Raw genomic sequence first — 72,089 nt, 5'->3', positions numbered from 1 at the left:
TGCAGCTTTGTGCAGAGCAGTCACACAGTAGAAGCTGCTCTGTCACATGTTTGTTAGCAATCCAAGATCTTAATTCTGAACTTTTCCATGAAACCAATAGCTATATTTTCTGGCTCTGGCCTGCCTGAGTACTTGGCCAGGGCTATGGGAATGAAATGTCAAAGCAGGCTGTCTATGAACTGAGATTGCTTTCATGCGTCTCCACCTGCTGGCTGGCATTTCACTAATTGCAATAGACCCGAGAGATGACAGCGTGCTTCCCAAGGTAACGAGCTTCCATGGAAAATTAGCTCTGTTCCACAAGAAGATAAGCAAATAAGCCTGATGGGAAAGATTATTTTCTAGCTTGATAAAGAGCAACATCCTACATAGCAGCTGACAGGTAGAAGGCCACTGAGATTTTTCAATTCAAGCTTTAAAACTTCTGAAGCCTCAGTTGAGAAGACAAGCAGTAAGATAGAATCATAGAATCATATAATAGTTAGGGTTGGAAAGGACCTTAAGATCATCGAGTTGTAATCCCCCTGCCATGGGCAGGGGCGCCTCATACTAAACCATGTCACCCAAGGCTCTGTCCAAACTGGCCTTGAACACTGCCAGGGGTGGAGCATTCACAACTTCTCTGGGCAACCTGTCTCAGTGCCTTACCACCCCCACAGGGAAGAATTTCTTCCTTATATCCAATCTAAACTTCCCCTGTTTAACACTTTACCCCTTGTCTTATCACTACAATCCCTAATGGAGAGTCCCTCCTCAGGACCCTTATAAGCCCCCTTCAGATACTGGAAGGCTGCTATGAGGTCTCCACACAGCCTTCTCTTCTCCAGGCTGAACAGCCCCAACTTTCTCAGCCTATCTTCATATGGGAGGTGCTCCAGTCCCTTGATCACCTCGTGGCCCTCATCTGGACTTGTTCCAACAGTTCCATGGCCTTTTTATGTTGAGGACACCAGAACTGCACACAATACTCCAAGTGAGGTCTCACGAGAGCAGAGTAGAGAGGCAGGATCACCTGCTTCGACCTACTGCTAATGCTCCCGTTGATGCAGCCCAGGATACAGTTGGCTTTCTGGGCTGCAAGCACACACTGTGGCTCATGTTCATTTTCTCATCAACCAACACCCCCAAGGCCTTCTCCTCAGGGCTGCTCTGAATCTCTTCTCTGCCCAACCTGTAGCTGTGCCTGGGATTGCTCCAACCCACATGTAGAACCTTGCACTTGTCATGGTTAAACTTCATTAGGCTGGCATCAGCCCATCTCACAAGTATGTTGAGGTCCCTCTGGATGGCATCCCTTCCCTTCGGGGTACCGACCAAACCACAGAGCTTGGTGTCATTGGCAAACTTGCTGAGGGCGCACTCAATCCCACTGTCCATGTCACCGACAAAGATGTTGAACAAGACTGGTCCCAACACCAATCCCTGAGGGACAGCACCCGTTACAGGTCTCCAGCCGGACATCGAGCCATTGACCACAACTCTTTGCATGCAGCCATCCAGCCAGTTCTTTATCCACCGAGTGGTCCACCCATCAAATTGATGTTTCTCCAATTTAGAGACAAGGATGTCATGTGAGACAGTGTCGAAGGCTTTGCACAAGTCCAGGTAGATGACGTCAACTGCTCTGCCCCTGTCCATCAGTTCCATAGCCCCATCATAGAAGGCCACCAAATTGGTCAGGCAGGATTTCCCCTTAGTGAAGCCATGCTGGCTGCCACCAAGCACCTTGTTGTTTTTCATGTGCCTTAGCATGCCTTCCAGGAGAATCTGCTCCAAGATTTTGCCAGGCACAGCAGTGAGACTGGTCTGTAATTCCCCGGGTCATCCATTTTCCCCTTCCTGAATATGGGGGTTATATTTCCCTTTTTCCAGTTGTTGGGAACTTCACCTGACTGCCATGACTTTTCAAATATGATGGACAGTGGCTTAGCAACTTAATTTGCCAGCTCCTTCAGGACCCATGGATGGATTTCATCAGGTCCCATGGACTTGTGCATGTTCAGGTTCTCAGGATGGTCTCGAACCAGATCCTCTCCTACAGTGGGCCCAAGGTCTTCATTCTCACAGTCCCTGCATCTGCCTTCCAAGACTTGGGTATGGTGTGGTCGGAGCATTTGCCAGTGAAGACTGAGGCAAAGAAGTCATTAAGAACCTCAGCCTTCTCCAAATCCAGGGTAGTCAGTTCTCCTGATAGCTTCTGGAGAGGGCCCACATTGTCCCTAGTCTGTCTTTTATTTGCGATGTACCTATAGAATCCCTTCCTATTATCTTTCACATCCCTAGCCAAGTTTAATTCTAACTGGGCCTTAGCTTTCCTAACCTGGTCACTAGCTTCCCAGACAACATACTGTATTCTTCTCAGGCTGCCTGTCCTTGCTTCCACCAAGATTTTTCGAAGGAATTCAGAAAGTGTGGAAACATTGGAGTTTTATTTCACTACCAAAACCAGATGCTAAGAATGTTAACGTGCTCTCATTGACACAGTGAAATAGGGAAATTGTTTATTAATATGTGGAAGCATGAGCATTTTGGGGCCCACAGCTTAGTTTCTTTGTGGTTAGAAAAGCAGTTACTTAGCAAATGCAGGCAGGCAGCTGTTTCAAATGGAAAGGAATAGAAATGATTAATGACTTCTATGCTTTAAAGAAATGAACCCACAGGATTTCTTTCTTTTACTGTGCTGTCCCATTTGGCCATTTCTGTCATGTGGCCTGGGACTTTTCTTTGGAAGTTTTCAATGGTCTGTCATGAGCTACTCTCTAGAAACTTACTGGACCAGATCTGGAGCCAGACAGATGCCAGCTGTGGATGTGACCCACTCGTACATACATTTACAGACTCTGAGCACAGATTATCAGCACTTGATATTCCATGAACTTTGTACTGCAACAGCAATAGTGTATCTTGCTCTCAGACACTGAAGGGATGAGCACAGTAGTAAATACTATTTAGAGTAGGATCGGTGTTATCTTTTTCCTTTTGTAGCCGCATTTTATTCAGGCTATATTATACAATGTAGAAGGCTTGGGGCACTCTGAGGAACTGAAACAATACGAGGAACAAACCCTTTCTCTGTTAGACATGTTAGATATCAATACAGATTATCGGTATTTTATCAGCTTCTGCACTTCCAGCAATGGCTTGTTTTATCCTGGCCAAAATCCTAATTCTATCATCTGTTTCTCACATATGCTTTCATTTAGGTTTTTAGGTTTTCCATGCATAGCATTGGAAGGTGGAAAAGGTTAAAAAGAGGATGAGGAAGAGAAAGAGGGATATGGAGAAAAGAAGAAGGAAGGCTATACAAAACACAGATAACATTTTCTCTGAACTGTTCACAGCAAATCTTCCAGCCAGTTTTATTAAAGTAGTATTTACCAGGTAGAGTAAATTTTCCTCTGACTTGACTTCACAAAATTAGTTTGAATTTACTTCTATTCAAAAGGGTACATAATTTGATCCATTGAAGGTTCTTTTGCTGTGTTTCTGATGATGTGAACTCAAAACGATCAAGTAATTTTGAGGAGTTTAACACATCCTGAATGTGTCTAATACCTTAGCTAAGCACAGGCATCCAGCTAAAGAGAGTTCTCCTAGATTACTTCAAGACACAGCAAGACTGGAAGATGGTATCTTGTTTTCTACAAGTATATCGCTCTCAAGTCATCATTTCAACACAGGAAGTTATCTGTGACCTGGGACCACAATGTGCACTTGGACACAATTAGCCTGCTGTCTGATGATATTTAAGAATCAACCACATAAGGCTTTCTTACAAAGTTGTCAAAAAGGCTCAACTGATTATTTTGACTAAGCCTATTTAAAAATACCTGAATAAACTGATGCAAAAAGAAAGCAACTTTTGCACATTTGAACCGCATGCTTCCTTTATATTCCTTATTTCCAACACAGGAATAAAGACCAGCTCAGATGAATAGTGTTTCTATATCTCTCTGTAGATCTGCGTCAGGTACTTAGGTGAATTAGTACTGATGCCATTCGAAGCTCAAAGCACGAGGATGAGCATTACATGTCAGGGCACAAAATCGCACATGGAGGTATAAATTTAGCTCTACGTTCAGCCCACTTTACTAAAAGCAGAAGTTGGTCCAATAGCCTGAATCTTCTTTCGCAGGCTATTTTTGAAACTGATATAACTAAGGCAGGAAGTGTGAGTGTGTATGCGTGTCTGTCTGTGCTGCTCAACACCAGATGAAGGCCAGATCTATTTTATGAAGTTGATTCTTATCCATTTTTTTGTTGGGGTTTTTTGTTTTGTTTTGTTTTTTTATTGCAAGATACTTCCTGAAAGCTTCTCCCTGGTAATCCTGGAGGGTATAGTAACAAGTACTGAAGTTTTATTCATACCTGGATCATGTAGCTGATGTGCATATGGAGGAATTCCTCTCTGTTTTCCTGACCCCTTTTATCTTTCAGGCCAGTGCATCACATAAGCATTTAGCATAAGCTCTCATTTGACACTGTCTCGGTTAACATAGTATTTTACTGTCATATTATAAATTCTTTTTAAATAGTACTCAGTTGGAGGTCTCTATGTAGTACAATGAAGGTCTCTATGTACTACAATATTTCTGTTCTGCTGTCCATCCATGAAAAAGCATATTTTAAAAAATCAAGGCTGTGAATTTTCTATTTTTTCCCCAAAGCATGTTAATGCTGAGCAGAATGTCAGGAAGTTGAACAGCCATGTACATTATCTGCAAATAGATCATACATCAGCTGGTGTTCTCAGGCCCTTCACTGGTACAGTTGCACTACCAGTGATGAAATACTCATTTTGAACACTTCACTACGAATACCCTTCTTAGTGTTCCTGTTTTGGCAAGAGAATTATTGCCTGCAAATCCTTTGCCAGTCACCAAGTATAATAACAAACTATTACTATGGAAAATAAAAGTCAGTGGGAAACTGATTATCTGAGAGGCAATTCAGAAGTGTCCAGGGAGCTGTATATTAGCCTGGTAACGACTACATCTTATTGAATGAAAGACTATGAAAATTAAGCAAGGAAATCAGCATGATATAATGATTTCTGTAGGAAAGAAACAGTATAAAACTGTCCAATAGTTTGTGCATTGCTCTTGGTGTTAAAAGATGTCTGATAAGATAGGCAGCCATGTATATCTCTGCAAAGTGACTGGCAAGCCAGTATAAAGGGGTGGCTATGAGGTGACTGTTATAGTGAAACCCCACATGGTGCTACAGCAGCCCCTGCCTCACTTGGGCCACTGAGGTGTCAAAGGCAGCAAAACACCCTTTCTCAGGTTAGTGACACCTTGGTTCTGGCACAGACCCTGATCCCTCTTCTTTCTATTCTGCAAGCTGAGGCTTGTAAGCACAAGGAAGAGAAGTAAGCTTTAGTCTAGCAGCACAAATACTGAAGCAACTTACTTCTGGCTGGAACAAGGAGGAACCGTGGAAGGAATTGCAGCTCTCTGAGTCATACTTCCTCCTTGGAGTTTCTTTTGGAGTAGTGCAGCTTTGCACCATGCTTTAAGCTGACTCTAGAGTTAAGCTCATCCATCTTCTTATCCGCAAAGTGATAAAGAAGGCAAGACAGTAAGGCAATGGATTATCATAGCCTCAAATCTCCTGACTGCAGCTCTAAATACAGCCAAACAAGTAAAAATCTGTTTCTGGACACAGTACAACTATTTAGCTCCCAACCCTTCAAACAACATACTTGAAAAAAAACAAAAACAAAACCCAAAATATCCCAACCAGTTGTCTCCTAACCGAGAATCTGTATGTGGAGCCATGTTAAGCACATTCTGATCTCCAGCCAGAAAGTGAAAAATTCCCAACCGCCACACCTATCCAGGGTGTGACTGGAGACTATCAACTAGTTTATATTTGCACTTTGATATATAGCACATGCTTAACATCATATGGTGTATCCTTGGAAAAAAAATAGCAACAAGTTTCAACATAGAAATTGTGTTAGATTAGGAGGCCAGAATAAATAAGAGCCAATGAGTTGTAGAATGACTTGAGGTAGCATATAAGATCTCATCTTAAAAAATAACATGAAGGCAGTGCACTGTTGATGAAACACATAATGAAAAAACATTCCAAACTTCTCATTTGAGAAAAGATTACAAATAAAATAGGCTCAGGCATGCCAAGTGTAAAATCTTTGATATGGAAATGCAGTAATGGTTAAATGATATGGGCTGAAAATCTATTTATCAACAGTCTGTAATGCCTAGTTGGATCGTCCCATAAGAAAAGCAAGTAAGGAGTAGTAGGAGAATATACAGACACTGTTCAAAAGTTTACATACCTCCTGCTTTCATACCTCAAGATATAGTCCTTCACCTTAACTAGAGATTTGGAGAAGTTAAAAAGCTGCTATGAAAGCACACCTCAAATGATTATGGAAATGTGCCCTGAAACCCAAATTTTCAGGAGTCATCTTGCATGTTCAGCCTGAGAAACTAAAGGGACCTGGTCTCTAGACTGTGAAAAGGAGCCCCCATAAGCATCATGGATTGATATTCCCAAACAGTGCTACTCATCTTTGGAAGCCTCAGCCCAGGCTGAGGGTACTCCATGAGGTATGTATTCATGGAAATGCTGCTGTGAGAAAGACCACCAGATTGTGCTCTGTGTGACACTGCCCAACTTCAATGAGTTCCACGCATCCAACTGAATGCAGAATTTGGGCTGTTTCTATTATCTCGATTCATTTCTCTTTTTATTCACACTAGCCTTCTATTACATTATTGCCAATGGGCATGTAAGTCATGACTGCGCCCTACATGTGAATCACAAACGCAAGCGCCATGGAAATTAAACTTCTTGACCTGCTCGCATTTTTCTCTTTGATGTCAGTCTGAATAGGCATTTTTGACTGGAACACATTTTTAATTTTGAGACCTGGCAAGACAACCACAACATTTTCTGCAAGGAAGTTCATCGAAGAATTCTTTGTTGTTCTTCCCAAATTACTTTCCTAAAGAAAGAGTGTCAGCAAATAGCATTACAGAAGGCCCAGATCATATTTCCACTGTGTTCAAATGCAGGAAACAGAAAAACCAGTTACCGTGTTCCTGTTCACCCAGCAAATACACAGTCTGAACTATATCAGTCTGAGCGAGTTGCAAAATTACCATTAATTTGACACAGAGCTGAAAATGGAAGATAGTTCTCATTCAGTGGAAGATATTTTGATTACTGAGGACTTCACAGTGGCAATCTGGATTCAGGGTTATCGTGCAATCCATGCGGCAGTGGCATGCTTTAGGAACTCAGGGAATGTAGGAGAGGCAAACTGAGACAAAGGCCCCTAACTCCAACCCTGCACTCAGGGCCCAGGCCTGAGCACTGAGTAGATCTCCTGGGAACCAGACCTCTGGTCTCTTCCATGCTACCTGCTTACTGCTATAGATAATGGTGTGCTTGTGACTGGCAAAAGGCTAGGAAATTTGCAAGGGATCCAGGGCCAATATAAGATTTCCATTTGAAATCATGAAATGTTTTGCTCAATGTTTTGTAGAGATGTTTGTTTTGAAATCTACAGTTTCCCATCTCACTGTTGCTGACCTGTTTAAAATAATAAAACCAGAAAGCTTTACAAGATGAATGATGCTTGGGGCAGGGATCAAAACCTCACTTGTGTTTCTAGAGGCTTTTTCAATGCTTGGAAACCTGGTTCTTGCACCCATCAAAAACAGAGGACACTTTTTTTCACATTCTCAAACAGGAGACTTCAAAAAGAGAGATGTCCAGGTCATCTATTATGTTGTTAATCTTCATTTCAATTCACAATATGGTTCTTAAAGCTGCAGGGTTTCAGATAAATAAATATTCTAGAACTAGAAAATAAGTATCTATTCAAATTATACATCCATGCTATTTGAAGGAAGATTTTGTTTCAGACATGTGGCTTTCTGGGAAAAATTACTGTTTGATATACTGTTCTGTAATTTGTTATTTAGGCCTTTCCTAGAACTTTCAATCTGCCAAAGAGGCAGCAAATAATGTTATGGCTGCGAAGATGGCACAGATGTTGACTTGTGGGAGTTCCAGATGGACTCAAGGACTCACATAAAGTCACGTTTTATAGCTAAGCTGCTGGAAAAGGAAATTTTGATTACCAAATCATTACAAGTAACTCCATAGTTAAGATTACAAGAACAGGCTATTTACTTTGAGCCAATGTTTCAAACCTCCTCAAATCCACAATTAGAGTTGATTGACTACAAATTGAATCTATCAAAGCCTGGAACACAAATCTGAGGTTGTTTGGTAGAGATGTAGGAACAATACTTTTGAAACCTCATGATTTTCAGCTTTCTTCTGAGATTTATTTTTTTTTTCTGCAGAGAAAGGGAGAAAGAAACTTTGAAACTGTGCACTAGTTACATTACTGCACTGCTTTTCTGGAGATAGAATATGAAATTGTAGATGAATTTAAAGCCATTTTACCCTTGATTTTGAAAGAACCAAGGTTGACAGAAAATAGAGAAAGGTCAAAGCAAGCATCTTGGATTTAGGTCTGTAAGGCTTGAAGATGCCCCTGCAGGGTGTCTCTTTAAAAACAGACTCGAGTTACCTTGCACTGTATACCCTGTATTTCTGGTTTGGGGTTTTATTTTCCAGCAGATAGTAGGAGTAAGCAAGCAGCACCGTTTCTGCTTGTATAGATGCAACTATAGAATGCAGAGGAAACTAATCAAGAAGGGCTAAAGGTGACAAAAGTAACTTCGCCAAAGTATTTGCTACATAAGTAAGTTTTTGAGACTTATTTCCAAAAGATGAAGCTATAACTGTCAGTTGTTTTGACCTAAAAGAATGGGCTATTTCTGGATGCATTTGCAGTGTTTGATATGGATAACTCTCAGTCTCAGATGCACAATGGTATTACAAAAATATTTAACTGAGAATGTGTATTTGTTTAGTTAATTGTAATAACTTCAATCAGGATAACGGATCTAATTTTAGCTTTGTGTAAGTCAGTTCATACTCATTGACTGTTCTGTTCTGTCTAAGCATATTGCTTGTGACAATATTGGTTCACAAGCAGGATGTCAACATGCACATGGTGATTTCTATTGTTTGTTTTGGGGTTTTTTTTCCTGTGAAATGTGCAGGTGATGATGCCTTACTGCCTGGACGATAACTGACTTAAAATGTATTTTAAATATACCTGATGCCTATCAATTTGTGAAGATGTACAAGAATATAATACAACTAAACAACTTCAGGAAGAGTGCCTTCATTACTAAAAGGTATGTTGAACGTGTGCTGAGTCACCTTCACAGAGGCATCCTCATATGCCTTATCTCACTCTCACAATGCCTTTATCTTACTGGCACAAAACCATATTTTATTTTCCTGGAGAAAATTGTGTCAAAGTGTACAACAACAATGGAGCACCCAATGAGGCCAAGCAGAATTATTTCTTTGGTGACAAGAAACATAGTGATTTTGAAGACCCTTCCTGTGACTGCTGAGCACTTTCTCTCAAGTCCTGAGCATCCTCATACTCAGTTTTCATATCGTAAGATGTACTTTGCACCTCACAGTTTTCAAGCCTGCAATAATATATGGTTCTTTTCTGCTTAGTTCAGAAGTATCACCAAAATGTTTAATTAGAGAGTGCTACCATTTTCCAGAATGCTGTCTGGTATGCTGAAAGAATACAGCAACTAATCTTTGTGAGTAAATTACTGTTACGTTTAACAGAAGATTTGTCACATGGTTCCCAGTAGCATCCCAGCTTGGTGCCGCATTAAACTTACCATTTCTTTTTTTTATTAAATAATTCAATCGCATTTCCTCTCCAGCAGTGCTCATCAACCTACAAGTCCCACAGAGACATCAGAAGTCTTTAATGCAGGTTTTCAGAGTAAATGAAACCTTTTTTCGGTGTGGTTGCCTTTGTAATAACAGTCTTCTTATTTGTTGGATACTTATGTAACATAAGATGAAAAGACATTTTATAGCCTTCTGGCAAGAGGACTTAAAATTAACAGCATACCTGTGGCTGCCCTAAGCCAGGGAGGGAGTCATTTTCAGGCCATGGGAAAACTGAAATTTTGCATCCTTTGCTTCTTCTGACTTGCTAGTATTCAGTATTTCCATAGACTTGTTTTTCATTAAAGCATCATCATCATCATGCCCAAAAAGAAAAAAATTAACTAATTGATTCTGATAAAAGAACACGAGACCAAGGTGGTAAGTGATAACTGTCCCCCATCAGCATTTCTCCAGAAAATGTGGTGGATTAACTTATTTCATTTTATGTTTTCATGCCTGGCTAGGCTCTCACATTGCACACACTCAGTTGGCTCTCTATGCAAACACTATTAACTGTATGATTACCTCTGGCAGCAGAACCAAACAGATGCAGTGCACATCTAGAGGTACGAATCTTCAGCCTCCGGGTAGCTTTATGGGCCATATCCTGCCAACCATCTACAGGCAGGCAGACTCCCACTGAATTTAAAGGGTGTTTTACAAAAGAATCAATGGCCCTTCACACTGACTCCTTCTCAATATGCAAAAAGGAAAACCACAAAAAGATAGTGATCTGGGTTTTGATCTCACCCATACTGGGCTGACAGAAGGGTAATCCCATTGACTTTAGCTGATTTATTTCATCAGTCGAAAGACTTTCACAGGCTTTGGGCTAGGCCTTTAGACAAATGTAAACTTGATCAGAACCAAGCCCAATCGCATTCATGCCCATTCTTGCTTTGAATATTTTTCTTCCATAGCAGGTTTCCATGTGGAACCCTATTGACCTCAGCACAAAGTTTTGGTATTTAAAATTAAGTTGACAACTATTTTCAAACAAGGTGATTACTCTCCATTATAAATGCAGAATGCTTTTAATCCTTAAAGAAGCATGCTTGGAGGTTGTTTCCTACTCATCCCCATTGATTACCAACAAACAAACAAACAAACAGATATGTCACTGCTCCAGTCCTCACAGTAACGTAGCTCCTAAAAACATGCCTGAGCTGGTCTTCTCGGATATTGCTGGCTGCAGCATGGAGCATAGTGTGACCAGCAAAACCACCCAGGCCCCTGGGTAAATACCTGGGCTACTAGCCTGTCCTGAGCATTGGGCTGCTGCAGTCACGCTGCTGTCAAATACTTGTGCTAGCTAGTTGGGAGGCAGGTCTGGGGAGCTGGCTGTGTGAGCTGCCATCACCACAAGGTAGATAAAGACAGGGTTCATCAAGGTGGCTGCATCCAATTCCAGCTACATCCCAGGGCTCTCAGAGCCAGTGGAAGAGCCCAATGGGGTAAGCAGAGCAAGGTTTTTGCTCTTCTCGCCCCAGCCACTGGAGGTAAGGGATGTGGCAGCCAGCAGAGCACCAACTGGACAACTTAGGTGATGGGTATGTCAGGCCCTCAGCTATGATCCTGCCTGGAAAAATAACTCTGGTTTCACAAAAGCCCTGTGAGATTTGTAATGACCCCAGGTGGCTGAGATCCCAGTTTCATGGCTCAGGAAGGTGTGCAGTTAATTGGTATATTGCATCTACTGGGGATCAGAAAGACTAATGCTAATACCACCACATCAGACATGCTAATACTCCTTTGCTTCTTCAGCCTTTGGGTTGCTTGAACTTGTCTCAGCAGTAAGTTACCCACAATACTAGAGATGGCAGTGATATTAGATCAGAAAATGACTCATTATTGAACTAGCCCCGTCAAGCAAGATAAAGACAATTCAGTTGTTAGCTAATCTGTTTTTGTTTGTGTTCTTAGTTCATCCAAGACACTGATTACATTGCAGTCTGTCATGCTAGCATTCAGCATATGTTGTTACAATGCTCTTTGCTTTGTAAAGCGAACATTTATGAATACAATAGCTGTATTTGTCAATATTAGATCACTGCTGACATACTGTGCATCAGCACTCTGTGTCATAACGTGTAGAAGAATATTTTGGGTTTTCAGGAGTCAAATGTGGGAAGGCAGTATTTAATTTAACAGCATTTAAGCAACTAGAAGTCTCTTCTAAGATACATTTTTGCTATCTGTCATCTTCATCTGCCAGCTGTTCCTTCTTCCATCTCCGTGACCTAAGTTTTGTGGCTTGATACTGTGTTGAATCAGCTTTGGACTTTAGCCTAAGAAGGAAGGCTGGCAGTGGCTGTTTTAAGAGGCCTTGAAGGATGCTTTTGCACCTCCATGCTGAACTTTTATCAATGCAAGCAGCTCCTGGGGGTGCTCAGCACCTCCTAAGTTCTACTCCTGAAAGAATTCAGGCTTTGCATTTGAGTTACTTGTTCCCATTGTACTACCTCTCACCCTGTTTTTAGTTTTGTTTAGCACTAAGGTAGCCTTTGGGAAGGCTATTTATGTAAATTTAAAATTTTCATGATAAAGAAAGTGGTTTGCAATTAGAAAGAGAGGAAACCATTGATCTTGATAATAGAGAGAGACTTTCTAACTTGCATGGTTGGCAAATCCATTACCAATTGCTGAACTTTGCAAAACAGTAAATAGGCAAAGGTGCATGGTAAAAAGGAGGTGAAAAGCATCATAGAACATGCTATATTTCTCTATTTGAATTTAATGCCAAGTAAATTGGCATACCAGATATGGCATTTATCAACTGTCACATTTTTGAAACCTTTACAGATTCAAGCAAAAGATCTTGGTACAATCACTTTATGATCAAGTCTTTTTCTGAGAATCAGAGAGAGATAACTGATTATTTTGTGTAGGCTGAGAAAAAAGTGTGGCTTTGCAAAGTTCCATCATATGTACAACAGGACTTCAATACTTAAGATTTCTGATTATTTTCCTAAACCTGACCACAATGTTGTGCAGGCAGAACTGAAACAAAAAAATATTAGCAATGAATTTATGATACTTTGGAACCCAGTCAGCTGTGGGCATCTTTCAGGAGAGGCATGAACACACACTTACTGTCCATCACTATGTTTGCCTTCCACTGGAGTCCTTTAGGTCTTTTGTTTTATTTACACAGATTGTAAGAAATTCTTGCAGAGCCTACTAGTTAATCCTGCTATGTTAAACAAGCTGCTAAGTGATGTGGGAAACCATTGCAAAGATACTTGGCTGAGACTGATACACTACACTATGTCTATAACCTCCTTGCATCTGATAGTACTATCATTTGGTATGGGCTGTGTGAGAGCCTGTAGCTCCTACCAGTCTGACTTGATGCTTCATACCACATTTCTCATGCAGATGATTCTGTCTCCCAGATTTAACACATAGGCAAGACAAGACTCAGAGGGTGGGATGAAAAAGAATGAAGTAACTTCTATTCTCCCTCTTGAGTACATAATGCTGCATTGTACTAATGCTGCATTGTACTGCTTGTCAGGTACATTTTACGTTTTGAGACAATAGTTTATTTTTCTCATCTATAGCATAAGATATTATCATCATTATGCTTACTATTATTACATTATATCATTTAAACTAGTCCAAAATTGCATACCTGTATGCAATTCCATTTCTTTCTTGATCAGCTGAGCCAAACAGGTAACTATGCCATGAGTAAATCTGGGGCCTCAAGCTGGTTTGGCTCCATCAGCTTGGAAGCGAAGGCAGCAGAGAGGGTTTCTCAAGAAGAGATGTTTGTGAATAAGAGCATGTTAACTATGTTAACTTCTCTCATCAGAGGAGAGAAGATACAGCCTGTGTTGAGGATCTGGCTTTCCTAGTAAGAAGATGCACTGGAACATACAAGACCTGTGTCTGACCGGCTTTTCCAGCCAGCTCCACTGGACTGAGGACTAGAAGTGAGATGACTATGTGGATTCCTGAGAGCTCCAGGGAAATGAATCCAACATAGAGGATGATAACTCTGTGATATAAACAAAACCAACACATATTTTCACCTACATTTTTGCTTCCACTGAAATTGTTTCAACTGTGGAAGCATCAGCAAGGAATTATATGACCTTACTTCCCCTGAGGTTGGAACAGTAAGGGGAAATCAATGCAAGACCTTTTATAATGGTTGGAGTTGATGATCTTAAAGGTCTTTTCCAACCTAAATGATTCTATGATTCTATAAAATCACACCAGCAGAGCCATGGTCAGGAGATAACAAAGGAAAAACACACCAAAGTCCCTGTTCTTTGGCACTTACAAACTTAATTTAAGGGTAATGTAATCAAGCTGGTGATTAATCATAAACTTTTTATCAATGGAGAATGATAGATTTTCCTGCCAAAGCCTCCAGCTCACGTTTTGCTATTGCCCTGGCTTCAGCAAGTGCATGCACTCAATCCTTCCACACTTGCCCAACATGTGTCTGAAACAGCTTTGTGGGAGCCTGTGGAATTATACCAGGATAAAATCAGCCCCAGGACATAATCACAAGGTATGAGGATCCTTCCTTAAACTCCTGATACCTATAGAGAGTCAAATAAATGGATCTGAATGCATATTCCTATTGAGTGATAAGAAATTTTTATGGCACAAGTACTGTGTTGCTTTGTAGATAAACTGCATGCTGCTTAAGGGCATTACATTTATAATCCCTCAGGCAAGGGTGTGCATTATCCTTGTTTCCAACAGTACAGGGTGGCATGAAAGACATCAGGAGGGAAAGCCATATCTCATTCTCCTGGATAATGCTGTTACTAAAACAGGAGGGAAATGGAGGGGTGCTAGTTTACCACAGCTAGCAGGGATAAAAAGGCTAAGAGTTTACATACTCAGATTCCTCTGAAAGGAAACTAACAGCCTAGGAACAGAATTCCTATAGGATTCCTCGCACCACTGCAACAAACCCACCACAAAGCTAAGACAGTCTGCATATGAACATAAACAAAGTCAGAACTTTGCAGCAAATAAAGCCTTTGGGGGGAGGGAAATACCTCCAACTTCAAGTATATGCTGTTCTAAGAGGGTCTCTTGGTAATAAACTCCCACACTGTAGCGCTAAACCTTTTTGCAATGTAATAGCTTCAAACATTTCGAGCAAGGCACAGCTTGACTTTTCATAGATACAGAAAGACAAAACTTTTAATGATGTTATTTTCCTATTGCTTCCCCAAGTCCATCTGTTAGATCTTCTAAAGATCAAGGGCAATCATTTCTTTTTTCTACAGGCTGAACACTGGAAAAGATACTTGGCTTCCCAGGTTCTAATTCTGCACTTCTTTTATTTCCACGGACAGTCTCTTCAGGCAGTATCAATTTGTCATTTTCTTTTCAAGACATGCCTGGTGTAAGTCATGTCTGAAATAGAATTCCTTATTTCTGCTACTGATGATAGCTTAAATTATAAAAAGGAATTTTATAGTTTTGTTTAGGTTTCTCATGTTAATATTATTTTCCTTCCTGCATTTCATTCAGTTTTGGTAGCAGAAGGAGCCTTATTAGAGTCACTTTTTCCTTCTATTCATTAAAATTCTACTCTGTTTGTCTTTGATGAGCAGCTAGAAGGAAATAAAAATACAGTTAGTAAATTCTCTGAAACTCACCAACTGCATATACTTAAAGAAAAATTGAATGTGCATCGTAAAGTTGCTCAGAGTGGCCCTTTAAGCTGGAAAAAGGGGCAGATTCTTTTAAACTTTCCCAGAGAATAGCAGTGACCTTGGAGATCAGATAACCCATGGTATACAGGAGTTCAAATATGTCATCGAGACTTTATTTGATGTTCCTTGGCCTACTTGTTCTGAGCAGGCTAATTGCACCACTCCCCAAAACCCCTCACAACAGGGCTGTACAACCAGAACCAATGTCAGCAAAGCAGAGCTGGGTGCATGGGAGGTACAAGGATAAATGAGACACTGTATAGAAGGCTGGGTTTTTGCTGAGTGACTCAAATCTGATGGGTATGATATATTAAAAATAATGGAAACATTTGATTAAAAATACACTAGATCTTTGAACAGTGTCTTATTACAAAGACGTCACAGGCAGGCAGCCAAGTGCTTAGCTACAGCACAAATGACTATGATAGAAACCCACAGGACCCAGTTGTTCTCCTTCCACAGAAAGCTTGCCAGAAGGATACCTGGGCTCCTCACACTTCTGCTGCCTTTAAATGTTTGCACTGAGAGACCGAGAGCTGTTATTACCACCCTTAAAAATAGAGTCATCTTCTCCCCAAGCCCATGACTTCCTGGTGCATGTGCAAAAAGCCTTAACTTTCCCAAGGGATCACCTGCCTTTGTGTCAGGTTCTCTGAAAAGCCTTCAACCTGTATGGTTTTATTCCAGAAATGTATCAGTGAGTTTGCCAGGAGAGAGTGGTCCTCCTGCGTGTAGCAAAAACTTGGCAGATGGCCAAAGAGAATTGGTGAAGCCCCAGTCCCTCTGTGGCTGGCTTCAGTGAGATTGAGAGGCCATCAATGATGCTGGTGTGCCTACAGGATCTTCTGCATTCCACCATAAGGGGTGAGCATTTCACAGCACCCTGCCTCTTCTCACTTGCTTTGCAGCCAGCTTGATTTTGGCGATGTATTTGCTTTGCTTTTCCCCTACCCTTAGTTATCACTGAAAGTCCATAATCTCAAGAAGCGCATTCCAGTCAGCATGAGAACTGCTCCCTTCAATTCTTTCTCTAACAGGCTGTAGCTTGTGAAACCAAATTGGCATTGCATGTACAAAAACCCACTTCAGTGTATCTCCATTGATTTTTAGTATTAACTAAGACTTTAACTTGCATTTTTATGACAGAGAAATACTTTTTAAAGTTGTTGAGGAACTAGCAGTTGGTGTCAACAAACTGCATTTGTTTTACTCCAGCATAGGGCACTTCAGGGAAGTAAACCAGGAGAATCATAGAATCACAGAATCATAGAATCACAGAATAGTTAGGGTTGGAAAGGACCTTATGATCATCCAGTTCCAACCTCCTGCCATGGGCAGAGACACCTCACACTAGACCATGTCACCCAAAACTCCATTCAGCCTAGCCCTGAACACTGCCAGGGATGTAGCATCTATCACGTCTCTGGGCAACCTGTTCCAGTGCCTCACCACCCTCACAGGGAAGAACTTCTTCCTTATATCTATCCTGAACTTACCCTGTTTAAGAAGGCTAATCACTTTCAGCAACAGCTACTGTCTAGACTAGTTTAGCTTTAACTTTAAACTGTACCCTTAGGCTCCAGTTCAGCAATATATTTAAACATATTTAATTTTTAAGCATATGAGTAATTCCGGTGTACTTACTTATTTAAATTTAGGTACGCTTAAGCCTTTTCCTGAATCAGATTCTAAACCATTCACAATCTGGTCTCATTTCCACCGATGCAAATCATTGTGCCACATTATTTGATTACTCCAGAAGTAGGAAAAATATTCTTGGTATTCCTTGAGAAAATTTTCCTGCTTTTATACTAGCATTTTGCTGAGATCCAGCTTCTTTAACCAGCTTGAATTCAAACCCAAAGCTGGGATTTCATGAAATACTTTGGTTGTGAACAAATATGCTCAAACTATACACAGGTTTTAAGAGGAGAGATAATATGGAAGCATAGCTTTATCATGTGTTTCAAGCAGAAACTGAGCTATTCCCCTTTTCCAGATCATCCCTTTCCCAGCACGATGTTCTGGGAAATACCTGTGCATTTCAAGACACACTCACACCCAGGCATGTGACACTAGCTTGTGCCTGGTGGAGACTTCTGTGTGTATTTTGGGTTGGAAAGGAGCATTAAGATTTATCTTGTCTTTTCTTCAGGTGTTTGAAGTGTTGGATCTGCAAGCCACACCATTTTGTAGTTGAGTTTCTCTGTCGGATGAGCTCATCTAACTTTACTGTGTTCATCCAGACATCGTCTTAGCCCGATGCAATCCTGAGTATGGAATCCCATGACAGCATCCTCTGAAATTTTAGCTGCATGAGAAAGACCTTCCTGACACAGTTAAGCAAATGGAGGTTTTACACTTGTTGACTGAGCCTTACCATTTCCTGAATGACTGGGGATCCTGTCAACAGGCAACAGCAGACTACACGCTTGGGTAAAGCCACTTTAGTCCCAAGCTGGGAATCAAGAAGTGGTAAAGGAAAAAGTGAATTTAGAATGGAATGACATCATATTTTCAATTTTGATTGTTCTTGTTCTTGACTTTAAGAGTGGACGCTTATATTGCTACAAGCTCTAGGCTCTTCATAGGCCAAGGTAATGTTAAGACCACAGAAAAACAGAAACAAAGCATCTCTGATGCAGCTGTTAATCAAAACTGACATTCATGTTTCATTTTGACTTTTTTTACTTTAATTCCTCTGAAATGCAATACACATTCAGAGAGATGATTTCTCTTTTTCCTTTCTCGATTTCCACAAGAAGTATCCAGTTCAAGCAGTTTAAGGTTGTAAATCTGACCAATTTAGAAAAGGATGTGAACACAAATGAAACTCAGCCAACAAAAGAAATTCAATTGAGTTAAATAGGAGGCTGTTAGCACACCTTACATTTTCTTCTGTCACTAGCTGTAGCTCCTGTGGAGAGTGAGTCAGGTAAGAATTAACCAGAGGGGACAAAACAGCTACTGGTGATGTTATGCACTACTCCAGACACAGCAAAAAGAATATAGAATAAATAGTATACAAAGGTGTAACTCTAGGATTATGCATTTCCCCAAAGATATGCTATTCATTTTTAATCAAATTGAGCTGCACTGCACCTATGTAAAACATACTATTTGCCACAAGCAGTTCAAATTAGGTATAAATATTTCTGAAGAGTTCATAAGACTATATAACCTCATCTTTCAGGGTTTTTAGTTCTTCACTTCCTTTACTGATTTATGGAAACAAGTAGATGAGATTCCCCAAAGCTTGTCACACTGCATCAGTATTTATATTTTTGCCCATCTAGTAAAAGTGCTCCAGATTCAAAATGGTAGCACCCTGGATCCACTCATTTGGCACAAACATAAAAGTGCATACATACATAGGGCAAAAGGGGAGAGAAGACCCAAGCAATATAAGTTTATTTGATTGTAGTCATTACTGTTATAGATTACAGGTTTAATCCTGCTCCCTTTGATGTCGATGATAATACTCCCATTGAATTCACGTGCTCTGAAAAATGCCTGAGTTTTGCAAATTTATCATTTTGTCATCTATGCTTCAGGTAAAAATCATAATCCAGTGGTTTAGACTTGGTTTTGAGCCAAATGATTTTCACAAAAGTTTCAAGGAATGCATACTTGTCCTTCAGAGAGGTGCCAATCCACTTGACAACCAAGCAGTAAAACAGTTGCAGTTTTCAAAATTGTCTGAGGGATGCAAACATCTTACAGGTGACTACAGCAATCTCAGCTTCTAGGGTCTCACTGCAGCAAACAGCAAGGCCTCCTCTTATTTGGGGCATGATGGTGCCCGCCTGCTTAGGAAGAGTTGGGAAAGTCATTTGCAGAACATGAGAAGCAAAGGATCATTCATGCTACTGAACAGCAGCTCTTTCAGTGAAGCATCCTAAATCCTAATAATTTACATTATCCCGTCCACCAGTTTTAAGTGAAGAAGGTTTCTTTCTCTCCTCCTCCTCACCTTCTCTCAGCCCCTTGTGGAGAAACTTGCATAGTGAGATATGTTAGGTAGTAAGATGCAAATTATTCTGGCCATCATGATTGTTCAACCAAATGTATTCTCAACAGCAGTATTCAAGGAGTTCTAAAACAAGGCAGATGAGCCTCCCAAAAACGTGACTTCACGTTAAGTCAACAGGAAGAAGGAGAGAACATGGAAACAATTTAGATGAGTGTCAGATGTCGAGAGGACATCGATTTTGAGAGCCTCTCTCTCTGTCGCAAGTTAACATACCAAGAAATGGGACCCTGAAGAAAGCAAGGAGATCACAGGGTAGTCAAGCACCTGATTTACTGAAGGAATGACCCCTAGAACTGCCACTGGCTTAAACTAGACTTAAGAAGCACTGAGCACCCCCAAAAATCTGGCCTCAGAGGTTATTTGTACTGCTTGACCTTGGGAGCATGTTGCAAAGATGCAGTGAGCAGATTTACCATTTTGAGACGGGGGAGAAAGAGTGGAGAAGGCAGTGGACTAAAATCAGTGTGTGGCTGGATAAACTCAGATCTGGGTCTGGGAGAGCTGAAGAGCAGGTGGTGGAGATGGTGATCAAAAATGTGCCCAATTCTTATTTGTATTTGGACCATAGAGTCCCAAAATATGCTTCTAACATCACAGCTTTTTACTACACAGAAAAGAGCACAGGGACACATGTTAATCTCTGCAGCTACCTCTCTCTGGAGCCGGTGTGTTTAGCCAGGAAGCGAATTTCCCCATGGAGCTACCCCACCAGCCCAGACTGATAGCCTGGATGATGACTAGTAATGCTAGCAGAGGGAGAGAAACGAAATGGAAAAGACGACACTCAAGATATTCCTGAAATGGCTTTTCTGCAGCGTATGTCATACATACTGATTCACTGGCACAGGATTTATGCAAGGTACTCCACAAAATTTGCTTAGGGCTTTTACACTAAGGAATAACCCAGTGTAGGGATTCTTCCGGTAAACTCTCTATTTGCTGGCTCCAAGCACATCAGTGATGTGCCCCATCGACAGCTGCTGACTTCAGTGGGAGCAGAAATGAACCTATAAGTCATCACAAAACATCTCCCTGTGTTGTTTGGTTTACAACACTGGTGAAGAGAGAGATGAAAAATAGTAACACTGTGCTTCAAAAACTACTATCAATAGCTAATTCAGCGACAAACTTCTAACAGTATTTATAATGTGCCTTTAAACTCGCCTTGCAATACTGTGAAGAGGAAGTGTCAGTTTGGGAAACAGAAGAAATGTTCCTTTTCTACCTTGTAAATCGAGTTTAAATGCTCTATGTGGCTTAGATGTGCTTTTTCATAGCTCACAAATCTGTATCAAACACCGGTGTCTACGTTGCTCATTTTCATGTTTTATGTATTACCAAACCATACTGTCAACAAAGGCTTCTGGGTTAACAGTGCATAGCAAAACAGAAACTGTAGCTGATGGTTTTAAAATCAAAATATTTTCCACTGAAACATTTTCACTTTGAGAATTTTGGTGCATAAAGACATTGGCTATTCACCTTGATACTGTCTGCCAGGCTTCCTTTGGTGCCTCCCCTTCCACCAGCTTCTTTCTAGCATGGCTGAACATGAGGATTCCCTTGATGAAGAAAGAAACAAAACCAGCCCTTGTTTCCTTCCATTTTCTTCCCTTGTCTTTAGCCTGTTTGCCTCCCTTCTCCACTTTCTTACCTTCACTGTCAAGGCTCAGCATGGTCTAATGTCCATCAGGTCGGGAAGGTGGCTGCAGTCTGTCCCTGCCTGTCCTGTCCCACAGCGATACCTTGTCACCCCAGGACACCCCAGTCAGCCTGCCTTGGCTCTGCAACAGGCTTATTCCTCCTTCATACCCCCCAGGCTCACACCTCTGCCCCTCAATAGTTATGTTCCCCCCCCCCCCCCAAAATCCTTCCTGAGCTCTGCTCCTTCACCTCCCTCCCTTCACAGGTGAAATGGCAGCTGCACACAGGCCCGACATGGCAGCCACTATTTTGCCTGCCGTCATGGTCAGCACTGGATGGAAACCAGGGCACAGCTCCACAGCCCTGACACTCCTCTATGTGGACCTACTTCTCCAGCAGCTCTGCAGAGCTGTTCACCCATCATCAGTCATTCGCCCAAGGGAGGAAGCCTGGAGACCTCTCCAGACCCATCCAGGCCCAAGAGGAAAACATGATGGAGACAACACCGCGCCACAGTTGTTCTCCTCAGCTAGGCTCTCATCTCCTCACTACTTCTGCCCTGCAGGGCACTTCACGCCTAATGGACACTGCTCCTCTCATCCCCAGTCCTTCATGCAAGATCATAGAATCATTTGGATTGGAAAGGACCTTTAAGATCACCAAGTCCAACTGTTCACCAGCACTGCCAAGGCCACCACTAAACCATGGCACTAAGGGCCTTGTCTACATAGTTTGTGAACACTTCAGGGATAGGGACTCCACCACTGCCCTGGGCAGCCTGTTCCAATGCCTGAACACCCTTTGGGGAAGGAATCTTTTCTAATATCCAGTCTAAACCTCCCCTGGCACAGATTGAGGCCGTTTCCTCTTGTCCTGTCACTTGTTTCTTGGGAGCAGAGAGCAGCCACCTCCTGGCTCCATCCTCCTTTCAGGTAGTTGTAGAGAGCAGTAAGGTCACCCGTGAGCCTTCTCTTCTCCAGACTAAACCCCCCAGTTCCCTCAGCTGTTCCTCATCACACTTGTGCTCCAGGCCCTTCACAAGCTCCACTGCCCTTCTCTGGTGCAGCTCCAGCACCTCAACATCTCTCTTGTAGTGAGGGGCCCAGAACTGAACACAAGATTCGAGATGCAGCCTCATCAGTGCCCTGTACAGGGGAGCAATCAGTGCCCTGGTCCCACTGGCCACAATGGTGCTAACAGAGGCCAGGATGCCGTTGGCTTTCCCGGCTGCCTGGGCACACGCGCGCTCATGTTCGCTCCTCTTTGCGCGGCTCTTCGTAACATTACGGCTGCCGGGCGGAGGCGGCACGCGAGGAATGCGCGTTCCCGCGGCGGGTGCCGCGCGCCCCCGCTGGTGCGGGATGACGTCATGACAAGAAGCCGGTCGCGGGCGCCGCGGGGAGCGGAGCGGAGAGCAAGAAGGAAGCACTGTCGGAAGCCTCCGGGGCTAGAGCGGCGGCGGCGGCGGCTGCAGCTGCAGCTCAGCCCCGGGAGCGCGGCCGGCAGCGGGGCAGGAGGCGGCACGCCCGTTCAGCACTCACCCGTGGAGCGGGCGGGAGGGGAGCAGGGCATGCACCCCCGAGTGCTGAGCCGGTAACGGGCGTCTCAGGCAGGGGACCCAGCGGGCCGGGCAGGTGCTGGGCCGCCATCGCGGCAAGCTCGTGGCCGGCGCAAGGGCTGAGGCGGTTGTGGCCAGACCCCTTGTGTGTCAGTGGGACCTTGGGAGCCCTGCGCCGAGATCTGCCCTGTCCGCCTGGTAACAGCCCGGCGCCGCCATTGGCTCTTGCGAAAGGCCGCTTCCTGCGGCCGCGCCTCCCCTGCCGCCCGCCGGGGGCTCCCCCGGCCAGCGCCGCTCCTCGCCGCCGGCACCGCCCGCTGCTGCCCAGGGCATCACCGAGGGTCTTTATGAATGAAACGCCGGCCTCCTGCTGGAGGGGACCCGCGGCCGAGTTCCCCCAACCTGGAGGGCGAGGATACTCTGTGGGGCTGGGAGAGGGGATTCCGAGCTCCTGATGCGCCCGGGCAGCTCGTAAACGTGGCCGGGAGCACACGTTGGGAGACAAAATGCTGTCATCATGCAGTGGAGTGGGACTGGCACCCCCGAACCAGCTGCTCCCCAGAGAGGTGCTGGGGGTCAATTTGGAGAAGTCCATTAAACAAGATCCCTGGTCTGGCCAAATGCCAGGACTGCAGGGTTGTGGCATGTTTCTTCATTAAAAATTAAAACCTCCCTGGCCAACTGAAGTTGTGAGGACAGCAGTGTGTGTCCTTGTGTGTCAAGCAGAAGGACACAGGCAGGGGATGGAGAAACCATCCAGGTTTGCATGAGGGCAACCGAGATCCTCCAGCCTGTGATGTCCTCCTGACAGAGGAAGACAAAATGGAAACAAATGATCAAGCGAGCGGGTAAACTAGGAGAGATGGGCACGTATCTCACACAAAGAAATTACATAGACACACAACTGTGATCCCTTTGGCACTGCTTTTGCCACAGGTCATGCAGGAGAGATGCTGAAGTGTTCAAGGCCAGGCTGAATGGGACTTGAAGCAACCTGGTCTAGTGGAAGGTGACCCTGCCTGTGGCAGGGGGTTGGAACTGGATGAGCTTTAAGGTCCCTTCCAACCCAAACCACTTTGTGATTCTATGATGACTCCATGGCATGTCCACCATGGCATGTCATGGCCTCCCTGTCCAGGAGACGCTCCCAATGCTGCTTTGAGTGCCCACATGATGCTGAAGCACAGAGGCCAAGGTGAAACCAAGTGCTTGGGTCTGGAGGGGCAGGCTGGCAGCGCATACCCCAGGCTGTGGCCTTCCACCTCAGTGTAGAACAAGTTGTTTCTCCCATGCCTTGGTGCATTGGCTTCACCTCCAGTATCCCCCCGCAGGCCCCTGTCAGACCCTTGGAAAGTGACGAGTTCAGAAGAGACTCATTGTTTCACTGGAAACAAGGCAAAGCAAAGTGTTTCCAGGTATGGGCAGATCCGGTGGGGAACCGGAGTTATTTAAGGTGGGGTGCTGCTGTTGCATGTCACACGTGGACACGCTGTTGGATGAGGCCCCAGCAGGCTGCGGTGGCTGCTGACACCTCCCTCCCTCCTTCCTTCCCTGGTTCATCTCCCTTCAGGGGCTGGAGGAAGCTCTGGGCACCATTTTGCTGCTCTGCTGAGGTCACTTCTCTGAGCAGTGGTAGGGGCTGGGTGCTGCGTGTGGCCTGCTGGGATCAGCTGGTGCCCCATCCCCTGCCACCTCTGTGTGTACCCCTTCTGCAGGATAAAACCTTTAAAGTGAAAGGAAAAACTAAAAAAATAAGGAAGGTAAGAAAAAGCACCATTTTGATGGGGAGGGGGAGACCCCAATAATTCCTTTACAATTCTGGCATGCAGCAAAACCATCCAGGCTGGGAAAACATAGGGGCTGAGGAAATGGGAGCAAGCTTTTTCCCTTGAGATCAGCTGCTAAGGCCGGGAGTTAAGGTTAGGAGCGTGCAGGTACGTGTCTGTGACAATAACAAATATAATAGTAACAGGCTATAAGGGACAGGGTGCTGCCCGGCTCCCCCTGCCTGGTGCCCCCAGTAATATCCTAAGTAGGTTTCCTTGTATCCACATCCCTGCGTGCCTGTGTGTGGCCTGGCCCCATTCATCATCTGGCTCCCGCTGCAGAACCCGCTCCGTTTTTAAAGTTATGCATAATACACTGAAGACACAATTTGGGTTTCCCCCACCTCTCCCTCGCCCTTGAAGCGAGCAAGCCCTCGCCTCATTTGCATCGAACCCTGCTCGCTATAAGCGAAGCAAAGGGGAAGGACTTGAAGCCTATGGGATGGCTTTAGGGCTCTGCCCCTTGCTTTTGGCTCGCTCTCTTTCTCATTCTCTCCCGTGCTTTGATCTCTGCTTAACAACAGTAACGTCACGGGGACCATACTGGAGAGTTTTGTTGGAAGTTAGAAAGTTTTGCAGCCTCCAGAGGGCTGTAGCGGCAGTAGCAGAAGCAGCATCCAAGGGAACTCCTGGAAGGGGAAGAGAAGAGCGAGCGAGGAGCGCCTGCCTCAGCCCTGCTGCAGAGAGCTGACTCGGGACAACGGAGGCGGCCATGGAACATCAGCTGCTGTGCTGCGAAGTGGAGACCATCCGACGAGCCTACCACGATGCCAACCTCCTCAATGACAGGGTGCTGCAGACGATGCTGAAGGCGGAGGAGACCTGCTCGCCCTCCGTCTCCTACTTCAAGTGCGTGCAGAAAGAAATCTTGCCATATATGAGGAAAATAGTTGCCACTTGGATGTTGGAGGTTTGTATCTTGCGGGTATTTCCCTTTCCAAGCTTCGCTACCCAGATGAATTAAACCGGAGAGCTGCTCCCCCATCTCCTTGCCTTCACCCCCATAACCATTAATCCCCCCCTCAGATTGGTTCCCCGGCTTCGGAGCCGCCGCTATTGCCGGTTCTTTATCCCTGCCGCGGAGGGGAGGCGGACGTCCCCCCCCAACTCCACGCTACACCGGGCCGGGAGTCGGGGGTGGCCCGGGACCTTTTCCAGCCGTCGGGGAGAGGCAGTCCCGGCCTGAGGGATCGCCGGGAGAGGCCGGGCCGGCGGCACCCCCGGCCCTGGTGGCCCCGGGGGAACTTTTGCCAGCTCCTTTTACTGGGGGGGGGGGGATATATTTTATTTTAAATTAATATCCTTGTACACGTATGCAAGCGGCTGCCCGTGCCAGTATTATGCGCCATCTTTGTTCTTTTATTTGCAAAGCAAAAGTGTTTATTAATCGAAAAAAACTCCAGCCTTCACCCCGAAGAAAGTCCCGGGGGAGACCGAGCCGAGGGTGGGAGCTGCGGGGGACAGCGGGGACGGGGGACCTCGCTGGGGCTGCGGGCACCGGGACCGGCCGGAGGGGTTCCGGCGGTGCTTTGGGGGGAGCTGCAGGGTGAAAGTTTCTTTGTTCAGCACGAAGAGCGGCCGTGAAACTGCAGTCACCCCTCAAAGACACGCTTGTGCCGCGGCGTCCGGGCTGCAGGGTCGCCGGGGAAAAGCGAGTTGGAAAGGACCCCGTCCCATGGTGCGAGGCCCCCGGGGGGTGTCCCTTCGGGAGCCCTAGGAGCTGGGCTACATTTTCGTGCCTTTTCGGAAGCTCTGCGAGCCCAGGATCTATTTTTAATTAATTTTTGAAAGCGCAGCACGCTGCCTTTGAGCTGGGAAATGTCGCGCCCGGCTGTGCTGCAGGGCGAGGGAGGGAGGCGGTGGGTTTCACTTCAGGGGGGCTTCGTGGAGCCCCTCAGCAGCACCCCGTCCCCGGGGCTCGGTAAAGGACCCCCGCCGCTTCATTTTCATCTTTTTTCGAGAGCTCGAATTATTTTTTAAATATTTTTAAATATTTTTTGAAAAGATGACGTCTGGGGAAATGAGGCTGGACGCCACCTTTGTGTCTCGACCGGAGAGGGGGGAAATCGGCAGCACAACGGCAAAGCAGATGACAAAAATAAGTAAATCCTGGGGAGCAAGGCCCGGCTCTGCACCCCATCCCCTGGAGCCGAGGGTCGCGTTTTCCTCCGCTTTTTCTTCCCTTTTTCAAACTGGGTTCTAGGGGCTGGAAAGATGGGGACAGACCTTCCCCTCTTCGACACCCCCCCTCCTTTTTTTAATACCACGAATCGCCTGCGGATTTCTAACGCCGCATTTCTCCCCACTTTGTCACTCGTGACTTTCATTTTCTTTGGTGCCTCTGTTTCCCTCTTCTTTACCCGTTTTCCCCCAGCTGAATTTCCCCCCTAGTCTCCTTCAACCTTGCCCTGCAAAGCCTGGGGGGTGAGGAGGGGAGGGGAAGCCTGCTTCGCCCGTATTAAATTATTCCTAAACGATTTCTCTCTCCTTCCAGGTTTGTGAGGAGCAGAAGTGCGAAGAAGAAGTTTTCCCCTTGGCTATGAATTATTTGGACAGATTTTTGTCGTTTGAACCCCTCAAGAAAAGTCGGTTGCAATTGCTCGGAGCTACCTGCATGTTTGTGGCTTCAAAAATGAAGGAAACTATTCCTCTGACCGCGGAAAAACTGTGCATTTATACAGATAACTCCATCAGGCCCGACGAATTACTGGTAATTTCATGTTTAATCGTCTCAGGAAAGATAAAGATTAAAAAAAAAAAAGGAAATAATAAACAAAAACACATTAAAAAAAAAAACCCAAATCTAACTCGCCGATTGGGAACCCCCTGCCCCCGGAGAGGGCGGTCTCCCTGCAACGGGGCTATCGCCGGCGGGCGGCAGCCGCTCCCCGCGCCCTCGGAAGCTGTAGCCCCGTAAGGGGCGCGGGGCCAGGCCCGGGATATGGATGAGGCCCGGGATCGGGACGGGGATCGGGACGGACCCAGCGCTCCCCGGCCGCGGCCCCCGGACGGCCGCGGCTGGGCGGAGCGCGGGCTCCCCCTGGCGGCCCCGCGGTGGGCCTGCGGTAGGAGCGTTCCGGTGCCCTCCCCCCCGCGCCTGCGCCCCTTGCCCGAGCAGGGGCTCCCCACAATGGGTTCCCCTCAGTCCCGCCGTAGTTCCGTCGTTCCCCCTCCCATTCAGCTATCTCCCCGCCGCCGGGGAAGCGGGCTCGGCCGAGAGCCGGGGCCCAGCCGCGAGTAGTGCTCGGCCGGGTGGATGTGAGCAGAGCTAACCACGTTTTCCCCTCCTTCCTCTTCTTCCCCTCATCCCTCCTTCTTTTCTTTGCAGCAAATGGAGCTGCTTCTGGTGAATAAGCTGAAATGGAATCTGGCTGCAATGACCCCCCACGATTTCATTGAACATTTCCTTACTAAAATGCCTCTCGCAGAGGACACCAAGCAGATCATCCGTAAACATGCTCAGACTTTTGTGGCTCTGTGCGCTACAGGTATGAGCCCTGCAAGTTAAGCAAACCATGTTGCTTTCCCCAACATGCACCCTACCCCCTGGTTTGTACAGCTTCCCGTAGCTGTGACTTAAAATGAGCTGTGGGGAGGTAGTTTAAGCCCTGGTTATTGCCCTTTGCTTGTAGAACGTGGATTACTTTGCAGAGGTAAGTTTGCTTTGGAAAAGATATTTTGCTTCTGAGCAGAGTGCATGTTGCTGTCGAGGCGGGAGGAGTCCCATTCCCCCCCCCCCCCCCCCCACTTTGCGGCTTAGCTGTAGAGTTGTGGCAGGATTCCTTCGCCTCTGTACAATGGGTTGTGTGTGGGAGCTGCACGGGGAATCCCTCCCCACATAGGTTTATTCTTAAGATGAAGTTTTAAAAGCAGAGGGAGGTTTTATGCTTGTGAATAGCTCTACATGGTGGGGGATTAAAACTTCCCTCTTCAAGCTGCCTCTTGGCCTTCCCGTCCTCCTCCTTGGTGGCTGGTGGGTTGGAGGAAGGCCATGCAGCACTAAGGCTTTGCTGGCACAGCACCCAGCCACTGCCATCTGGACCCCGCTGACCATGTGCTGCACTGAAGCCACGTGCAGGCCTCCAGAGATGCTGAGTAGGGAGGTATCCACACTTAAAAACCTTGGTGGGACCTGTCTGATGGCATGGCTTAATGTTGCGTAGTTTTGTTTTCCAGAGGTGGATTTGGTATATAAAAAGATGGAAGAAAGATTGCAGGCACTCAGAAGAAAAGTTTTTATTGCACAGAATCGGCTCTACTGCAAGGCCTAAAGACAGAACAATCGAGTCATAAAAGAGAAATACATAAACAGTGGCATTGCTCTTCATCTTGGGCCTAACACCAGCCCAGCGGGCAGCCAGTCTGTAAGTTAAGACTGCTTGGAATAATACTTGGTGTTGGAAGCACCACAGCCTTCAGACAGCTTCACACTAACATTTTGGGAATATCAGACCTAACTCTCTGTGCCAGGTCCCACCCAAAGCTTCCTCTGCTGTTAGCTGGAAAGAGCAGCTACCTGGACTCTCCTTTGGATATGGGGAGGTTTAACCTAGGTTGTTCTGCTGGCAGTGACAGGGATGAAAACAAGAGTAGTTCAAAGGTTGGAGACTTGCTAAGAGTCCAGTACTTTGATCTACTGTCAGTGTTGTTATGTTTCTTTTAGGAAGCACATCCAGAGACTTTATTTAACAGTGCTACACACCACAGCTGGAGAATGGATCAGTAAATGAGAACCGTGTTCTGGGAGTTTTACTTAGTTTCTTAAACAACCCTGCAGTGCTGAGCTAACCAGAACTGGGGACCTCTTCAGTTCCCTACGGAAGCTGGGATATTGCCTAGGGAAAAAGCACTCAGGAAGGCTGCCACTAGGCTCTGTGTTTTTATTGTCCTTTCTGGATGTCAGGATTTTCTTGCGCCTTTTGCTTTCCTCATGGCTTCTTTGTTGGCTAGTGAAGATCACATGTGGCTTAAGTATCACCTGGACTTTGCTTTGCCTGTTACTGGGTTGTGTTGTATTTCCCCTTGCCAAAATGAACCTAGATGGACTGCAAATTGCCTGGATGCTGTGGGGCCCGATCCAAAGTCCACTAGAAACACAGACACTCACTTAAGTGGCCTCAGGGGCAAGTACAGTGTATACTTTGCATGAAGTTCAGCCTGTGTCCTCTGCTGTAAATGAGAGGGTCTCCTAAGAAAAGCTGGCAAAATAATGCTTGCTTAGAAAATGAAAGTCGTCTTCACAAGGTGAAGGCTATGGAAGTGTTGCTAGATGTGTATATATGTGTTTGCTCCAGAGAGAAAAGGTTACGCTGCAAGGTGAAGTTAAAGGGGAATTCCTTCTAAGCTCCCTCTTCAGTTGTCTGTCTGGTAGAAGTGGATTTGTTTGATTTGGTTTAGTTGTGGAAAAAAAAAAACAAGAAAAAAATGCCATTTTCACCAAAGGATGTCTTTGTGCTGTGGTAGGTTCGGGCAAAAAAGCAAAGGGAAGAAGAAGAAAAAAATTACCAAGGGTTGTTTGAAGTTAACACATAATTGAGCTTAATGAATGGGGCTTTGGCATGGCCGAGCAAGGCAGGGAGAGCTCAAAAGGAAGCTCTTTTGGCCCAAGTTAAGACCAGTGTTGAGGGAGAACTGCAGCTCTATACAAGCATAACAATGAATAGCAACAAATATTGGAGCTTCAGCATTTCATTATGTTCCTCTGGTTATCAAAACATACTAGGTTCCTTTTATACTACTATTATTGCTATTATTATTGTTGTTGCTTTCCTCCTCTGGGATGGAGAAAGAAAGATCCCCCCTTTGAAACGAACATGTTACAATTCTATTCTCCAGCCTTAACAAAATTGTAAGTCTCAAGGTATGTGACCAGTTGGAACCTGTTGCATCTTGCAGCAAGTGATTTATGTTCACAGTTTTGATTTGCCTCAATGAAAAGATTTTCATTCATAGCCCCCAGCTCTCCAGACGGATGGAATTGCTGCTCCATTTAAAAAGGAAAAGGGGTGACTCGCCTTGTTAGGAATTTTTTTTAAAGCGCTGCAGCGCCTATATGCCTGCTTTGTCCTCCCTTCAGGGTGGCTGGCATTCTTCTCTCTCCTCCCCCTTCTCTCTCTCTCCCTCTCTCTCTTTTTAACAACGCTGAAGTTGTTTATTCTTTTTGGATGAAGTCTCAGATAGGCTACTGGGGATGTGTGCTTCAATTGATGGGGCCCCCTACCCCATTGTGGCTGTGTCAGGTCTAATTCATCTCACCGAAGCCCCCTTGTTCCTGAGCGCTCAATAGCGCAAGATGAGGCGATGAAGGCTGACAATGATGCCACACTCTTCACTTGGGGGCATCCAATTACAGGCGAGAGGGGCCCCCTGATTAATATGCTGAAATTAGTGGCCTCTGCCACAAATAATTCCTTGTTGAGTTGCAACAAAAAGGCAGTCCATGCTGCTTCTCTGGAGTGGTTATAGGGACAGACACAAACTGGTCATTTAAACTTCATTATCACTTTTCCACCTTGGAAAGAATGAGGGTGTGACTATGAATTCATGTTCTTGTTTACTGCTCCATTTAAAAGAAGGATGCAAATATTAATCCCAAACAGGATCCTGTCAGGACAGACTTACTAAACCAACACATTCTGGTCATGTTCTGTTTGTGGAGCTCACTAAATAAGTGTCGCAAACACGCTGCCACCCTACTACCCATATGAGCAGCCCAAGCTTAGTGGAATTAATGCTCGCCTGTTGAAATCCCTTATGTCTGAGGCCTACCTGCAACTGTGTATTGTATTTCAGTGAGGGGACTGGCTTTGCTATGTGTGTAGTGTCAGCAAGTAGTCTGGACTACTTAGATTTTTGGGAGTGACAGAAGCTTGCTAGATGGGTCTATTTAATATCCGCCCGGCAATGGACAGATTAGGAAAAGGGGATAAATTAAATTCATTTCAAGCATAAATGAGGCTATTTCAGATCAAGTTTGCCTTTCTGCTGGCAGGGCATTTCATAAGTTTGGCGACAGTTCATCATACCAGTTTAATTTTGAAGGTTTGCAGCGTGCGGGGTAAAATGCCCTTTTGAAGGTAGGTATTGGTCAGGGCTACAATGGAGCATCAGAGGTATCTGAATAGTTTCAGAAAGGGGACTTTTTTCACAGAGTCCCAAAGTCTTTAGTTTCACTGGTAAAACATGTACACAAAAGTTATCGTAATAAAGGAGATGCATGATTTAATACTTAAAACTGTTCCACTGAGCCCTCTAAGCTGTCTGTTCCTTTGATTTCATTCAAGGGTTTGACAGATGGTTTATATTTTTTCAACCCAGAGGAAGCTGTATCCTGATAAAAGCTGAAGGAATGTGTCTCAGGTTCTGGTGTACAATGTGGCATTTCCTTTTCTTCCTCAAAATTAGATGTTTACTTGTGCCACTTGCTTCCTTTGTTTCTGATTCTCCTCCAAGGTGTACACTGCCCCAGATCAAATGCACTCATGTTCATCAGAAAAATTCTTGGCATTAAAATGTGAATTATTCTTACTGAAAAAAAACCAAACTACCAACACCAAACTAACAAAGCAAAACAAAAACCCAAATGAAAACCATGCTAAATGGCAGAGATAGCCCCTTAAGGAATCATGGGAGTGGCTTTGTGGAGAGACCTACAGCAATGCAGTCTGGAAGGGGGCCCAGCCTCTTGTCAGCATGGTGTCACATCAGAATGTAACTGATTGTCCGCCAATTCTTGGGACCCCCATCACTTAGTTATGCCACATTTACATTAAATCCCTGTTGCCAGGATGGATGGCAGCCACTGACAAGAGACTAGCTTGAGACAAAGCATTCTGAAGATGAAACCTTAATTTAAATATGGATTATCTGCCTCCTGACAGGGTTATGCGGTCTTTCTCTTCCTTTTTTGTGGATGTTGTTCATTAAAGCTATATTTCTTTGACTGTCAGTGCAAAGGTTTCTGCTTTAAAAGGCCTGAGCACTTACTAGAGTTCACCTAGGATCCCATCACACACAAATGCAAACAGGTTTTCTTGGATGTCTAGTGCCACTGACTGTAGTGGCATTATTCACATGAGCAAAGTATTTTAACATTTGAAGAACAGGGGCCCTGCTTATGATAAAAGTCCCTCCGAGTGATGAATGGCCTCCAGGCTCAGTGCTAGGAAGGGCTATTTGCTGAAGTACAGTTGCTCCTGTGGATAAGTGTTTACAGGTTTGGACCTGTAACAGTTTAGAGCGGGAGACACCTTTCTGCTCCCAGTTTTCCCTACCTTCTTGGATGCAATACTTGGCAGCTGAAGCCCTGCTGGTAGCAGGGTGTATGTGTACAGGCAGGCTTCTAAAGCAATCATTTCAGTATTTTTTTTTTTTTCTTTTTCTCTCCTTTCTTCATACAGATATTAAATTTATTTCAAACCCACCTTCCATGATTGCAGCTGGCAGTGTGGTAGCAGCTGTGCAAGGCCTGCATCTGGGGAACACTAACACTTTCCTCTCCTATCAATGCCTCACACACTTCCTATCACAAGTTATCAAATGTGATCCGGTAAGTAATTCTTTCTCTAGGTTGATCTCCTGCCTTAGAGTTTAAGAATGAATATGGTAGCTGATCTGACATAAATCTTGATCAAAGTCAAGACTGTTGAACAGGTTCTCTCATGTCCATCCTAGTTATTTAGCTGTCATTTACAGCCATTAATAATCTGTGATTATGCTGCTGCGGTTCACGGATAGGAATGCCACATCCAGTTCAGATGTTTGTAAGAGAGGTGTAAAGGACTAAGCAAAGGAAAAACTGTGCATCCATTTAGGACATTGCAGAGGCTAGATTTGGTTGCAGGTAATTAAACCAGGAGTCTGTGTAAAAAACTGAAAGCAAGACCACGAGAAATAGTGAGACCTCGAGGTATCTCTGACCTTATCTTTGACAATTCTTGAGGCCTTTTATTGTGCCAAGTGGTGTGAAAAAGCCCTTCTTGAAAGAGTTCTAATGATCTAATTTGGTTTATTACGTGCTAGACCTGCACAGTAGCTGGCATTGAATTCCTTTTTCGAAACAAATGCTTGTCCCACGACTTTCTGACAAGGTAGATGGTCCTCACAGGACACTCATTTTGCCCTGCGGCTTCCAGGAGATGCACATCAGTAACTAGTGAGCAATAAACCTTTCATGAGTGAATGGGCCAGGAAGGGAGCCTACAAGGAAGACCTAAAGTCAATGATCCATGTCATAATGGTGTGTGAAGTTGGGGCAGAGTTGAGCTTTGTTTTGTAACAATGCAGAAGACCAATAAATAGATGCTTTAAAAAGGTTCTTGTGAGGTCTCCCAAGCACTGGACAATGAGTCAAAATAAAGACAAGTCCGTGGTTAGCAGCAGAATCTTTGAGATGCTCTTCAATTATTTTACAAGTTAATAATCTAAATGCATAGAGAACTGTACTAGTCCAGACACTGCGAAATTAGGTTTGTATAACTGGACTCTATTGACAGGATTGAGTGATTTCTGGAAAGATGAATAATAATTAATGACTCACAAAATATTTAACTTTTGATAGAAAGCATGAAACAGTTGCTGACAAACATGATTTCTCAGCATATTATTTTGATCACCTTAACAGTGCCTCGGTATTGAGGGTGTTATTTTTGCCATTTATCTTACTGCAGCTAAAGTAATACGGATGCAGTGCTGAAATGTTAAATACTACAAGAACTGCAAATGCTGCAATAAAATGCTGCTCTGTTTGGTATTATATGTATAATGCATAATGCTTCTAGTCAGTCTGTAGATATTTCAGTGTATGATTGGCTACTATCCAGCACCAGATATCTGAAGCAGGTACTGAGGAAAAAGGCTAGGCTCGCTATCTGTCCTGACAGTATCAATTCAAATAACTTTATTTAATCATTCCTGATACAGAGCATTGAAGTAGATTCTCTCACATCTTGGAGAAAACCAGCATGTCCTTACGTGACTTGACTTAGTTGATGACAGAGCTCTTTTAAAAGAAAACAAAATATTTTCAGCAAGAAAGGAGAACTTTTTTTTTTCCTTTTTTTTTCATTGTCCACTCATTGCAAGGCCACAATCTGTATAACCTGAACTAAGGTTAACAGCATGAAAAGGAAGTAACTCCCCTCCATCTTTCATTGCTAAATGTGTTAGAGCAGCTGGAGTTAGAAGTGTTTTTATAGATTGCTACAGAAAATAAGCATCATTAAGTGATATGTATGTGCTTGTAACTGTATAAAGGAGCAGCTTCTTTAACTACCGTGACTTTGAATAGAGAAATCTGCTTGGTTTCCTACAGAGCATGAGTCGCCTGAATAGAGAATTTTCCGTAAGATGTGCCTGTGTAATCCATGGTATCAAATGCTATTCCCATTATGTTACTTCACTAGCACGTAGATAAGTTTGTTACTCCATTGTGATGGTTCTGCTTGTGCAAACGAAGAGGCTTTATATTGAATTGTCTTGAAATAGTAAGAGCATGCATTATAAGATGGCTGACATTCTCTCTGATTATGTGTTAGCTAGAGCAGCTGGTCTGTTGGATTTCAGGTTATAAAATTACACTTTTTTTATCTTTAGTTTCAAAGATAGCAGAATCTAAAGTAAAATGAATTACCACCTGATTGGAATTCCTTTATGGTTCACGTTTATGTTGGTAGGAGTCCAGTTTCCCATTTTGCCTTTGATCAGGGGTAATTAGAAGTCAGATAATCACAATTGGTCTTGGGCTGTCTTCCATCATTCTGTTCTTGACCCCATCATCCAAAGAGATTGAATTTTACCTGACATTCATTTCCAGGCCAGAAATTTGCTAAAGTAGATTAGATTGGGTTTCCATGCTGTCTGTTAGTACACTGGAATTCGTCTCCTGCCTGCCTCTACTCAGAGGCACCTTCAACCATGTGCTTGTTTCCAGAGCGGGTTCAGGGACTAACAAAGGATTCCCAAGCAGCTCCTTTTTTGTTGTTGCTTGTTTCCTTTATTACCTGGCCCTGGAGTCTGATCATGGCTTCTGTGTGTTAAAGGTATTTGACCACATCAGTTAAGCTAGTAAGTCTCTTTATTTTTCACAGAGGAGCTCAATTAATCCAGGAAGGGTTTATGACCTTGAACAAACTGTGGGCATTGAGAATTTGGGTAGTGAAGTAGAAAAGTTGTTGGGAGAAGTTATCAGAGTAATGCACAAGGTTTGGATTGCTTTTCAGTGTTCAGAAGTACTGAGAATGCAAAAAAGCTTTGGTGAGGTTGTTCACAGGGAATTTTATATTTTTCTGCTATTTTTGCTAGCTCTAATACATTCCTGTAGTCAAACTATTCATCATAAAATCATACAATGGTCAGGGTTGGAAAGGACCGTAAGATCATCTAGTCATCTGAATAAGAAATGAACAGAAATACCTAAAACATAAAATAATTACTGTTCATTCAACTGTAGCTTAAAACATAGTCTTTTCATAATAAATTGTAGAGATTATGTTTTAAAAAAATACATTTCCAACATGCTGTACTCTGAGAATCTCACAGCAAACAAAAAAAAAAAAAAAAAAAGGTGGTAAAAAAATACCTTTAAGTTACACAGTCTTGAGTAATTATCCACGACTGGAATCCAGAGGGAGAATAATTTCTAGAAATGCTTTTGAATGGTTTTAGTTTTCAGAGCTCAAACATGCTATATACAAATGGTTAAGATTAAAAAACCAAACCCAACCAAACACAAAACCCCCACCAAACAATCCATGCCCCCTTTCCCTCCAATAAAAAGCCTACAAGGATATGTGTTGCTCTGAAAATATAAATTGGCTTTCAATTTGGAACACTGAACATGCCACCTTGTTAAAACAGAATTACCCTCCAAAGTGCCTCAATCTGTAAACCCCAGAATACCTAAACCTGTACTCCTGTACTATTTAATACATCTAATTCCAAGTGTGACTGAGGTATGTGGTACAGGACATGCAAGGAGGAGCCTTACAGTCAGGATTGATCTGTCATACCTTGAGAAGGGGTGAAAGGACTTCATAGAGATCTTATTGTGAAGGCCAGAGGTATGTAGGAGCCAAAGGCATGATGACTTTAGGATATGAGGCGTTTATTTTTGTCATTTAAAATGCTGTGTGTCTCTGTCAAGAGGAAATATTACACTAGGGTTTAAACCAGAAAAGGTCATAGGTTATGTGTTTTCAGTGAGCTGTAACTGATGGTCTGATCTGCTTAGAGGTAGGATTAACCTCCCTCTCTCCCAGAAAGGACTTGCAGAGAATTGTTCGTTTGGGTTTCTAATCTTATTTTACCCCAAATGCCATGTGGCCTTATGGGTGGCAGGGGAGATTTTTGTGGTAGTGGAGTCAGTGAAAAGCTGGTAGATCACACAAGAAGCCTCTGAATGAAGGCAGAATTGAAACTGGGAAATAAAGAAAACAGCAGGCAGGTCACCCTCTCAGGAAAACAACATTCATTCTCAGTCATGCACATCCTAACACTTTTGACGGCAATTTATCATGGAAGACTGGGTTCACTGCAAGGGCTAACACAAGTCATAGGTTAAAGCAGAAAAGGCAATCCTGAAAGGAAACTTCAAAGTCCTTAATACACAGAGCTAAATTTGTTGGGAAAAAGCTTAGGATGTTTGTTATAAAGATAGGAGTAAACAGCACGCTGAAGGCATTCTGGCAAAACGTCTTGTGACTGTTTTGCCTATTTAAGGCCCCATTTCCATGTCATTGCAATGGACGTACACGGCTCTGAAGAATGCAACCAGAACTTGCAGAAGGTTGCAATAGGTTGCGCTAACAGGCCTTCTCGAATTGCCGCTGCTGTGGATTGATAAGTAGAATTGGGTATAAATACGGTATTATTTAATGCCTGGGGGAAGTTACTGTTTCCCACCATAGTGCTTGTCCTGGTGCTTTCTGCTTTTAATTCACACTGATGTCTCTGTGAGTGGTAAGGGCCTTGGACCCTCCCAAACACTCATTAAGATTGTGGATACATTCTGTTCAGACAAAATGTTTGTGAAGCAAGGGAAGGAGATCTCACCTTGGCTGAGATTTCAAGGTGAATGCAGTAGCAAACCGAAAGCTTGACATGGTTAGAAAGGTGTGTTTAGTGATGCTTCTGATCAATCTCCCCAGTTTGGGGTCAAACAGTCCAGGACGTTTTTATGTTCAGATGCTTCCTGAGTTAGAAATCAGGTTGCTAACTTCAGCTGCCCACTGCTGGACACAGCAGCAGTTGGCAGGCAACTTTGGTGGGCATGTATATCTAAATACATGTATATCTTAGCACTTCCAGGTAAGAACTTTGTATTATCAGAACTCAGTCTGGAAAATTCACTGTTCATGACCATCACTTCTAGTAGACTGTACTGCAAAAATGTTTCTGTGGCCCAGCTCTGGCTCCAGCTCAGTTTCATGTCATTGCAGTGCTACTCATTTAATTTTGATTGATTCACACTGCTGTCCAGTCAGACTGTTCCTCTTTTTCCAAAAGGTATAAAAAACAGTGAGGTAAAAGATACTATGAATGGGCCTTTACAGGACTGCTGCGTTAGCAGCGCAGGCACGGTCCTGTCTGGGTTAGTTACTACATGTGTCACTAATGGAGCGTGCAAAGCATTCAGATGTAGACCAGTGGTTGAGACTAACAGCAAAAGGGCAGAGGACCATGTATGGAGATGTTCACCTAGGCCATTAAATAGGAGAAGGCAAGAGTTAGTTGATGAAGTAAAGATCCAGGCTAGCATCCTGCAGAAAATGGGGTAGCTTGTCCAGTCCTTTTGCTAATCTTGTTCTTCCTTTCAGTCTGCTGCCCTCTCAGATATTGGTTATATTTCTCTTGCTTTTTCAAGAAATGGTATTTTTTCTGTGATCTTACTGTTTTTCTAAAGGACTGGATCTTTTTCTGCTTCCATTTAATCTTCTGTAGGATTGTTTACGAGCCTGCCAAGAACAGATTGAGTCCCTCCTTGAATCCAGTCTACGTCAGGCACAGCAGCACAACGTATCTTCAGAAACAAAGACTGTAGAGGATGAAGCAGACCTTTCCTGCACACCTACTGATGTGCGAGATGTGAACATTTAAGAGGACTTCTAAAGGGTTTGCTTGGCCAGAAAAAGCAGACAAAGAAAGGGCATCTGAGAAGGAATCAGCATCAGGATCTCCCCCCCAGAAACCCTTTTCTCCAGGACATTTTTATACCAGAAGGGAAAACCAGTCTTGTTATATTTTTTCTTGCTCTGTCTCCCTTCCATCTGTGACTTCAAACAAACAAATAAACAAAAAATACCCCAAAAACTGTCTTAAAAAAAAAAAAAAGAAAAAAATAGTATTTGCATTACCCACAGGGGTTTGTGCTACAAAAATAGAGGATTTTATACAATAATAATCAACTAGTTTTTATATTAAAGTGTTCTTGTCTGTATGTTGTAAAAATAGGCATTAACACACAAAATGTCTCCAGGGGAGGTATTAGATTTGATTTCTTACATATAAAACAAACCAGCCAACCATTTTTAAAGTAGAAGAGGGTTGTTGTTTTTTTCTTCTCTGATAGTAAATTAAATACTCTTTTTTTTTCCTTTAAAAAACATAGCTTTAACGCAGTTCTAGGCCTTTCTGTATCTTGCTTGCTTATGCATTTAGTCACTTTATAATTCATCTGTAAATGTTTATTTCCTTAGGTTGTTTTTTTTTATCATCCTCTTCACCTTATAAATGGTTAACGTAACCCATAAGTTAGTATATGATAGTATGCAGCATTATTGTATGTTAATCTTTTTTTTTTGTGCCTGTGGATTGCCTGTGCATAAGGCATTTGTAGGGTTCCAGCTTAGCATTGTTGGAAAAGGCCAATGTACTACTCATACAGTACTCTATTATAAAGAGAAACCGAAATAGTGACATAATATATTTTATTTTTGTAATCTTCCTATTTTTGTAGTTACCTGTGTAAAAATGCTGGTCTGACCCCACAGATATTCAGCCTAATGATGGTCAGGTTCAATCCACAGTTCAGTCTTTTATTTTGTTGTTGTTTGTAATATTCTAAAACCATTCCATTCAAAGCACTTTCAGTCCATTAGATATAGGAAATTCTTTTATTGTGTGGGAAATGTTTTTTTTTTCTTTTTTAATGGAATGGTTTGGAAATATATAAGTGCTTGTTCGCAAACTTGGAATTGCAAAGCAAGTGCATTTAACTATGGTGTTAGAGGAGAGGTGATATTTTTTTTCTGAAGGTTGTGTTCCAGTAAGAGAAATTGCATTCACAAATTGCCAGGAGATATCTTCCTATCCTTTTCTATAGAAAAGTTGAAGTTTAGAATCCTTTGGTGCCAACTCATCTTTATAAAATTAGGGGGCCTTAAAGGTTCACATATAGGACACATAGTTTTAAGAACTGTCACTAGATGTTTTACAACTGAAGGTTTTTAAACACTAAAATATATAATTTATAGTTAAGGCTAAAAAAAAGAATATTTATTGCAGAGGATGTTCATTAAGGCCAGTATGATTTGTAAATTAATGCAATCGCCCCTTTTTGTTTTTGAAAGAATCTTTCTCCCCTTGACCTTGCAGTTTTAACAGAGCTTATTAAAGAAGAAAGGACATGCTTCAAAGGGCAAACCCAAAACAAAGCAGTCTGCTCGGCCCCTTCCTATCCATGTTCAAAAGCAGTCTAACCACACAACAAAACGCCATAGTCAAGAGATATGAGAATTGGAGTACTTGAAAGGAGGTTTTTATTCCAGTATATGCGCCCCTCTTGTTTTGTTTCTATTTAGCTACAAATAGAAAATTTGCACATCTTGGCTATGTATCATTTTATTATTATTTTAGAAAGTAGCTGAAGGGACGTGGACATAGCTGTTGAAGTTGATGCTCGAGGAGAATGTGATGGTGAAATGTACGTGAGAAAACTGCCGCTAAGGTGTTGATTGTAAAAAAACAAAAACCCAACAAAATGACAAAAAAAGGACAAAAAAAAAAAAAAAAAAGGAAAAAAACCTTAAAAATTAAAACAACAAAAAAAAAAAAAAAAAAAAGAAAAGAGAAAAGGAGTGGATGCTCCATTTTTATTGAGCTGCTATGGATAAATTCCCAGCATGGTTTGAAAAAAAAAATTAACATTGCTTTTCTGTATCTTTGTCATTGTGTTTTGCTGCTATTTTGTGGATCAGTTTGGTTTTTTTTTGTTATACAATGTCATATACTGCCATGTTATAGGTTTTAATTTTCTCATAGAAAATTATATTATTGACATCACTTTTTTTTGGTAGATTTTTTTTTATGTGATCAATTTTTACTTAATGTGATTACTGCTCTATTCCAAAAAAGGTTCCTGTTTCACAATACCTCATACTTCAGTTAACCGTGTTTAGACCAGGTTTTAATGTTTGTACGCAGTGCCTCATAGTTCTACTGCAGACGGAAATGCATCGAATGGGTCTCGCGATTTGCAACTAGGTTGCGTTAACTTAAAACCAGCAGACATTTCAGAACATCAAGTAATGTCATGCTGTTGTAATGCATTTTATAAAGCTGGATTCTTTTTGTCTGATCTGGGGTTTATTATAGTAGTTTGAAGCTGTGTTATTAGCCACACTGATATATGAAAGGTGCATTATAATATAACTCTTGTACGCCACCTGATGTGGTTTCCCAGCGGTTGGAACGCATCATTTGGTATGATAGGTTATCTTCTGGAACTCTAAGTATTGTGTGTTTAATCTGTTATGATATACTAGGGCTTTTTTTTGTTGTTTGTTTTTATTTTTTTTTTTTAATTATAGCATAATGCTAATTTAAAAAGCCTGTAAATCTCATAAATAAGCCAGCTAACAGAGTTGTATGCTGAAGAATAATTTAGCTGTTGCCTGTATGCTGCTAAACCAAAACAGAATTAGAACTCATTCTGAGGCAGATGCAGTTAAGATCCTACATAGTGCATAAATAAAGCATTGCAATGCTACTAGCAGTCGCAGGACCCAGGAGGACTGGATACATTCTGTCCAGATTTCAGGAACATTTCTAACTGCTTACCTCATGAAACACTTCTGTTTGTGGCATCTCTGTGTCTCTGAACCAAACATGATTATTGAGTTAGTGCTTGTTGGTTATGTGTTACACTGAGTGGCAGTGTGTACTGCAAACTTCTTTAATAAAATATTGTATGTACTAAAAGGCCAAATCCAGATTAAGTGGGTTCATGCGCCAACAGAGATGCTTTATTTGTCACATTGTTATAACAATCTGTAGTAAGCAAGCAATTCAGATTTGTACATTTTTATATTGTACTTATTGGCATCACTGGTCTGAAATGCACATTTTCACCAACAGACCTGTAACAGACAAGTTTCCAGCGAAAAAACCTAAAATCTAGAAATAAAATTGGTAAAACCCAATGTCTGCTTCTTTTTTATTTTTATTATTTTATTTTACTTTTACATTGCCTTCATGAATGCTGAATGGCAGTAAGCACCTGATGCAGTGAGTAAACCATGTGACATTTTCTGGTTTTGACTCTATGCTTTAATAGTTGCAATGCTGAAGACCTTTTGTTGTTATTTTAGGAAACCACAGGGGTTTTTGGCAATGGGTAGGTGACTACTTGTCACAGTGATGTGTGTTTTTAAAGCAGCAAAGTAGTTTTTTGCTGAAGACTTTATTTTAAACATAAAGTAAAATACCATTTGGTGGTTCTTGTCAATAAAAGGTAAAATAGAGCAGGTGTAGGATAATACAGAATACTTACTTGTATTTATTTATCAGCGTAAGGTTTTGTATCTTAGATACCTTTACAGAAGATTGCAGCGGTGAGGTTAACCTGCCTTTTCCATCCCTTCTCCTCATGGACAGCTTTTGTATCTTGCTATTTTATCACTAAGATAACAAGGAATAAGCCTGAAAATGTAAAACCCTACTAAAAATACATAAAGAAGAAATGGACCTAGAAGGGCAGAAATTATGTATAAAATCATAGTATCAACCAGGTTGGAAAGACCTTTAAGATCATCAAGTCCAACCATTCCCCCAGCACTGCCAAGTCCACCACTAAACCATGTCACTGAGGGCCTCGTCTACACAATGAAAAACAACCCCTGTCTCTATTCACATTCCAAAATATCTTTGAAAACTGGGGATGCGTATTATCAATTATTACCAAAGCGGGACACAGCAGAAACAGCTTATTCTTAGTAGAGATGGTCAGGCTTCTAACCTATGGATTTGACTATTTACCCTGTATTTCTGCCTTAAAAAACACCAAAAAATCTATGTAAAGCATTAAATGTTGTGTGTCCTAAGACAAATTAGTAATCTAGTATCTGCCTCTCGAGTTTCCCACTGACTAAACTTCACATTCTTTGCAGTAAGTACAGAAAAGGAAATGAAAAATGAAACTTTCGAGCTAACACCTAACGTTAATCACAGACCAGTGCAAAATAAGTTTGTCTCAGTGCAGTTACCAATAGATGAGAAACCACCTGCATCAGAAGAATCCCAGCTGAGCTTGTATTAGACTGACAGTTCCCAGTCATTTCAGACAGAAACCTGAACCATGCGGCCTGCTCTGAAATCACAGATTGGGTAAGTTAAGTAATATCAGTACGTAGTAGGAGCTGCTTTTTTCCATTCAAAAGGGGCAAGGTGCCTCAATATGGGCAAGTTATACTGGTAGGCCACTGGGGAAGATCTGTATAGCACTGAAAGATGATCTGAATTAGATTCAAAGTAATTTTAAATACAGATCATGCCAAAGCTTGAACTGGACCCTGTCAAAACCAACTAATTTTTTCCACACAGATCCTTTATCAGTTTTCTGCAAAATTTCAGCCTATTTCAAACAAGACAAAAAAAGGCTCACTTTTGTATCACTGATGGCTAACTCCTCTGATTTTAAAGGCTTGAAAATTGAAGTTTTTGTCCGTTTAGGACAAAAACCATTTTGCTGATAAAACCCAATATGATTCAGTGAGAAATTTAAACCTGCATTTTGTTGAACATATTAAATGGGTCATTTTATAAACTCCATTAAAGCAACTTAAGTGTTCTGTGAGTTCAGAAGGTTTAAGCCGACATAGTCAGCTCTGTTATTTACATTTTCTGTGTCCCAAACATCATCTTTAAATGCAATTACTAAATTTGAATGCTGGGTGAACTATGCCAGTATTACTCACATTGCAAAGGGCAGGAAGACAAGAATGCAGCAAAAAAACCGGTTTACTATAGGCTGTAAAAAAATATGCATGTTCAGCTAGGCTATATTGTAGCTTATTAAAGGGAAAACTACTGCCTTTTCTTACATCAGATTGACACGTGTGCACAGAAAAACCTCAAAAAGACATCCCCAAAACCTCCTCAATTCCATTGCTGAATTCCAACAAGCTTGGACCTTTTTGAACACTTCAATTCACATACTCTTTATTAAAAGAATAAACAAGATCTGTTAAATGTAAAAACTTGGAATCCACTTACATTCAAGTGTATCTGGCATTTTAAGTGATAGAAAATTCCAGAAGATAGAGGAGAAAGTGAAGCTTTGTGCTATTACTTCAAAGAAGTCATAGGAATGACCCAGGCATGTGGGTTAGATACTCTGATAAAGATTCCGGGCAACGTCATTGAAAAGCTACAATGGGACAAAAGCAGTAAAGCTGCAAATGATGACATTTTAATGAATTCCTGCCAGCATCATTTTATGGGAAATGTATCTCTTTAGACAAATATGGTATTTTTACGATCCCACAAATGTAACTGATAATAGCAATTGTATTGGTATGGCAAACATGGATTCCTATAGGGCTTTTGACTGAGTTCCACCCAATATTCCAATCAAATGATAAGAACGGGACTGCAAATTAGTCAACCGGATTGTACTGATAATGTGAGACTTGCTAGACTTCTCATTTTGTTCTTTAAGGTCAAGAAGCACAAATTTAGGAGCAAGGCACAAGTTACGCTTTTGTTTCATTAATGTGATAGCCATTTAAGAGGGAAAATGGAAATCGGTTCTTGATCTGAAGAACCCTACTTAGATCTGTCATATTTTATGCCTGCATGAAGACCATATATTATAATCTCTCATATTTCAGGGAAGTCACTTGAGGGCTCTTATCTGAAGAGTTCATTACTAGCAGAAAAACTGTGCTTACAGCAAAGGAGGAATAAGGAACACGGGCAGCATATCTTCACTCTGCAGGGTCCCAGTTGATGCAGGAGCACCACTCACAGTGTATAGCAAACAGATCTGCTCCTGGGGTACACACCACCACTTCTACTAAACTCCTGAAGATGTTTTTAATGTGGTCTTCAAAGCATACATTCCTTCACAGAACAGCCCCAAGCTTTTAGGGAGCAGTCACTACCAAACACACACAGACAAAGGTTAAAGCAGCTTTTTACTTGTCTCGAGTTGCCTCTCTGGACACAGGAGGCTGTGTTTAGTAGCTGCTAGATGTCTTCCCTCTAACACAGAATGAGAAAAAAAAAAAAATCCATCTGTGTGGTTCTCATCTCTCACTTTAATTACAGCTTATGTTACTTTTCTTATTTATAATAATATCATTGAAGAACTACAACAATTAGTGTTTATTTTAGATTAAAATAAAAAAAACATGTAGTGATCCATCTCAAAAGCAGAATACCAGTCTGTTCTCTCCCATGCTAGTGGCCAGCCACAGTACAATCTTCCCTGCCACCATGTCTGTCAAGGGGTGAAGCCTACCTGAAAGCCAAAGACTGCCTAGTCAAGTGAGACCCTGACTACATCTGCTCAGCCCTGGCTAATGTGGCAAGAACTGGGAAACAAAGAAGCAAAATAAGAACCTCATTAGGCAACTGTTGCTAAATTCACACTCCATAACACATTTGGGGCGGGTGAGCACAGGGCAATAGGGGCCTCCTCCCCACCAGTAGCTGGCCTTGGGTACAGAAAAAGAGAGAACGGCCTGGGACTGCTTGTAAATATATAAAGCAGTAATTGGTTAAAAGGGTGCTACCCCCAGGGTTGGAGAGAGCTCCGGGTATAGATCTCTAATATAATCACAGAATCAAAGAATCAACTGGGAAAAGACCTTTAAGATCACCAAATCCAACTGTTCCCGCAGCACTGCCAAAGCCACCACTAAACCATGTCACTAATCAAAGCAACACCACATGCACATGACCTGCCGACTAGTTGGAGCAAGAGTCCTCTTCTCCTGGGTTCATGGGACCAAGGTCTAGGGCTTTGACTTGTTCATTTTAGTGTGTGGATTACAAAATGTAAATTGGTATCCACTCACCATTTCCAACCTGCTAAGTAAAACAATTTTAGATTATATGTTGCCAAGTGGTGTAGTTTCATTACTCCATCCATCCCCACCCGAGCACCACCTGTGAGAATTGTTTTAATCCACCATCAAGCTATATTCCATTAAAAGCCTTGTCTCCTGTGACAGCTAACATGCAACCCACGATAAGGATGTTATCTGTAACATAAGCACCAGTCTTCAAGGAGCTGGGTTAAGATGGGCAAGTTATTAACAAGGATGGCTAAACTACCACTAGAGCATTATCACAATGCACTTGAGTCACCACTGAACAAGTGACCCAGTGTCCCAAGTCACTACTCTGATGGCAAACTGTCTGAAATGGACAATTGAGCTTTTTGATGCTTTATTTCTCCTTTTATTAGATTTTATCACTATAGTTTGTTTGAATATAGGGTATTATTTTTTTAATAGTTTTTTGCTCCTGGCACACCTGCAGGCCATAGTTGTTTACGTTTGGCTGCTTTAAATATGAAAACAAGATCTTCAGCAAATGTATATTGTTATATATAGCCATGTTCTTTTTATATGCACAGGAATAACATCGTCCCAAGATTTCCAGAAGGCGTCAGCAATTATTTACTCAAAAGTAAACATTATTTCTTGCAAACATAACACATTTATTTCATAGTTTTGACTCAATAGGTGTTTCTGTCATTCACTATGACCACTTCGTTCCTTTGAGACAATAAATCTACCAGCTACATATTAATTCAGGTTTCCCTTTTCATGGAGACCCTTGGACTGCAAAGGATCAGGAAGGTTCCTTTCTTATGGACAATACCTTTCCAATGTAAGTGAAAGCCTTCACCCTTCTTCACTTGTGCATGATAGTACTCAACAGAGGTGCAGAGTCAAACAAGTATATGCAAAGCCTCATGTTTGTGGAAACACAAGGGTGCTCTCATCCTCAAACCAACCTTCTAATCTACCTAAATACAGCCCTCCTTGTAAACCTGCTTAAAGAACCTTCAGGGATCTCCTTCCACTTCTCCTATGTTTCTGCTGAAGGAGAATTTCAGGCAAATCACAAGCCAAAGCTCCTTGAAAAGTCTTCTCCACATTTTTCCCTAACACAATCTGTTTCTTTCTCAGCACTTTGAGAAATTAAGATGCTACTGGATTTTTGTGAACTTGTCCTCATTTCACTGCATAAGAGAACTTAAAAGAAGAGCAAGAACATACAACATCAGATCCTCATCTCAACATGTGGTTCTAACAAGGTACCTATGGTGAAGCAGGTTTATGAACTCCTAAACTATGCTCAAATCATTCTGCATCTTCTTCAAGTGTTCTGGATATGACACATCAAATGGTGCCCAAAGTCCATGCGGTTTTAGGTTTACAGTGCACTTGACTAACTGCACCATGACCAAGGTTTCCTCAAGAAGCAAATACACTGCAGATGTAACCTCCAGCTCTGTTCAAAAGTGATATTCTATTCTATCAGTTCTTAGTTTCAAATAATAATTTGGGGTTTTACTTGGATTTCAGAAACCGTCAAGTGCTTATTAACAATAACCTCTGTATGTGTGAAAGGCAAAAGGGGTCTCAAAACTTCAATGTCTGCACATACATTGAAAAAAAAAAAAAAAAAAAAAAAAAAAGAAGCCAGTTTAGAGAACAATGTAGGCATGTGTTTTTAAACTACTGTTCATGCAGTCTGGTCAGGACTGTGTGACACAGTATACAGTGTTTTGTCATCCAAGGAATGTCTTTGATCAAGAGTTTATGCAAGAAAGAAAAAAAAGCCATGAAACCCTAATCCATTCCCACAGTCCAGTAAACATGAGCTGGACAAACAGTGGACAATAGAAGTAAAGCTTGCTGCTGGAACAATAGCTGCAACTAAAAAAATTAAAGGATTGCTGACTCATAGTTCCTACTATCAAGAAAGATACCGTGCATTGTTCAGAATCCTGAAGATGCTAAATGTTAAGAATTGTAATTACTATTATGTTGAGATCAAGAAGCAAAATATGCTGCTAAACAATTAAAAATAAAATGAAAGAAAGTGACAAATATTGATGTTGATTCCATCTAGTGCAGAGCTGGGATGAGAGACTGAATAATCAACGTTTCTGCCTCAGCATTTTGCTAAAATAAACACTAATTTTATTTTAAACAAATATCAATTAAATCCATTCAGTCAGTGTCCCATTATTTCAGATGCCACCCATCCAAATTCAGCATGACTACAATCAATCTTTCTAACTTTTTTAAGACAAAAGCTATATCCTGTTTCTGATTCAGAAATCTGTAGGCAATTTTGCCATGCCAAAACCAGGTACACAGAATACCGTATTACTGGTCAATTACATGTGGATACGGAATATAGTAACTAAAAAGTACAATTAATAATACTAGAACAATTAAAAAATTTTATAGCAAGTCACTTGAGAATCAACTGGCACTTACTATAGTTGATTTTATTTTACCTTTGAAGGGGGACTTATTACTTTGTCTTAATAAAGACTTCCAAAGTCTCCTATGTTGGCCATGTTTTGGATAATCCTAGTGACCATGATTCCTTCCACATAGTATTACATCATTTGGTAGAGCTATCTGTGTTTTCAGAAGTTGCAAAGTACCTGAATCTTAGGATGAAAAATGCTGCAAGTATGTAATGATTACACTTGGGGAATAAACACTCCTGTGATTAATGTAGAAATATTCACAGTGTGATGCCAAAGAGAGATTCAAGTTCACTACAAGTGAACTAACTGGATATTTAACAGCACTGTACGTTAGCTATATCTGTATGTTGGCTAACAGTATCCCTATTAACATAGGGATACGCTTTCTGCTGCACTAAGATGGGTTTAATTTTAGTGCAAATATTACCCCACTGCATAGTGTAGTCTAGACAATCCCAAAGAATCCAAGAGCTCCAAGATCTCTTCTTGTCTCTGCTACAGAAACCATTACTTTTCAAGTCTGAGTGCATGGATTTATATACTTAGAAGACTGCTTTCAAAATGGAGCACAAAGCTTTGTTACTATTAACAGCAACAGGGAGTGAGCTGCTTCTACAACTCCAAACGCTGGGACACACTGAAACACTTCAGTACCAGATTGCTCTACCTGGCCTTTATATGCTATACTAGACACCAAAATATGCAACTGGAAAACTGAACTCACTTCACGTCTCCCAGACCTCCATTTTCTCTGGTGATATATACATTTGTGTGGTAATGTGTCCTGTTATAACTTTAGCCATTAAAAAAAACCAACTCTTGCAGACTAAAATGAGAATCATGGTTACCTGAAGAAATATGAAAGCTGGTTTTTTTTAGGCTGTAATTAGACAGAACCCATTACCATAACAAGCTGCAAAGTGCAGTATTCAGAAGGCACTAACATTCATACTTAGTACCAAGAATATAAAGACTTATAACAACAGCAGAAATATTAAAACTTCTGTTTCAAACCAAAGCCTGTCTCAACAGACAGATGGATCTCCTGCTGTTCCAATATAAGAAGTTGCATTTACAGTCAAAGCACAAATAAGCATTGATAGATACATCAAAAGGCTCAAACTCTCTCTTCCATCTCCTGAAAAGCCAAAACCTACATAAGTTTTAGAACAAATCTACTGAAAAATTGAACCTCCTAATTTTCTCTCAATGGAATCTATTTAAAAATAATCAATCAAAATGTGCTACCTTTCTAGAACTTCTAAGTACATGGACCAAAACATGTACTACACTTGCCAAAAATAATCCTGCTTACCCAGAGTATTTAAACCAATCTATATTTTAATTTCTCTAAATGGCATTTATCCATAAAGCTAGCAATATGAGTTTGCACAGGTTCTATGTGCATACTAGAACACACATATTTCGTACCTCAATAGCAATTCTTCGGGGCTGCAATGACTTCAGCATCCTAGCAGTAATCAGTTTTGTACCCATCTTTTAATACAATTCTGTATTTCCCACTTTCAGATGAGAGAATTATGATCATGAAGAAACAAAACAAGCTAGAACACAGCCCAGGCAAGAAATGTTCAACATTTCAAACATTCCTCCCTACCTACTGAGCAATATCTAGAGGTGGTAAACACAGTGACAGATATTTAAGTCTTGGCAACTTTCAGAATATTTTAACTGTTTTTAACAGATCAAGTACTTCTGCACAATTCCAAACCTATTTGATGACGCAGCACAAAGCAACAATCCCTATGTCCTACTTTATTAATAACCAAAATTATAATCTACAAGATTGCACCGTTTCCCTTTTCCACCCAGTCTTTAAGCTGAACAGCTGAGCACTCAAACCAGGAAAAGTCTGAATGACTGTGGTCCACAGAAGCTTTATTCAGCCTCTCTGTGCACAGATCTTCTGATACGGTCTTTAATTACTTAGAGTAATTAAAGATTTCAGCAGAGTCCCCAGCACTCAAGACAAGAGGATGGATAAGCAGGGTGTGGAACTACCAAAGCCATTTGTAAGAATTTGTTTCATTTGTTACAGATTTTAGGAAGATGTTGACATAACAGGACAGAAATGATATCATAAGCTTCTACCACATAAAACTGAATACTGGGTTTTGAAATTTTGATGGATTTTTTTATTTCCCCATTAGCATTCTAGTTGGCTTAAGCACATCCCTTTCACAGGTGTTTGCTAACTCTACTGTTCCTCATTTTCTAGGTGAGTGGTCTGAGAAACACAGGCAAAAAATACCAACATGGAAAAAAGCTCAGTACTCAGCCACTCTTGATACTGGTGAGAAGCACGTTCTGAAGTATTTAACTACTCAAAATGCAAAATTACTTGGAATGAGCCACAGCAGACACTTCACATTGGTTAAGGCAAATCAACAGTCTTGACATAACCTGGGCTTTAACCGCTTAGCTGTAAATACGGTATAAAAATACCCCTCCAGTATGCTATGAAGACTCCACTGCTACAGCCTGGACACCACAGAAAACCCCACAATTGGTTGCACAAGTGTTTTAAAAATTAGCACCAAAGAAAGTACACAACTACATACCCAACATAAATTTTAACCATACCTCCTTTAGTAAACACCTTCAGGCCCCCACAAGACATGAAACACAAGATACTCAGAAAATAGACTTGTGGAAGAAGAGAGTCCATTTAGTACAGACACGCATATGGAGCCAAATTAAAGACCTCATAGGCAACGCTAAACCTGGCTCATTCCAGTTTGAAATCCTGGTTGCTACAATCTTTTAGTTAAATATGTGTATCTAAATATATATTTAGATAATAATTTATTCTAATAATTTGCTATAAGTAAAATTAAATGACAGATTTTCCATCAAACCCATTTTCAAAGGAACTGCCACTGACTGCTTGGTCCGCAAAGATTCTTTCTCTCCTTAGCTGAATAAAAATGATTTTTTTTTCAATACACTCTCTAGAGTAGCACTTCAAATATAACTTACACATCACAGACTTCTACTAATTAAATGCTTCACAGATGTTTTGAGCTCCCACATCACTTCCCTTGCTTTTACACACATTATTGTAAACCATGCACAAAGATTCCAAAACAGGCTGCAATTTAAAACATTAATTACTTGTACTACTTACTTTGTACTATCACACAGAAGAACAACATAACTGCCTTTTTAAAATCAGGATCTAGGGGCAGTTTATTTAAAACAGAATTCATGGACTTCAGGGAAAAAAAAAAGGCAAGCTAGTCACAGACGAGTATCTAGCACCTTTTGTTAATTTGAAATAAACAGGTTTAATTCGCAAAAATAAACTGGTTTGTGAATGTAGAGACATCTTTTCCAAAACTGGATTTCTCTGAAGTGATTATAAATTCAAATTAGCTTTCTTTTCTTAGTATGTGATCTTTTTGGTTTGTGCCCGTCTGTTTACTGATATCACAAGCCATGCTATTTTACTTTGCTTCTATTTTCACGTGCTTGCAGTTTGGTGCTTGTTCTGATTTCCAGTGGTTTAGCTGCATAACAATTAAAAGCCAGCTATCCTCAAACTGCCCGAAGTGAAGAAACCATCAATGGTGTCACTCATTTCCCTTCCAAGGTCTCAAATGAGGAAACAAGATACAAATGAATCCTACCTCAGGAAAGCAAGTCACCGCATAATTAGGAGAGCTGTACCACTCATACATATGTTCTGTACTCTCTATTTTAACAACTTTTATCTAGAGAAATATTTGTGAACTCTTACATTCTTAAACAATACAACGACCTCCTCCACTAGATGGCTCTGACACTCCCTATGTGTATCACAGCTGGTGGAACACTTGCACATGTAAAACAATTAAAATAAGTAAACCAGCAACCAGTTATTAAGAAAAGTCACTAAGGGAATGGCTTACTTACATACTTATGCAACAGACAAAAAAGAACAGATTGTTCTGACATCAGCTGACACAAATGCACACAACTCCCTTCTTACATTCAGCAGAATTACCTTCAGAGTCCAAAATCAAAAGCTTTTAACAGAATGCATGTGCTTTACATCCCAGATATGACTACACAGTGACAAACTAAAAATTCAAGTTATTTTCTTGTATAATAAAAAAGCTGTACAAGTAAACCAGAGCTGAAGTCTAGATGGCACAGAGCATATAGCTATATTAAAACATTTCCTTCAGCCAAGATACTTTACCCTGCATACAGCTTCTGACAGCCATGGGACTCAGATCTGTCTTTACGAACCTACACTATGCTGTGTAGACTTAGCCAGCATAAGTAACAACTGATGAAAGGTCTTCTAGAACTCATCATATCTTGCAAATAGTATGCAGACATCCAGCAACATAAAGTATCTTTCAAGCAAAATAATTGACTGTGCTTCTCTTTAACATAGTTGAATACATTTAGCTGACAGCATCCTTTTTTTTTTTTTTTTTTTTTAATAAGACTAACAAGTACATATCTAAGATTGGAAAATAAGAAGCTATTCCTTGATAAAAGGTACTGATATATACAGAAAATCAGTATCAATTCTTCTATAGTCGTGTTTCTCTCACTGATCATTTATACTGCTTGCTGTTTGGGTTTTGGAGGGTTTGGTAGGGTTTTTCATGTTCTGAGCTGCAGCTACTTTATAAGCAGGTATCTTAAATCTTTCTCCTTCCCATTCTGACTTCCTTTGTCATTCTATCCTTTACTCACAGTGATTCCTACCGCAAAGTTCACAGGCAACTGATTATATTTTACTTCACCTACAATATCTACACATTGTGTAAACTGCATGATCTGCATACACAGATTTTTAACTAACAATACACTCTTTAAATACGGAAACATTGCAAATGTGTACGTTTTCCTTTAGGAATTAAATCTTTCAGTAGAAGGCTAGTTAAATCAAATATTTCTATTTAACAGTGTTTCAGTGCTCCCAAGTAAAACTTGGAGATAATAAATGTTAAGTGAAATATAAGAAGAACTCTGGCAAGTTCAATGGTTTTTCCCTTTCCCCTTTAATACTTAGCACTCCTTCGCTACTGTGATTTTGTTTAAAGTAAGAGTAGATAAACACTTCTCCAGTTATCTGTCCTTTTAATGTTTCTTCTTTGGTCATCCATGTTTACCTTCATCTGTTACATTCAAAATGTTAGGGAAGAGCTTTCAGTACTGATTCTAAAATCAGACTGAACATTTAGCATTGTACAAACCTAAAAAAGAATACATAAAAGTGTTTCAGAGTCTCTTTTCCAAGAAGAATGTTCAACAAAATTCCCAGTTTCTCCATTTCTTTAAAACATATTTTTCTTTTATTTTGCATTTGCTATCAGTTTGGGAATGTTCAACTATCAAGTATTTTCACTTAATTCACTTCAAGTATTTTACTATGACTGCAAAAGGAGAACAAGAATTGCTCTGTGCTAATACTGTGGTTTTGAGCAGGCTTACAGACTAAAAATTTCCAGAAATTAATACCACTGTGCTAAAATAACAACTTAATCCTACAAACCTGTTTAAATTTTCCTCTGATTTTTTCCAGATCTTCTTGCAGTTTATCGTAAGTTGGGTCTTCATATGGGAATTTCTGAATCATCCTTATTAAGGAATCCAGAGCCTTTATCTTTTTGCTATAAAAGATGAAAACAAAAAATACAATGAGCCTACTGCAGAAAATCTTCCAATCAATATGAAAATTATACCAATACTTATATATAATTCAGTGTGTAGGACCCAGCCCTCCATCCTTCTTTACTTCAACTTTCATCCTTCTCTACTTCAACTCCTCCCATTTAGCTCACTGAGAGTGTGTATTTGATAGATATTTAAGCCGTAATCAGAAATTCAGCTGTGGCACAACTGACAAAGTCAAAGTTTCCCTTTTAACTTAACTACTAAAATTTGAGAAATATTCAAGAATCTTCAGAAATATTGATTAGATGTCAGAGCAAACTAAGGAAACGAATAAAAAAGCTCACCAGAACACATCAAAACAGCTGATATATGGTGGCAATTCTATCAGATAAATTAACACTGTACAGGAAAAATATACAACGAAAGGAATGAAAGTAATACAAAAATGTAGGTTGAAAGGGACAGCTGAAGCCATCTTGTCCACCTTCTACAGAAGCTGGCCCAGCTTCAAAGCTAGATAAGGCTGCTCAGGGCTATCTCCAAGCAGATTCTGAAAAGCTACAAAGATGGGGTTTCTAGAGTGTCTTTGGACAACTTGTCCCAGTGTTCAGCTGCTTGCACTGGAAAGGCCTTCTCCTTATGCCCCATGAGAACTTCTTTCAAATAGTGAAAGTTGCCTATTGTCCTTTTACTGTACAATTCTGCAAGGAACATGCCTCCACCTTACCTAGAATTTCCCCTTGTGTGGTATCACTAGGTATCTCCCTTGTCTTCTTTTCTGCAGGCTGACGAAACCAAGGTCCCTTATCCTCCTTTCAGTATCACATGCTCCAGCATATTATACCACCCTAGGGCCCTCTGCTCACCTTTCTTCTAGTTTTTCAATATTTCTTTTGTACTGAGGAAGAAGCAAAGCTGGACACCATAATTTGAAACAGCATTAAAGAACAGTAATTCTTTTTTTTTTTTTTTTAACCTTACCTGTTCTTTTCATCTGTGCATTTCTGGAGCAGACACTGCCATGTCAGTGCAAACCCAAAGTAGCAGCCAATCTGAATGTCAGGAGGGAAAATATACATGTGTGATATAAACAGTGTGTATATATACAATATATATAGTCAAACAGAAATAAAGCACTACATTGTGTCCCTTTCTTCAGGAAACAAATCACTGGATTCCTGTTTCTATGCTAGGAAGTTCAATAAATTAGGGTGGAATAAATGAAAGCTACCTGTGTTACAGACACTGGAAACTTCTTGTAAGGATCTGTTCAGTGACAAATGATAATAAATGATAAACTTGGTAGTGTTCAATAATCCCTGGCAGTGTTCAGGGCCAGGTTGGATAGGGCTTGGAGCACCCTGGTCTAGTGGAAAGCGTCCCTGCCTATAGCAGAGGGTTGGAACTGGATGAGCATGAAGAGCCCTTCCAACCCAAACCAGTCTGTGATTCTGTGAAGCCTGGACATACAAGACAAGTTAAGGTCATTCACCAGCACTCTCCAGTCCTTTCGTTTCTAGGAAGGCTTACCAATTCAGTGTGTGTGCCAACACACAGGACTGACTCCCCTGTTCTAAACAATAATAGTGCCTCAACCAACCAACTCTCTCACTATTAGAGATAACAAAAAGTGTAACAGAGACACCAGAACTGCCCCTTGATGGTTCTCCATCCAACATTCCATGTTTTTCCCTAATGCTGAGCCACAGGAGACAGTACAGGAGCGCCTTCAGCCACAGTTTTGGGTTACAGAAATAACTGTATAGTCCATTCTAATTTTTTTTTGAGCAAGCTTGTTTGAATTTGTTTCTTCTTTATCCTCCTTCTCAAAACAAAGTAAAATCAAAATCCCATATAGAAAATAAGTTCAGAAAACATAAACTCACCTATTTAACTGTTCAGATCAAAACACCACATTCAAACTAGTTTTATGGGGCCTCTTGGACACATGCAAAGCAGTGTGACATAGCAGGTGTCAGACTACCAAAATATGGAACTTTGTCTAACAGTTTCTGCAGTACAGTAATTTTCTAATGACAAAAACATTGTGATTCTCATTGTGATTCTGAAGTATTTTCCCATTTACCTCAGACCCAATCTTGGCACCGTGGAGTAATCCATATCTTCTTCCCTCAACAACTCCAACATGACTGCCTTCAGCATACCCCTCCTGATATCCTTCATCATGAAACCTATGAAGACAGAAGGACAGCCTTTTTTATCAGCCACTTTCATATCAAAGTCACAATGTACACAAGCAACTCCCAGGAACAAAACCATGTGAAAAAGCCCCAAACCAAACCAAAAAAACCCTAACCAACAACTAAATGCAACTACCCGTATTCAGATACATAACACTGGTTTAAATTAAGATTCAATTACACATTCTTTGTTCTTTCCAAACAGGTTTATAACAATTTGCCAAGAACAATAAACTCCACAATGCAGATCAACACTTTCACCAAAAGAACACTGCAAACTACAAGCTCTCAACTCTGGTTCAAGTTTCCACATGGTGGAAGAACCCAGATTGCGCAGGCTGCACTAAGCAACAGCAAAGAGGAAAATTTTGGCCTAGGAGTGCAGGTAGTGGGGATGTGGTGGCACTGAAATGCCACACACCTGTGGGGATCTCAGCTTCTACCTCTTGGCACTGAATGGGCTCCACATGCAAATACAGAACCTGGGGGCTGGTTGGACTTCATGATCATGAAGGTCTTTTCCAACCCAGTTGATCCTATATTTTAATTTCCCCCACTCTTCTCCTTCCTCACCCCCTCCCTGGACTCATTATGGAATCACAGAATCAACCACATTGGAAAAGAACTGAGTCAAACTGTTCCCCAGCACTGCCAAGGACACCACTAAACTATGTCACTAAGGGCCTCGTCTACACAGTTTGTGAACACTTCCTGGGATGGTGACTCCACCACTGCCCTCGCCAGCCTGTTCCAATGCCTGAACACCTTCTCGGGGAAGAAATTATTCCTAATATCCAGTCTAAACCTCCCCCAGCACAGATTGAGGCCGTTTCCTCTTCTCCTGTCACTTGTTCTTGGGAGAAGAGAGCAGCCACCTCCTGGCTCCATCCTCCTTTCAGCTAATTGTAGAGAGCAATAAGGGCCGCCCTGGGCCTCCTCCAGACTAAACCTCTCCAGGTCACTCAGCCGTTCCTCATCACATTTGTGCTCGAGGCCCTACACCAGCTGCGTTACCCTTCTCTGGACCCGCTCCAGCACCTCAATGTCTCTCTTGCAGTGAGAAGCCCAGAACCGAACACAGGATTCAAGGTGCAGCCTCACCAGTGCCGAGCTAAAGCCCTGACCTCACTCCTTTTACCGCCCTTCACCCCTCATTTTTCTCTTCTCAACTCCTACCGCCGGCTGCGGACGTCCAGGACTAGACCCAGGCCTAACCTCGGGGGTCCCCTCCCTCTCTCCCTCCCTCTCTCTCTCCCTCCGGCTCCACCGACCGTTACCCGCAGCAGCTCCGCCGGCCCCCCAACATCCCTGAGCCCCAGCCAGGGCACCCCGACCCACCGCACCTCTCCTCGGCCATCACGATCTCCTCAAACATGTCATGACCCACCGTCGCATCCGCCATCACACGGCCACCACCCACAGCCTCTGGGCATGCCGGGAAACGACGGCGAGCCGGAGGGGCGGTGGCTGCTCCAGTGCGCAGGTGCGTAAACCACACCCCCCCCAGCCGGGCTCGGCGAAGGCAGGGGCGTGGCCTGAGCATGTCCTGATCACGCCTCCTTCCGTCTGGCCCCGCCCCCGTGAACGGCGGCTCGGCGGCAGGGGGCTCCCGGGCGCCACTGCAGAGTCGAGGACGCTAGCGCCCTGGTTGCTGGAGGGTACGCTTCCATCCACCTCTCCGGCTCCAGCACAAGCCAGTGTGGTGTTGCTCTGAGGTGGTTATGAGCTTCAAGTCGTATCTTTTCGATTTATATACCCCAAAATGCGTATATTTTTGATGTAAATACCTGAATCAAGCGTCAGCATGCTTTCCAGATGGCTTTGTTACACGTATTTGGTGTTACGGATCCACACTGGTAACAGGAAGTGTTTATACTCATTTATAAGCATGTATTTTCATGTTAACTCACTGTTGTATTACATCCTTTAGTGAAAATGTGGCTTTAGGCACACCAAAGCCAATCCAAGTAGGGGTACAGCAGGTCTGTTACCTTCCAAACCAAGCACAGGAGAGAAGAGGATTTGAAAACACAGCTTTAAAATCCAGAGGAGGGTCTAAAGAGAAAAACTACATTAGAGTGAAAGTAAAGTCGTGCTACTAAAGGTTTAGCTAACTAGGTACAACAATCACAAAATCCCAGACTGGTTTGGGTTGAAGTTCATCCAGTTCCAGCCCCCTGCCATGGGCAGGGACACCTTTTACTAGACCAGGTTGCTCCAAGCCCCATCCAACCTGGCCTTGAACACTGCCAGGGATGGGGCAACCTGTGGATTGTGTGGATGAGGCAACAGCTTCTCTGGGCAACCTGTGCCAGTACCTCACCACCCTCACAGGGGTACCTTCTTCCTTATATCTAACCTGAACTTCTCCTGTTTCAGCTTAAACCCGTTACCCCTTGTCCTACCAATCCCAGTCCATTAAAAATGCTCCACCACAGCAGGCTGTCCTGATTTATCTCGAGTGACTGTAGTGAGCTGGCCAATGTGTTTTCTGCATTAATTTTAAGTGTAGATATCACTGTATCTCACATAAAAACACTGAAGGTTTGTTAGGTGTGAATACCAACCTGCTTTACAACCACACAATCACAAAGATATACTGTTCAATGAGGTCAGTGGGAATATCAGGTGTCCCAAAGATTTCCTCTAAGCTAATAGCTACAGCTTAAATCTTGCTTTGGATGTTAATGGAAAAAAAAAAAAAAAAAAAAAAAAAGAGTTCTTTGATCTCAGTAGACTATGGGATTGATGGAAAACGCTGAAAATATGCCTTATGCTGCCCAAAAGGAGGGTTGGTTTCCGTAACATTTTTGGGGAAAGAAAGTATAGTTCTTTCATTTATTGGTCTCTATTCATATACGAAGTACTCTGTCAGGGTGAAAAGAGTAGTCCCAAATTTTCCACAAACATCGTTTTCAGTGCTTTGAGCAGAGGTAAAGTTGATATTATGGCTCTTGAATAAATGATTTATAGCTTTTTACACTTCTCCAATGTGGAAATGAAGATGCCCAGAATCTCCTTTCCTACAGCCTTCCTGCTATTCTAACACCTTGTATTTGCACATCATAGCTTCTAACTGAGACTTCACAAGGGGACAGTTGACACCTGACATTTAAAAACCTTTTAAGGCTGTAAAAATGTACTGTTGCAAATGAAAGCACTGCAATTTTCCTGCTGGCTTTGAGAAATGATGATCAGCTGGGAGGTATATGGTGAAAGGTGGAGGTGGTGTTTACATTCCCACAGAAACAAAGGCTTTTGTCAAGGTTTTGCACACCAAGTTCCTGACCAAGTCAGGTGCCTGACAGTAGGGAAAGCATTTTCCAGTAATTCTTCCACCTCAAGCTGTGACCTTTCCAGATTTTATAAGCAAACCAGACAGGTTTGGTCAGAACTTGGATGGGAAATCTCCAAGGAAAACTAAAGTGCTCCAGAAAGCAGTGTGGGTAATTTAGCTCCTGGCATCTTCCCTCTGTCTGAATAAATATTGAACCAACCTCTAACTGTGCTGCTGCAGTAAGAAGTGTGCTCCTGGGAGAAGATGCAAATCCAGAGTTGTCAGCAAACAGAGTCACTGAAGAGCTCAAGATGCTGTTTAAAAATGTAATGTCACTCATTTTTGTGCCCTTGAGCAATATTCATGAACAATGATGTTAGATCTACTGAAAAGATCTCTCTCTGGTTAAATTAAACAGTTTACCCTCTATTTGCCCTGTTTCCCATCAAAACTGTTTGGTTTCTTTCTAGCAGAAAATTAAAAGTGAATCTTTGTTGACCAAACATTAAAAGTACATACTTATTTTATTTTGTTTTCTGATTTTTACCTCTTAAAAGAAAAAAAAAAAAAAAAGAGTCTTGAAAGGTATCTAATATTCAAAGACAATATAGTGTCTGATCAAAACTGGGAATGAAAACCAGAAACCAGAATGTCCCAGGCCTGAAAACTTCTGGAATTAACCAACTTGTGTGTGGCTGGATGGCTGCACGCAAAGAGTTGTGGTCAATGGCTCAGTGTCCAGCTGGAGACCAGTAACGAGTGGTGTCCCTCAGGGATTGGTGTTGGGACCAGTCTTGTTCAACATCTTTGTCGGTGACATGGACAGTGGGATTGAGTGCACCCTCAGCAAGTTTGCTGATGACACCAAGCTCTGTGGTTCAGTTGATACGCCGGAGGGAAGGGATGCCATCCAGAGGGACCTCGACACGGTTGTGAGGTGGGCTGATGCCAGCCTAATGAAGTTTAACCATGCCAAGTGCAAGGTTCTACACCTGGGTTGGGGCAATCTCAGGCACAGCTACAGTTTGGCCAAAGAAGATATTCAGAGCAGCCCTGAGGAGAAGGCCTTGGGGGTGTTGGTTGATGAGAAAATGAACATGAGCCACAGTGTGTGCTCGCAGCCCAGAAAGCCAACTGTATCCTGGGCTGCATCAAAAGGAGCGTGACCAGCAGGTCGAAGGAGGTGATCCTGCCCCTCTACTCTGCTCTCATGAGACCTCACTTGGAGTATTGTGTGCAGTTCTGCTGTTCTCAACATAAAAAGGACATGGAACTGTTGGAACAAGTCCAGAGGAGGGCCACGAGGATGATCAGGGGAGTGGAGCACCTCCCGTATGAAGATAGGCTGAGAAAGTTGGGGCTGTTCAGCCTGGAGAAGAGAAGGCTGCGTGGAGACTTCATAGCAGCCTTCCAGTATCTGAAGGGGGCATACAAGGATGCTGGGGATGGACTCTTCATTAGGGACTGTAGTGACAGGACAAGGGGTGATGGGTTAAAACAGGGGAAGTTTAGACTGGATATAAGGAAGAAATCCTTTACTGAGAGAGTGGTGAAACACTGGAATGGGTTGCCCAGGGAGGTTGTGGATGCTCCATCCTTGGCAGTGTTCAAGGCCAGTTTGGACAGAGATTTGGGTGACATGGTTTAGTGTGGGGTGTCCCTGCCCATGGCAGAGGAGTTGGAACCTGATGCTCTTAAGCTCCTTTCCAACTCCAAATATTCTATGATTCTATGATTCTAACTTGAAAATCAGGACTACATCTCCCAGTACATGAGGAGCAGGAACCCTCCGGATGTGTGGCAGTGGATCAGCTGAAAGGAGCTTGGGGAACACCGCAGAAGGTGTTTTCCAGCCAAGATATCTGCAATTCCTGTGACTCACAGAATTTCCAAACAGAAAGCAACATCTTTTTCAGGCAAAAAAACCCAGTTTTCTCCCTGGCTGAGTGTGGTTCCCATTTGTAAAAGGAAGCAGCCTTCCATGTACAGGATTTTTTGCATTTTGCAGGTGAATTTTGCACAGCTGAAGAGAAATCAGAGAAAACACACCTGGTAGGGAATTTTTTCATCTCCCCAAGGAATAACCTCCTCTGAGCAGCTGGGGCTTAGTGCTGTTTTCTATTCAGGCACCTAGAACACTGTGTGAATGGCATGGCAGGATTTAATGAGATAAATGGAATATGAAAGGGATATTTTATAGAATAGGTGCAAATCCACAGTTGAGGATGTCTACAAGCAGCACACACGTGCCTCAATCTACAAGTACCTGAAAGGAGGTTGTAGTGAGGTGGGTGTTGGTCTCTTCTCTGAAGTGACAAGTGATAGGATGAGAGGAAATAACCTCAAGCTGTGCCAGGAGAGGTTTAGACTGGATATTAGGAAAAGATCCTTCACCAAAAGGGTGGTCAAGCATTGGAACAGGCTGCCCAGGGCAGTGGTGGAGTCAGAATCCCAGGAGGTATTTAAAAGATGTGTAGATGTGGTGTTTAGGGACATGGGGGTTTTTTCTGGTGGATTTGCCAGTGTCAGGTTAACAGTTGGACTAATGATCTTAAGGGTCTTTTCCAACCTAAATGATTCTATGAATCTATTCTATGATGGAATTAGGAGGAATAGAAGGACACACACTCTTAAAGCTGAACTCGTATCAAGAGAATATAGATTAGAACTAAATGAAGCGACCTTCACATATCGCAAGGTCAAAAATTAACAAGCTGTTTCCAAAACCCTCCTGTAACGGAGATACTTTTCTTAGACTTGCTGTATCATGTGGAGCTCATCAATAACTGGCAGCAAACAGACAGGCTTGAATTCCAGCCTTGGCATTCACTGCCTAGCTTTGGGAAAACCCCTTTGTCTCTCCTGCTCTTGTCTGTTGTGGCTCAACTATGCCACCTTCACAGGGACTCCCCCTTCACATGGAATGGAGCCAGATGTCACTGTTTCCTGAAGCTCCTTCAAGCCTCTAGACTAAAGGAGTGACAAGAGACTCAGCTAGGTTTCTGTGTTGAAGATGATTTTCTTTTTATTACAAATGTACACGTGACACTACTGATGATGCACAGAAATTTGAAAGGCTATTGTTTGCTAAAATTGCATTATTACAAAACTCCACAAAATCTGTTACAACTAAAAAACCCACCTTCAGGAGTATATAAATAGAATTTTGAGCATAAATAACAGTAACAAAATAAACAGATGCATGTATTCAATAAATTAATTATAAATATTGCATTGGCAATGAAGTGCTAGGTCAGAAGAACACCAGTATTTCCAGTCAAGCTTGGTTTTCTTTTTATAGAAATCTCTATTATAAATGAACCTTTGGAAGCAAGTAGAATCCCTGAACCCTTGTTTCACATTGCTTTTTGTTTCTTTTTTTCTTTGGTTATTCCTTTGTCAAGTCGTTTCAACAGAAGAACAGAACTGAAGACATCAGACGTCCACGTTAGGTGCTCCTAATTCCTTCCTGCAAGAAGAGCGTCCTGGCTGACATGGTTCTGTGGCACTGAAGTCACTAAACTTGTCTCACCACTGATTCCCAAGGATGCAGAATCAAGCCTGAAAGGGACTTGAAAGAATTGCTAATGGATAAAGGTTAAACATGAAAACCTATTTTGCAATTGATTTGACCTATACATCATCCATTTTCAGTCTTTCTCTCCATTTGCTAATGACATACATGCTTATATACAACAGGACCTTAATTAAACATTCTAATTTGAACGGCTCACTTCCTATCTGATGAACATAAATGCTAGTTCTGTGCACTATTCCAGACACACAATGAATTCTCACTAATGTTAATGAGAACTATTTGCTGGATGATGCTGATGCCACATTGAACATAAATTAGTCTATAAAAGAAATCAAAGATCCAGTTTTCCAACGTACCCTTTAGCAATAAGGGAAAGAAGAATCTTTTCCCCTTTCTTCCCTTATTTCCTAAGGGAAGAAAAAGCACAATATACAAGCAAAATTGGGCTTTTTCAGTGGTATGCTTTCAATAGAAAGTTTTCCCAGCATGTTGTCAGCAGCTTCTCAAGAAACAGCATTAAGTCTAGTTCACGTAACTGCATTTGCTAGGTTTTCCTTAATCCTGTTTTGTTCCATATGTTTGTCTTTAAAGCCTCCAAAGAGGAAAAGATTTTCTCCTATGAGCTATAGAAATAACAGGTGAACATATGTAGTAATGAAGTTGATGTAGAAAAACTCTAGCTATTTTGTCATCACCACTGTAATGGAGAGACTTTGACGAAGCTGCTAAGCTTTTCTTATTTTATCCTTCTTTTCCAGATAAAACTATGACTAGGCAATTCTTTAGACTATAGAATAGCCTCTGGGCACTCATCTCTTGCAGGTACCACACATTGCAAGGAAAAGGCTGGCTTCATCCTGAAATATACAAAAAAGTTGGACATATCACTACAGGAAAAGCTAAAAACCCAGCAGTATTCTGTGTTATTTCTTTCAAAACACATGTGCGTGTGATCAGAGTCATTTCTGAAAGCTGGGGCTCTTCACTGGTAACAGTTTGGAGGTGATACCAAAGGGGTCCATGCTGTCTGTTTCCAGAGGTGAAGAATACACTTCTGGTTCAAAGGCCTGGCTGTAATCACCATATTCACCAAAGTCTGTTGATTCCACAGGCACAGTGTTGATCATAGGTAAAAAGTGAGACAGCGGAAGGAAATCTTTCCCTTTGAACTGCTGTCTTTGCTTGGCACTACTCAAAGACACTGATATTCCGTATTTTTTTGATCTATATACATTGTAGCCATCTGGACGAATCTCCTCTTCAAAGGAACAATCCTCTGTGGAATACCTGAGCTGAAGAGCAAGGAGTAATGAGAGTTACAAATGCACCCCACCAGATTCATTGCATTCAACCACAACATAAACCTTTGATGCAACCAGCCCTTCTCCCTCTGCTTTCAGTGAGGGTGTCCTTCTGGCCTGTCATGGGTACCACAATTGTCTGCACCTTGCAAACCCCACTGCCAGATCCATGCTGGTGAGCTGTCCACTGCCTCTGCCTGGCTGCTGCAGGGATGCAGGTGGGACCCATTGCACTGGTGACAGTGATGGGCCACAGCCACTAAGATGAAGTGCCCTGAGGTGGTCAGGCAGTTGGACTAGATGACAGTTGTAGGTCCCTTCCAACTGAAATCATTCCACTCTACTCAAGCTCCCTACGTTGCACACAACATGCATTTTGAGTTATGAGGCCATTAAAAGACCTAATCCCGCACTCCTGAAGTTAATACATGCCCATCATACTAAATAAGCTTCAAATCCTGGGTGTGGACTTCTTCACAGCTATGACACTTATCCTGCCCTGAGCACAGGGAAAAAGAGTCTCAGATGACAGCCCTCATTTAGATAAAGTGTCCTTAGTGGCTGACAGTACTTAACTGCAGTCATGAGACCTAACCCAACAATCCTCAGGTAAAAACCTGCAGACTCTGTCAGGGCCTGTGTAAGGGCTTCAGGATCAGGTCTGTAGAAAGGCAGTGCTGTCAAAGACAGCACTTATACAAACAAACATGTCCAATCAGTACAAATCTGAAAGGTAAGATTCAGATTCAGTCTGTGTGTGTCTAGAAACATGATTGCCTTTCTTTCTATTCAGCATTTATTGAAATTACAAAAGACCAGTTAATGCAGCATTATATTCTCATTACACCTTAGAACTATCAAAATAAATCCAAGAAGTTGTTAAGATTTTGTATAGAAGAAGACATTTTCTTAGGTATGAATTTGTAGAATTACACTTGTGATGTTCTGTACAGATAGTACCTTAGGATTTTGTGTCAGACCTTTGCAGATCCTTACACAAGCACTGTGTTTCTTACAACTCTGGTGCTATTCCAGGCTCAGCCACCACAGGTAATTGAACTTGTGGTCGGTCAATAAAAGTCAATTGCTGATTGTGTCTCAGTCTGCAGTGATAAAAGTGTCCTTACGTGAATGCTCTGCCTGTCTGCATAGAGAACATATTTGTTGCTCTTCAGTTCTTCTCAAACACACTCAATAATATGTAGTGCATGCATTTGGTTATCTTTTAAAAATAGTTTTCAAATGCATAAAATAATTTTAAAAAGGCATTTTCTCGAAATAAAATGACGAATATTTATCCTTCTACACACACTGTATCTCAGAAAAAGGTGTATATTATACAAATTTATGAATTGTTGATGGAATAATTATCTGTCTTTATGAGAGCTCAGTCTCCCTAGTGAGGATGATGAAATAAAGAAGCTTCTTGAGCAAGTGCACTTTTCAAATAGCAGTTATTGATTGTGCTCCCCATGCCTCAACTCTATCATTCACTTTTCATATCACTGGAATTGACTCTAGCGTTATTTTTTAAAACAACTACCAAATGCACTTTAACTATTTCCACATTATGGTTTTGGTTTGTTGTTTTGGTTTTTTTTTTTTTTTTTTTTTTCCACAGGAGGAGTTTACAGCATGTCAGTATCTTCAGATTTCCCTCCAAACTACTAGCTACAGCACATCGCACATTGAAAGAACAACTCTAGTCATCATTTTTCAAGTGTTATAAAAGAGGCATGTTGCAGGAGTGAAAAAGGTTGCCCAGTTTGGTCCCCAGACACTGTATTTGCCCTGGTAGCAGAAAGGTGACACCATGTGTCCACAACATATAAATGTGATAGCATGGTTACATGCCATTGTATTTTGAGGAAAAAAAAAAAAAAAACCAACCAAACTGAAACCCCTGCGATTAATACTCTACACCAACAAACACAGTCAAGTCATATATGTCTTCAAAACAGTGTTAGACAAAAGCTGGTTTTAAATTCTGGGACTCCTGAAGTCCAGCTGGCAGCTCCGATTGAAGGAGGTTCCAGGCTCTGCTTTGTTTTCATTGATCATTTTGCTTTGGATATACATTAAAACATTAAGCTAATAATTGACTTGCCATATCATCTGAACCTCTGCACCTTATCACTGTATCGATTGATTCTAGCCCAGAAAAGCAAGAAAATTCAGGAAGAAAGGCTTAGTTCTATGTTATATATGCATTCAAAACCATCACTATATTGGTACCACTTATTAAAGATGCTGGGAGTTTTGAGAATGGGCCAGAGAAATCAAAGCAGAATCAAACTGTATCTTTACTATGGCACAATAAGAAGCCATCGCTCTGTGAAAATCAGGCTTCCATGAAGCATTTAAACACAGACTGAACCTGAATCTTAGCCTTCAAATCCTAGAGCTGGCAACTTCTCCTTGTGGCTTAAAAACCAGAAAACAACAAAGTTTATATCGCTGATGAGGACTAGCTAATGTGTTGACATACCTAGGGGAAAAGAGCGACCTAACATCAGAGGCTCTTCAACCTCTCGGAGTCCCTCAGGTGTGCTGTTATCACAGCGGAGGAGAGTTCTTTCCCTCGAAATCCCGTTTCTGCTTGGTATTACCTAAGAGATGGCAACTCCATCTTCTGGGATGTGTGAGCCTGGCAGCCAGCTGGCTGCATCTCATTTCCACATGAGTAATCTTGGGGTTTTGCTTTTGGTTTTCGTTCTGCAGAATGACTGATCTGAACTATGAGAAGTTATTCAGATTCTATGGCGTGACTTAATCTACTCCTGCAACAGGAACTCAGCCACTTTTGGGAATATAAATGCAGTTTTGCCCTCATCTGTATTTTCAGTCTATTTTGGCAGGAGGCATGCAGTACAGACTTTGCTTTCTAACTGATATTTCCTTGCTGCCTTCTAACAATCCTCACGGAGCTATCAGTGACAAGAACCACCGGTCCTATAGAAAAAAGGGAAGCGGGGGGGACCACCTGTAAGCTTTGTTAACCCGTTTTACTAACCGCACAATAAGAAAACCACGCCAGCCCTTTGGTCACGCCTGCCGTTTCAAGCGCGGCGACCGGGATAGAAATCTCCCTCGGGGAAGGCGAACCCGGCATAGAGCTGTCGAGAACAGGGGATCGGGTCCGGGGTGGGAATCGCAGCTCACCTGCCCGTGCAGCCTCCCGGCCTCGTCCATGCAGAGGTAACGGGAGCTTCGCACGCCCTTGATGGCCACGGTACGCACGGCCACTGCGCGGATCTCCAGCAGACCTGCGGGGCAAAGAGAAGAGTGGCGTCAGCTCCGCGGCCCCGTACCGTCCCGCTCCGGTGCCACCGCTATCAGTACTCACTCTGCGGGCTCTGGCTACTGGCGGCATCTACCCGGCCGTCGCCTCCGATCCGCAGGAAGCAGCTGAAGAGCCCGTGCTTGCTGGCGGTGTAGAGGTGCCGCAGCCGGATCGGTTCCCCCCAGCCATAGTTAACGTGCGGGCCGGCGTCGGGCAGCGGCAACGGCAACGCGGCGGCGGCGGCAGCGAGACCCAGGAGCGCCAGGGCGGCGGGGCGCGGCCCCATGCCGCTGCCGAGGGGCACGAAGAAGCGCGAAGCGTCAGGAAGCGGCGCGGCGAGAAGCGTCGCTACCTTGCCCTGACTGCGCCTCGGGGATGAAACGTGAGTGAAGCCAGCCCCCCGGCCTTTTATAGCTCTCCGTTATCAGCCCAATCGATTCGGCTGCATTCAGCTCCGATACAGAACCCATTTCACAGAGGGAATTGGTCGGATAGGTCACTCCCCCAGAAAACATTGATCGGATGACATCATTTCGCAGGGGACACCCTGAAGTCGCTCCTTCCTCATCCGCACCTCCAAGATTTCCACCCACTTCGAGCCTCCGGCAGCGCCTCTCTGTGCGGTCCCGGCTGCCACGAGGGGACGGGATGGGATAGAAGGGGAGGGGATGGAATGGCACGGGGGACACTGTCGGTCCCGCAGCCCCAGAGAAGCGGACCGGGGATGTTCGTGTGTAAATCCAAACTCGTGTGTAAGTCCAGACCCATGTGTAAATCCGAGAGGATCTCCCTTCTCCTGCCTTAGCTCCTTGCCCTCCTTTATTTCGCTTTTTAGAAATTTGCCTTCAGGAAATGCTTTTTAAACCTCGGGTCACCTCCCAGAGCAGGGCTGTGGATGCGCGGCACCACCGGTCCTCGTTACCGGCATCCGGTGGGGCATCCGGTACGGCCTGGTATGGTACTGTTCTTGTGCGGCACCCCTGGGCGGGCAGGCACTGCTTCCCGGGCTTTATTGACGCCCGGTCATCCCCGCCCGTGTCACTAGATGGAGCCTGGTACCTAGGCTGCGAGGCTGGCCTGGACCCGCATGAGCTGCTGCCCGGGGGCTCTGCACCTCCTCTTGGAAAGGGCTACCCAGGGCAGTGGTGGAGCCACCGCCCCTGGAAGTGTTCACAAACCGTGTAGACGAGGCCTTTAGTGACATGGGTTAGTGGTGGCCTTGGCAGTGCTGGGGAATGGTTGGACTCGGTGAGCTTAACGGTCTTTTCCAACCTGATTGATTCTGTGATTCCATGATTCTAGGATTCCTGCTCCTGTACAGAAAAATTAGGGAGGAGGGAAGTGTGTAGGAAATCTGCATTGCTGGCAGGCAGCATCAATTGATCTATCTGATATTTTTTACTGGTCTGTGAGTGGATTTTTTTCCATACAGGTTCCTTCCCAGGATGTCTCTTAGCGATGGAAAAAAGCAGATATGCACATTTTGGCTTGTTCCATGCTTTTTGCATCTCAGGGGGATTGCTGCTGACTTTTCTGTTGCCATCCAAACTGGGCATTAAAGAGATTTTCTCAGATCTCAATAAATAATAATTTCATAAAGAAAAAAGAAATCTTGCCTCCACAGTACATACTAAATACCCCATTGCCGCCAGCAACATTTCTGAATCATTAGTTTCAGTCAGTTTCCACAGACTGTTCTTATATTTTGCTGGGGTTTATTTCCATCCTTTTGTGGGTACACACACATCTCCTCCCTGTAAACACTCACAGAAATAATTTTTCTTTCTGAGCAATCTTAGCTCAGTGAGGCTGTGACAAGGTCACCCCAAAATAAAGAGTCCTGAAGGCTGATGGCCTGCACTTGTATAAATGCTTACACTTACCATGTGGAGCTTACAGTGCTGAAGTTAATGACATCAATCAGTCAGAGTTTGAATGATCAGGGTCTTGCATCACAAAATGCACCCTGGAGCAAGGCATTGTATGTCACCAACCGTTTCAAAAGCAAATACTGATTTTTATTTCTTTTCTGGGGTTTTGATGGTCATCTTGAGACACCCAAAAAGGAGCCTCCTCTGCATGGTTGTAATCAATAAAGATCAGAAGCACTTCACTTTTGGGTGTCTCATGCTGCATCCTCCAAACCAGGCACTGATTTGGGAAACTCTGGCCTTTCAAACATTGAAGAAGCTCACAATATTATAAACCCAGTAAATAATACAGAGGCATCCAAGACCCTATTTTTTTTTCTGCTGTGCAGAATTCTGCAATCTTATTACATGGCTACTACAAAGGCAGTTCACTGCCCTGCAACCCTGGGCCCCACAGCAGTTGTGCATGTAACTCATCCTGGCTGCATATGCATTCTTCAAGATACTGAGCACCCACCACACACAGAGGTTATGCTCTGAAATGAATCTGAAAGGTCTTTTTAGCTCATTTTGTGGTGCATCCCAGTGAATAGATGCTATTTTGTGATTGATCTTTCTGCTATGCTGTACTGTGAATAATATTCACCATCACACATATTCATTTTTTCTATGATTGTATGATTTTCTTCCACAAGAAGACAAATATCTTTCCATCAGTGAGGAATAGATGCTTGCAACTTGTTTATTTGTTTGGCAGCATTATTATTCCATTGTGAAGGTCAAAAATAGAAGCAGAAAAGGCAAATCATTTGCACAAGGTGATATTTAAAATCAATGAAAAAGCTGGCTATACATGAGAATTTCCTGACAATTGATGGAGAGATATTACAAGTTGCATTCATTGTTGCTTTTGCTGATGTTACGTGGACTGATGTTTAAAGGTTCATGTCAAATCAAACCAAAATGAAAATTAAGCACTTACTTAACTAATTTTTTGGAATGGCCTCTCTTGTTATGGGAAGCTTTCAATCTAAATCACGTATCCAATTTCCTTTGCAGTTAGTGACAGAGGTAAGTGCCTCCATGTTCTTATCTGGACTGGATAGTACCAATCCTATCTCAAAAGAGCTGTTTAAGAGATATGGGTTAAATAATCTCTGGAAGTATGTATTTCTTTAATTGGCTCTGGGAAGAAGGCCTAGATGATTAATTCAGATTAAGTACCTTTTCCTTATCTAGAGATAAATGAGCTAATGAATCTCACTGTTTTTAAGATGTAAGAGTTGCGACATACGATTTTCATTTTAGTTCCTTTCTGTGTCAGTGAACTTTATCTTTTATTTAATCTTTTTATCAAAGTTCAATAGAAAGACACGTCTTGGCACGTTCCTACAAATGTATTTGCAGAACAAATGTATATAGGGTAAATCACACCATCATTTCCAGAGCTGGACCTGTCCCCTCTATAAGCAGATCCTGCAACAAGGAAACCTGGTAGTGTAGGACTTCTTGCTTTTGTGAGGATGGGAAGAGGGGAGAAGGTTTATAGAACAAAAATACCTCCTGACTAAACAGTACACAACTGCAAAAGCATTTTCACCTGTTGTAATGAATCATTTATTTTCACTGCACTTTTCAACGTCCCAGCGTAATTTCTGCAGAACAGGAACATCAACTTCCTGTTACACTGAACTGGATGTGTTTTGGATAAACATAACTACCTATATTTAAAAGTCAAACATCCAGAGATCCTGGAACATGCCAAAAAGATAACAGAGGGCTTGTGCCTCACTGGGCAATAACATCCTGGAAACTAGCAGAAATGAAACTAAGGAAGTTGCCACAAAAATGATCAGAAATAAGGCATGAAGCCACCCATGAGTAGAAGATGGTCATATGTTACCTTGTGGTGGAGATCAAAGACAAAATTACATAGGTAAGCCACTCAAGGCTGAATGAGGGTCAAAATGTGATGAACTGGATGTGCTTACAATGAATTAACATCTGCTCAATTGTAGAATAACTTCAGAATATCATGGTGAAAACTTTCTACTATATAAGTCACTGCAGAAAGAGGAAAACATGACAGAAACTTTAAAGATATTCTGCATCTTTGGGATGTCCTGCAGATTTAGGAGTACGTATAACATGAATGTGATCCAGTCGTGCTTTTGAGGAAAGATTTGTGTTTCCTCCTCTTCTCTGAAGTCAGAAGTGGCAGAATTACAGAGGCTGTAAATACCCTGAGGGAAGCAAAGTCCCAGGCAGAGCTGGAGATGGAGTCCTTTAGTTTCTGATTTCTGCTGTAGTTCCTGCATGTCATCCCAGAAGTGACAGCAAAAAAGAAAGCCTTTTTTTTCCCTGTGGCAGAGAGCCAGCAAAACTGTCCAATCCTTTCTTTTGCTTCTGGTAAGGAAGAGTATGTCAGGCAAATGGGGGAAGGCAGAAGTGAAGATATAGTACACTGCGATATGCAGTTATTTGAGCACAAGGTTGTTCTATAAAGAGCCTTATCAGCACAGCACTAGTTAAAAAAACCTGCCTAAGAAGGAGAGGTTACTCCACCATATGTCAAGGACTGCTCTGTTTCCCAGCTGCTTCTGCAATCCAAGAGGCATAAAGGTGACAATATTTCTCCCTGGGCTGTGAATGAGTGCAGAATTGA

The 72,089-nt window shown here is 42.3% G+C and overlaps 3 protein-coding genes across 5 annotated transcripts; 1 reads left to right on the top strand and 2 right to left on the bottom strand.

Moving 5' to 3' along the window:
- Positions 1-25,199: 25,199 nt before the first annotated feature.
- On the top strand, positions 25,200-38,670 carry CCND1 (cyclin D1; the record flags this gene model as incomplete). The annotated part of the gene is made up of 5 exons (XM_080617434.1): positions 25,200-25,486; positions 27,071-27,286; positions 27,905-28,064; positions 32,976-33,124; positions 38,515-38,670. The coding sequence occupies exons 1-5, from the start codon at positions 25,289-25,291 to the stop codon at positions 38,668-38,670; spliced, it is 879 nt and encodes a 292-aa protein (XP_080473560.1). The 5' UTR covers positions 25,200-25,288.
- On the bottom strand, positions 35,591-57,616 carry LTO1 (LTO1 maturation factor of ABCE1). 3 transcript variants are annotated; one of them, XM_080617437.1, is made up of 5 exons: positions 57,498-57,616; positions 56,040-56,145; positions 54,935-55,005; positions 53,832-53,949; positions 35,591-38,690 (listed from the first exon to the last, which is right to left on the bottom strand). In XM_080617437.1, the coding sequence occupies exons 1-5, from the start codon at positions 57,554-57,556 to the stop codon at positions 38,679-38,681; spliced, it is 366 nt and encodes a 121-aa protein (XP_080473563.1). In that variant the 5' UTR covers positions 57,557-57,616; the 3' UTR covers positions 35,591-38,678. The 3 variants fall into 3 exon arrangements, with proteins under 3 accessions (XP_080473563.1, XP_080473562.1, XP_080473561.1); XM_080617436.1 differs by lacking the exon at positions 35,591-38,690 and adding an exon at positions 40,533-43,159; XM_080617435.1 differs by lacking the exon at positions 35,591-38,690 and adding an exon at positions 43,180-53,532.
- A 6,312-nt stretch (positions 57,617-63,928) lies between these two features.
- FGF19 (fibroblast growth factor 19) lies at positions 63,929-67,839 on the bottom strand (the record flags this gene model as incomplete). Its single annotated transcript, XM_080618837.1, has 3 exons — positions 63,929-64,261; positions 67,433-67,536; positions 67,617-67,839. 3 exons carry the CDS (start codon positions 67,837-67,839, stop codon positions 63,929-63,931), a joined length of 660 nt encoding a protein of 219 aa, XP_080474963.1.
- Between the last annotated feature and the right edge of the window lie 4,250 nt (positions 67,840-72,089).

Source organism: Psittacula echo (genome assembly GCF_963264785.1).
Source record: "Psittacula echo genome assembly, chromosome: 5".
NCBI lineage: Eukaryota > Metazoa > Chordata > Aves > Psittaciformes > Psittacidae > Psittacula > Psittacula echo.
The sequence above is the reverse complement of the archived record's forward strand: the minus strand, read 5'-3'. Positions and strand labels throughout refer to the sequence as shown.

Coding starts and splice junctions, on each gene's coding strand:
- LTO1 (XM_080617435.1), bottom strand. CDS start 57,556: ATGGCGGATGCGACGGTGGGTCATGACATGTTTGAGGAGATCGTGATG. Junction 55,006..56,039: donor GTGCCAAGATTGGGTCTGAG/GTAAATGGGAAA, acceptor CCTGACATTCAG/ATTGGCTGCTACTTTGGGTT. Junction 53,950..54,934: donor TGCACAGATGAAAAGAACAG/GTAAGGTTAAAA, acceptor CATCTTTTATAG/CAAAAAGATAAAGGCTCTGG.